The sequence below is a fragment of the Nomascus leucogenys genome, chromosome 16 (genome assembly GCF_006542625.1).
Source record: "Nomascus leucogenys isolate Asia chromosome 16, Asia_NLE_v1, whole genome shotgun sequence".
In the NCBI taxonomy this organism is placed as follows: Eukaryota; Metazoa; Chordata; class Mammalia; order Primates; family Hylobatidae; genus Nomascus; species Nomascus leucogenys.
The window spans coordinates 79,720,124-79,792,212 of record NC_044396.1 but is presented as its reverse complement, the minus strand read 5'-3'; positions in this window follow the sequence as shown (position 1 = coordinate 79,792,212).

Here is a 72,089-nt window from a genome sequence, read left to right as displayed (position 1 = left end):
AGAATGAAGTGACCTGAACAGGCTCGAGAAAATTGCTGATAATGGGATTTGCAGATAAGGCAGAAGGACACATGGCTGGACTATCAGTCCGTAGCTCATTTTTTATGCCTTATCAGAATAGAGGGCTGCTCCCCTGTAAATGATGGCTACACCTGGCAGTGTAATAAAAAGTGCTGTGGGTGGATGGGAAGAGCTGCAGAGATGGCTCCCGGTGCAGAAGACACAGAACTGAAGATGCTGACAGTTGCAATGAAAGAAGCCTTGGAGAACACTGAGAGGTTAGGAGTTTTCAGACATTTTATTGGATTTATTTTATTTTATTTTTTCTTGAGACAAGGCCTCTCACCTCTGTCACCTGGCTGAAGTGCAGTGGCATGATCGCGGCTCAACGCAGCCTCAACCTCCTGGGCCCAGGTGATCCTCCCACTTCAGCCTCCTGAGTAGCTGGAACTACAGGTGCACACCACCACACCTGGCTAATTTTTGCAGTTTTTTGTAGAGATGAGGTTTCACCATGTTGGCAAGGCTGGTCTCGAACTCCTGGACTCGAGTGATCCACCCATCTCGACCTCCCAAAGTGTTGGGATTACAGGCATGAGCCAACACGCCCAGCCTTTATTTGGTTTGTTTTACAAGTGGACTATGTTTTTTTTCTCTGTAAAATCTCAACATGAAACCTGGGGTGGGGCTGGACAGGGGAAAACAGAAGGGTGATTTGGTCCACTCTCTCACTCATCAAGGGCCTTGAGATATTGGCCATTGTCTCTGGGTGAGATTATTGTTATTATTATTTTAAGATGAAGTTTCACTCTGTTGCCCAGGGTGGAGTGCAGTGGCACGATCTTGGCTCACTGCAACCTCTGCGTCTCCAGGCAAGATCATTAATGCAGTCCCAGAGACATACTGAAAGGATGGAGAGATTTTCAGCCTTTGACTCTCCAATAAGCACTTACATGTATTCATCATTTAGTCCCCACAGCAACCCAATCAGATCAGTGCCCATTTTATTTACATTTTACAAAAGAGGTAACTGCAGTGTGGGAAAGTTAGCTTGCCTGGGATTCAAGAATAAATAGTACCAAGGTGGGCAGATCACTTGAGGCCAGGAGTTCAAGATCACCCTGGGTAATGTGTCAAAAGCCAGTCTCTACTAAAAACACAAAAATTAGCCAGGTGTGGTGGTGCATGCCTTTAGTTCCAGGTACTCGGGAGGCTGAGGAATGAGAACTGCTTGAGCCCAGGAGGCGGAGGTTGCAATGAGCCAAGATCATGCCACTGCACTCCAGCTTGGGCGTCAGAGTGAGACTATCTCAAAAAGAAAAAAAAAAAAGTAAATGGTGGAACAGGGATTCAAATTCAGGCAGTGTGAAGAGGACAGGATGGAGATTTTGAAGCTGGAGAGCATGAGCTAAGCTTAGTGGATTATCACTGGGAAAATGTGGTTCATTTTGGTTCATCTCTAAAGCTGAAGTTTCATTGAAGTTTATATTAGCCAACCTTGGCTTCCTGAAAGATATCAAATCAAGCAGTTGAAGTAAGCAGAAGAGATGGATGGCAGGGAAGGTCAGGAGACCCTCATTTAGCCATTTGAGAGAAAGAGCCTGAAGAAATCAATAGGACATTCCTATTAACTGTCCATTCACTTGTTCTTCCTCAGATTTGTAATTTCTGAACTAGGCAGTGTCGTGGTTAGAGAAGAGAGGACATCAGATTCCAATGCTTTTGTCCCTACTCCATAAATCTGTACTACTCAAACTCTCTCAGCCTTCATCTTCTTATCTTTAAAATGGGGATAATAAATACCTCATGGAATTCTTGGAGGAATAACTAAGATAATGCATATAATGTGCTTATAGTACTTGGCACATATTATGTGTTCAATCAATGTAAACTTAATATTTAGTAATTTTTTTTCAACAAATGTTCACTTAGCTTTACTTGTGCACTATTGGGTTGGTGGAAATGTCTTGGATGACCCACTAATGGATAAGATAAAATTCTGAGGGTAAAGGTTTTAGCTGCAAAACCCTCTTATCAAGAAATGTGTGTAAAGGTAAGAATTTTGGAGGGCTAGGACTGCATAACTTACCTATGATACAGATAGCTCAGGAGAAAGAGAATGGCCACAAAGTCCACTCAGAAAACAGAGTGAGGAAGGTCTTCTTGACATGGATTGTGAATTATGTGTCTTTCATTTTTATTTCTTTTGAGACAGGATCTCTCACTCTCACCCAGGTTGGAGTGCAGTGGTGTGATCACGACTCACTGTAGTCTTGAACTTGCCAGGCTCAAGCAATCCTCCTACCGCAGCCTTCTGAGTAGCTGAGACCACAAGGATGTGAAGAGACAGGGTCTCACTATATTGCCATGGCTAGTCTCAAACTCCTGTACTCAAGCAATCTGCCCACCTCAGCCTGCCAAAATGCTGGGATTACAGGTATGAGCCAAGGTGGCCTATGTGCCATTTAGCTGTCTATGATGAACAAAAGGAAACAACCCAAACACTAGCACTTCTTTGCTACTTAATGTCAAAATGAGGACCTCTGTCAGAAAGCTACGTTTACCCCCGTCTCTGAGAAAGCGGAATTGAATGAACTGGAAAGAATTTGGGCCATAAAGCAAGGTCCCTGAATTAGCAGATCACCTTCTGTGAATAAATCATCTAAATATTACATCAGAGCTCAAACAAAATTTTGTGTCTCTGAAGTGATACTTTGAATCACTTTTCCTGTGATTAAAAAAAAAAAAAAATGGCCAGGCGCGGTAGCTCACGCTTGTAATCCCAGCACTTTGGGAGGCCGAGGCAGGCATATTGCGAGTCCAGGAGTTCGAGACCAGCTTGGCCAACATGGCAAAACCCTGCCTCTACAGAAAAATACAAAAATTAGCCAGGCATGATGGCACACGCCTGTAGTCCTAGCTAATCAGGAGGCTGAGGTTTGGAGGATTGCCTGAGTCTGGGGAGGTCGAGGATGCAGTGAGCTGAGATTGTGCCACTGCACTCCAGCCCGGGTGGACAGAGTGAGACTCCGTCTCACTATATTGGAAGGCAGTGGTTGATCACAGCTCACTCCCACTATCTCGACCTCCCTCGACCTCCCAGACTCAAGTGATCCTCCCATCTATCTCAGCCTCCCTAGTATCTGGGATTACAGACTTGTGCTACCACACCTGGCTATCTTTTTCTGTTAAGAGATGGGGTCTCACCATATGGCCCAGGCTGGCCTCAAACTCCTGGGCCCAACGGATCCTCCTGCTTTGGCTTCCCAAAGTGCTGGAATTACAGGCGTGAGCCACCAGCCTTATCCTATTAAGTAGTATTTTTAAAAAATATTGGATTTAGCTGGGTGTGGTGGCACACACCTGTAATCCCAGCACCTTGGGAGGCTGAGGTGGGTTAATTGCTTGAGGCCAGGAGTTCAAGACCAGCCTGGCCAACATAGAAAAGCCCCGTCTCTACTAAAAATGCAAAGATTAGCCAGGTGTGGTGGTGCATGCCTGTCGTCCCAGCTACTTGGGAGGCTGATGCATGAGAATTGCTTGAATCTGGGAGAAGGAGGTTGCAGTGAGCCAAGATCATTCCACTGCACTCCATCCTGGGTGACAGAAAGAGATCCTGTGTCAAAAAAAAAAAAAAAATCAGATTTGGTACAAAAATTATCATATAAACAGCTATCATTTTTGCAGCATGTGTCACATGGTAATTCTACACCTAGAGCTTGATGCATCATTATTTCATTTTAATCACTTAGCACTCAGAATCATCCTGATTCTAATTTTATAGATGAGAAAACTGAGGTTAGAGAAGTCATGATTTACCTGAAGACACACAGTTAAGAACCAGAATCAGGCCCGGTGCAGTGGCTCATGCCTGTAATCTCAGCACATTGGGAAGCTAAATTGGGCGGATTGCCTGAGATCAGGAGTTTGAAACCAGTCTGGCCAACAGGGTGAAATCTCATCTCTACTAAAAAAATACAAAAATTAGCTGGGTGTGGTGGAGGGCACCTGTAGTCTCAGCTACTTGTGAGGCTGAGGCAGGAGAATTGCTTGAACCTGGGAGGTGGAGGATGCAGTAAGCCGAGATTGCGCCACTGTACTCCAGCCTGGGTGACAGAGCAGACTTCATTAAAAAAAAAAAAAAAAAAAGAAGAATCGGAATCAGCCTAGACAAGTCTTGTGTGATGCTCTAGGAGTAGGAAGGTGGCTCTAGTCTCAGTGTTGCTCCAGACACTCTGGATGCCCTGCAGTGGCTAACTCAGCCTGTCTTCTCTAACGTAAATGTATGTGTTCTGCTGCTCCACACTGTTCTCGTCAGGATCAAATGCAATGCTGGACAGAAAAACCCTTTGGATTTCTCACATTTCTGGTTAGCTCTGTGGACAAATCCCTTGCTCTCCAGGCTTCATTTTTGCATCTGTGCATTGGGACTAGTTGCGTTAAACTCCCTTCCAGCTCTGAAAGTGTAGAATTTTGCATCTTCACACTTCTCCCAGTTCCTCAGTGGTAAACTGGAGACATTGGTTGTCACCAGGAGAGGAAGGGAAGCTGTGAATGCTTCCATTTGAGCTTTGGGCTTAAGTAATGTTGGTAATTTCAAAGCCTCATTATCTCGCTCTTTAATGTTTTGCTTCTAAATAACTAGTTTTAGGAGAGGGGAGCTTGAATAACAATGCTGGAAATAATTCCACTGGGGAAGGTGATGGGTATTTGGAGTTTTTAGTTTAGCACATAGTGGCCAAATTCTGCTCAGAGTTTGTCCCTGGAGCACCAAAGTCCCCATCAAGAACTATGCAGTGTTTTGGAATTGAGCCTATTATTAAGTGGGCACTGAGTGGCAGAGGATAATATAGCAAGGAGTGGGGGAATACACAGTAGTTACCAGCTTGGGCTTGGGGGTCCAACAGCTTGATTCTAATCCCTGTTCTCTTACTCCATAGCTTTGTGATCTTAAGTTCTCCAGGGCTAGTTCTCCATGGCTTGTGAATGAGATTCTACCCTGGGCATATTTCACTTAACAATATAAGCTTATGTGATGGTTCCTCCTGTGGGAATCAAAAGGCCTATGTATTAAACGCTCAGTTTGTTTGAAAGCTGCTGAAATTAGAATATTTCTTTTGTTCTGAAGATAACCCATCATAAACCAGTTGAAAAGGTGGGTGTTCTCAGTTTTTCTTAAATACGGAGGTGGGAGGATCTCCTGCAGTTTTTTTTTTGAAACCATCATATGAAGGCTGCAGCAGTAACCAACAGATTTTTCAGGAATACCTAGAGCTTCTAAAGGTCCCCATCATGACTCAAATTTCAGATGCTACTATTTTGTTGAAGAAAGCATTCTGCAATTGCTTCAACCTGTTGCTACTCCTAAAAGGCCTATACTAAGGTTCAATAGTGTTCATTTTTTACAGAGATATTAAAAACTCAAGAATGAGGCCAAGGAGGCCAGGTATGGTGGCTCATGCCTGTAATCCCAGCACTTTGGGAGGCTAAGGTGGGCAGATCACTTGAGGCCAGGAGTTCAAGACCAGCCTGGCCAATGTGGTGAAACCCCATCTCTACTAAAAATACAAAAATTAGCCAGGCATGATGATGTACACCTGTAGTCCCAGCTATTTAGGAGGCTGAGGCAAGAGAACAGCTTGAACCTGGGAGGCAGAGGTTGCAGTGAGATGAGATCGTGCCACTGCACTCCAGCCTGGGTGACAGAGTGAGAATCTGCCTCAAAAAAAAAAAAATGAGGCCAAGGAAAGTTGGGGAGTGTTGCACAGTTGTACTTAGCACTCACCAAATACCCAAGGGGCTGCCTATGTCTCCTGGCTTCCCTTGCAGGAAGGCTGATGCCGGTGATTAGTTCTGGCCATGGACCTGTGAGTGGCAATGATGCATGTTATTTCACAGCCAAGGTTAGTAAGAGCTTTGTGTCTCCTCTTTTTTTCTTTTCTTCTTTGGGGTGACCATAGAATTGTTCTACTGGGATGATGGAACCACAGGATGAAAGAAGTCTGAATACTAGAAGTACCAAAGAAAGCTGCACTGCAGAGTTGCTTGACCAGCAGTGGACTTGTGTGAATAAGAATCAAATGTTTTTTTCTTTCTTCTTCTTTCTTTTTTATAAGCCACTGAAATTTCAGGCTTTATTTATTATTGCAGCATAGCTTAGCCTATCCTGAGCAATAAAAGCCTGCACTTCTCCTGCAGTAGATTCTTTGGGTGGCTGCTGGCTGAGATTTATTTAAACTAGGAAAAGATCATCTCACAGTATATATTCATTCACCTTCCAGTTCCTGCTTTTCAGGTTTTGCCTTGAAATTACTTTGGAGCAACACACCTGGATTGAATCACAGCTCTTCTACTGATTTACTGGTTAACCTTGAGCAAATTGCTTTACATCTCTGAACCTTAGTTACTTCATCAGTAAAAAGTTGAAAATAGTTTGGCTTATTGAGATATTCTACCATTCACTGTCTTTCAGCAAGCTTCTTATCTTTCTCCACTTCAATTTCTTCATCTGTTAAGAAGAGAAAAAACTGTTTCTTACCTCTCTAAGTTGTCCTAAGGATGAAATGAGAAAATACAGAGAACCCAGCCATTGTGCACACTTAGTGTCCTTTATTGCTACCTTTTCAATCCATCGAGACCTCCTAATTTTTCCTATCACTCTCTGTTTTATTCCTTTCTTTCCCCCTTTCTCAATTCAGACTTAATATATAAATTCTTCTCCTTTTTAAGGAATCCTTAACTCTTTTGAAGTTGGTTTGGTGTCACTGGTAAAGAATACACTTTCCAAAATAACTCTGAGCAAGTGTGTGTGTGTGTGTGTGTGTCTGTGTGTGTGTTTGTGTTTAAACTACACCCAAGTTATGAAAGGAAACGGTTGCCAGGAGTGGAGGGCAAAGTTAAGTCCACACCTGAAGAACATACTTAATATACTGATAAAGACCGAAGGACCTAATCATTTGTCTTGAAGAAAACTGAAACAGTTACCCTGATAAAAAGACCAATTGAGAACAATTAAAATCTCTGCCACTTATCTGAAGCCAAACAAGAATAACCTCAGTGAGTTTGAAGGTGAGAAGTCACTTAAGCAGAAACTCAGGGAGCAGGATTCCTTGAGAAGGAGGAAATTTACAGCAATGATTTTCCTCCATCGTCCTACATAGGTACCAGCAAGGCATGTACAAGACAGCGAGTAATGGGTAGGAGTGATCTGTGTGCCAGGTAGGAGTCAGAAGACAAGAATGGCAAAAAACAACCCCAGATAATGACAACCTGGGTTTGCATACAGATTTTCTTTCTTTCTTTCCTTTTTCATTATTTTTGCTTGCACTTTGTGGTTATCCTTGGAAAGATTGGCGCCCCAGAAGAAAGAGTAGAAAGAACCAATTGACTGTTCTCAAAACAAAACAAAACTCAACAAAGGCCCTTTCTTCCTCAAAGACTATTCCCATGGAAAGTAACCAGCGAGCCCACTTGGAATTACCTGGCTGCAAAACAATGCCACTTTTCTTAAAGGGAGTTAGTTTTCCACTCACCCAATTTAAACATGGCTCCACAGAAATTGCCGAAGCCTTCCAAAGGATGCTGTCCTCAGACTAGAGACCCAGGTAGAGAAATTGAAGGCTGACAGGAGCACTTTTTTTGAGTGAGCCAAAAATACAGGTTAAGAGGGAGCCTCTCTTCTCAAATTATGTTGATAGTCAGATACATCGTTCAGCTCTCCACTGTTGAGCCGTGAGAGTTTGTTCAACAGCCTTTTCTCCAGCCCTCTGAAAGGGGTGTGTTGCTTTGGTTCTGAGAACATTTGAAACCAGCCTAGCCTTTTTAAAAAGCATATTTAAATTTTTGGGGGGGTTCTGCATTGTATATATATTTAATAAAATGTATGTGCAATCATTAAAAAGTCAGGAAACAACAGGTGCTGGAGAGGATGTGGAGAAATAGGAACACTTTTACACTGTTGGTGGGACTGTAAACTAGTTCAACCATTGTGGAAGTCAATGTGTCGATTCCTCAGGGATCTAGAAAAAAAAAAGCACATTTAAGTTTTTGGGGGGTTCTGCATAGTATATATACTTAATAAGATGTATGTGTGTTGAGATGGGCATGTTTGCCATCTTTCCCTTTGAAAAATGCACATTGCCTTTGCACTCAAGGCAAGGAAAGAAAAACCATAGAGGCATCGTGGAGAAGAATCCCATCCCAGCTGAGGGAGGAGAGCAAGGGATTTGTTTTTTTCTCTAATTAAAATCAAATGTGAGCGATCATTATAGCTTTTTGCTAGTTCTTTCATTCCATATCTCAGGAATCCTTCAAATATAATAACCCAAGAGGGGTATGGAAGGCTTATCCCATAGAGCTACAGGGAAATACAGACTTTTTTTTCTCCCAAAAGCTAAATCTGAAAATGTGACTAGGGAGCTGTGTTAGGAGCTGCTTGATTATTGTGAATTGAATTCTTGACCAAACGGTGCACTTTGTTTTTGTGTTTGTTTGTTTGAGACGGAGTCTTGCTCTGTCACCCAGGCTGGAGTGCAGTGGCACAGTCTTGGTTCACTTCAACCTTCCCCTCCCGGGTTCAAGTGATTTTCCTGCCACAGCCTCCTGAGTAGCTGGGACTACAGGCATGCGCCACCTTACCCGGCTAAGTTTTGTATTTTTAGTAGGGATGGAGTTTTGCCATGTTGGCTAGGCTGGGCTCGAACTCCTGAACTCAGCTGATCTGCCCACCTTGGCCTCCCAATGTGCTGGGATTACAGGTGTGAACCTGAATCTTTAAAAAAAAAAAAAAATTAACAAAGCCATCAACCGAGGGTTCTCCTAACTCTAGCCTTTGCAGAAAAGTGATTCATTGTCATTGAATCTTTTTAAAGATGAGTGAGATTTCTTCAAATCTTAGTGTATTTTATTTTGTAAAAAAAAAAAAAAAAAGAAAAGGCTGAGAGTGGTGGCTCATACCTGTAATTGCAGTACTTTGGGTGGCCTGGAGTTTGAGACCAGCCAGGGCAACAGAGTAAGATTCCGTGTCTACAAAATTTAAAAATTGGCCAGGCACGGTTGCTCACGCCTGTAATCCTAGCACTTTGGGAGTCCGAGGCGGGCAGATCACAAGGTCAGGAGTTTGAGACCCGCCTGGCCAATATGGTGAAACCCCGTCTCAACTAAAAATACAAAAATCAGCTGGGTGTGGTGGTGGGCGCCTGTAGTCCCAGCTACTAGGGAGGCTGAGGCAAGAGAATTGCTTGAACCTGGGAGGTGGAGGTTGCAGTGAGCCAAGATCATGCCACTGCACTCCAGCCTGGGCGACAGAGGACGACTCAGTCTCAAAAAAAAAAAAAAAAAAAAAAGGAATTGCCTGTAGAGAAGATGTTAGCCAGGCGAGATGGCTCACGCCTGTAATCCTAGCACTTCAGGAGGCTGAGGCGGGTGGATCACTTGAGGCTAGGAGTCTGTCTCTACTAAAAATACCAGAATTAGTCGGGTGTGGTGGCACATGGTAATCCCAGCTACTTGAGAGGCTTAGGCACGAGAATCGCTTGACTTCTGGAGGTGGAGTAAGACTCCGTCTCAAAAAAAAAAAAAAAAAATTAACCAGGCACAGTAGCACATGCTAATTTTTTACTCAGGAGGCTGAGGTGGCAGGATTGCTTGAGCCTAGGAGGTCAAGGCTGCAGGAAGCTGTGATCACACCACTGCACTCCAGCCTAGGCAATGGAGTGAGACCTTGTCTCAAAGACAAAACAAAACTAAAAAAGAACACTATCTATTTCACTTCTAAGTCAAAATTTACATCAAGGCATATCACGCTGCTCCTCTAACCAAAGAGGCCCATCTAAGTGAAAATCAGAGATGGCTGAAATTGTAAGATGAACTCTTAGAAGAAAAGGGGCCGGGCACTGTGGCTCATGCCCGTAATCCCAGCACTTTGGGAGGCCGAGATCAGGAGTTCGAGACCAGCCTGGCCAACATGGTGCACATGCTGTGCAGATATGGCTACGAGGAATAAAGAACCAACATGGGCATTGATGACAAGTTTTGAGACATTTTGTAATCTGTGATCTCTGTACTATACATTTTGATTCTTTCACTCAGAGGCTGACTGGAAGATTCCGTCCCACCTTGCTTCTTGCAGCTTAGAGGCTGGCTGATCTCATTTGTGCATGATTTAGTTTCTCAAGAGCTCCAGACGAAATGGCATCTGATCATTTATCTCCTGCTTTCTATGTTGCCTCGCATTAATTAAAAGCATTAATCTGTAATTCTCTCATTTATGCAGAAAATATGTTGCGGTATACATACCAAACCAAATGTTTGGCAATGGTGGCACAGACATAAACAAGACATGGCTTTTAGCCCTCAAGACACTGCGTCTATAAAAAATAATTTAAAAAAATTAGTGGGGCATTGTGACACACACCTATGTTCCCAGGTATTGAGGAGGCTGAGGTGGGAGGATCATTTAAGCCTGGGAAGTTGAGGTTGCAGTGAGCCGTGATTGCAACCCTGCACTCCAGACTTGGCAACAGAGTGAGACCCTGTCTCAAAAATTAAATAAATAATAAAAAATAAAAGGAGAAAGATGCATGTAGAAATGATTGCAACGAGAAATGGTGAGTGCAATGAAGAGGATTAAAGCCATAGTGCATGGTGGCCCGAAGGTGTCTGCAGTCAGCCTGGGTCTTGGTGATTCTCTCCTGTTTGTCATGTCTGTGTCACAGATTCAGGGACATTATAAGAAGTGCCTGGGCCGGGTGCAGTGGCTCACTCCTGTAATCCCAGCACTTTGGGAGACTGAGGCGGGCAGATCACAAGGTCAGGAGTTTGAGACCAGCCTGGCCAATATGGTGAAACCCCATCTCGACTAAAAATACAAAAATTAGCTGGGTGTGGTGGTGGGCGCCTGTAGTCCCAGCTACTTGGGAGGCTGAGACAGGAGAATTGCTTGAACCCCGGAGGTGGAGGTTGCAGTGAGCCGAGATTGCGCAACTGCACTCCAGCCTGGGTGACAGTGAGACTCTGTCTCAAAAAAAAAAAAAAAAAAAAAAAAAATTGCCTGTAGAAAAGATGTTAGGCAGGCGAGGTGGCTCATGCCTGTAATCCCAGCACTTTGGGATGCTGAGGCGCGTGGATCACTTGAGGCCAGGAGTCTGTCTCTACTAAAAATACCAAAATTAGCCGGGCATGGTAGTGCCTGGTAATCCCAGCTACCTGAGAGGCTTAGGCACAAGAATCGCTTGAACTCTGGAGGCGGAGGTTGCAGTGAGCCACGATTGTGCCACTGCACTCCAGTCTGGGCGACAGAGCGAGACTCTGTCTAAATAAATAAATAAAACAAATAAATAGAAAAGATATTGTGGAGGATGTTGTTCAATTTTTGTACACTGTGTGTCTCTTTAGGAGATCCCTAGAGGCAATTGTCCACCTGACTTCAGAATCAGAAGTAGCTCTGCTTTTCCTGAGAAGTGGTGTGGGTTTTGCCTTATGGATGCTAACTGAGACTGGATCAGGTTCCCTTTTTTGTATCAGCTGCTGGTACAAAATTGAGAGTTGAGAGCCGAAACTGTACCTTTATCAGCTGTCAGTAATTTAAGGTATGTGTAGAGCAACAGACAGAGTCTCGCTCTGTACTCTGTTGTAATTTCCTGCACTTGGTTTTTATTTTTTATCTTTCATTTTCCATGCCTTTTAATTTGTGTCATTTTTGCTGTATTTTAAAAAAGCCTCCATAAATATTTCTAGTATAAGGCAGACTATATATATGATAATACTATATAATGATAATAACAAAAGCCTCCCTGTCTCAGGAGGGGACAAATGATAGGGGAGGTGAATTGGATAGTGGAACAGGATATTTCAGGCAGAATGAACACCATCTCAAAAAGCAAAGAAATGTGAAATGGGCATGAGTTCTGGCTTCCATTTTTGTGTCATGAAAGGAATTCAACTAACAACACATTCCCCCTCACCCCCTTAACATTGTCTTCTTGTTCTATCAAGTGCGTTCTGGGTATTTCTAATGTCTTCGATTAGGATGAACAAGCTTGGAGGAGGTAATCACAAAGCAGCTTTCTCCAGCTTACACCATCCAACCCCTTTTAAGTCCACTCTGGGGGCTTGTTAATCCCCATGGCCCTAGAATAAAACTCAGGCAGGCCCCAGGACTTTCCTAGGCTCTTTTCACTTTATCATAAAGCAATGTCTCAAATGGAGGAATTAAACTACCCGTTCTGATGTAATTCCAAATTGATTACAGTTGAGGCTTTTGCCTTCTCCTTGCTCAAGAGGGAAGCCTCAACTGGGTAAGGGCTAGAGATGGTTTCTTCTATCTTTGCTAGTTTTTCCCTCCCCCATTTCCCCAGGGATGGAGCTCAGGGAAGGAGTGAGTAGAGGAGCAAGGAAGTTATTGCTTGGCTGACTTTGGCATGGAGACTGTAGTGCCACGGGAGCCCCTCGCATCCACTTTTTCACTCGATCTCTTGCTTCAGCGACCAGCTGTAATGGGATTTGCTTGGAAACAGTGTATTCTTTGCTTTCTGCTCTAGGGCCTCTTTGCTACCACCCTGCAGCATCCCAAAGGGACCCACTCAGCCTTTCTGATGCATGCTTGAGAGCATTATAAACCCATAGAGCAATGTTTGGCCATCAGGGTGGCAACTGGAGGACAAATGCTTCCTCTTTCTTTGTCTCAGAAGGTCAATCTTGTACAGCATCCTACAAAGCTCCTTAGCAAGCCCTCTGGTGAGACTGAGCCCCAGTTGCTCACAGAGCAATGAGTTCAATGATGCAACCTTGGACCAGCTCTTTTTCCTCCCCTTTTACTCTTTCTAACTCCCATTTTTTATTTTAGTGGTCATTTCCCAAAACAAACTACCTGCATGCAAACCCTTGTCTTAAGCTCTGCGTTTTGGAGGAACTCAGGCTATTGGAGATATCAAGCAATTAGATGTCTGTTTAGTTTTTGCAGCAGTTTAGAACCTACTTTCTTATAGATGCTTTTATGAGTTCATTAGAAAACCCTGTCCCTGGGGACTTCTCATCCATGGTTTCCTGACAGAGCAATCAATCACCTCTTTATTTCCATGGGTCATTATTTTCACCCATGGCTACTAAGGTAGGAATGGCTACATAATCTGTGGGGCCCGGTGCAAAATGAAAATGTCACGGTCCTTGTTCAGAAAGTATTCAGAATTTCGAGAAGGCAATGGCAGTGCATTACACCTAAGTGTGGGGTCCCTCTTAGTGGAGGACCCTGTGTGGCTGTACAGGCTTCATATTCATGAATCTAGCCCTGCCTCTGGCCTTTATATCCATGTTTGCAATTAGGTAACTCCACATCAGGTCTCTCCCAGAGAGCTCTACATCTGGCCCATGAAATGCCACATCCTTTGCCCAGCACTCTGTTGACACTATTGCATTTGCCAGCCTTTTCTAGATTTCTCAGTGTAAGTCATATGCAATGCATGAGTTATTATTATTATTATTTTAGAAGTGGAGGCCTCACTCTGCTGCCCAGGCTGGTCCCGACCGAGCTCCTGGACTCAAGTGATCCTCCTGCCTCAGCCTTCCAAAGTGCTGGCATTACAGATGTAAGCTACTGTGACCAGCCTGCATCAGTATTTGTGCTAGTCAGACCTCCAAAAGGTCCCCAGTTATCCTTGCCTCTTGATTTTTATGACCTCCCATAAGAATTTAGCCCTGACCTCTGTGACCAATAGAATATGGCAGAAATAACAAGGCATTACTTCTGAGGGTAGGTCATAAAAGGTATTGTAGCATTTTGGCTTTGTTTTCCTGATTTGCTTACTCAGGAGGAAGCCAGCTACCACGCCTCCAGGACACTCAGGTAACCCCATGGAGATGACATTGCAGAGAAGAACTGGTCAAAAGCCATACCCACTTTGCTATCTGTGTGAATAATCTACCTTTGAGTGGGTCCTCCAGCCCACATCAAGCCTTCATATAACAGCAGTCCTGGAGGACATTTGATTGCAACCTCGTGAAAACTGAAGTAGGAACTCACCAGGCAAGTTGCTCCTGAATTCTGCAGGCATAGAACCGTGAGAAATTACAAATCATTATGGTTGTTTTGAGTCACTGAGCTTTGGGGTGATATGTTATGCAGCAAAGGATAACTAATACAGTATTAGAAAGCAAGCCTTCCTTTAGGTAGGAAACAGCTCTTTTCAAACAAATCTTCAAGCATCCTATCTCTCAATTTCCATGCTTCCCATGGACTAGATGTGGCTGGTCATCTCTGAGAGACAATTTGAAGGGTCATGTTAGATCCTGATGAAGCAGGCTGCCTGGAGGGGCCATCTAACCCTAGGAGAGAAAAGCTGCAGTTGTCTGGATAGCATTGATCCTGTTTATACACTCAACTCAGTGTGAGAGATTTTAAAAATTTAGTATGAGAGATTTATATAGATATCTTTGCCACTTATTTTTGTTTTTTATTTCTCTATCTTGTTCTAAGATTTCATTTTAGAATATGCCTCAACTTTCATTTTCACCACCAGTTATATTTTCTTACCCAACTTGAAAATCAATGGGACCAATATCTTGGGATATTTTCCTCCACCATATCCTCAGTGATATCATCTCTGTGAATTGGTTTTGGGAAAATTTCTGCATTGCAGAGCTTAACAGATTTAGAGTAACAACATTCTTATAACAGCCAAATTGGGTAGCCATGGCCTTGGAAAACTGAGAAGTCAAAAATAGTAGGAATATTCATTATAAAACGGAAGTCTGGAAAGCTGCCCATGTTCTGAGAAAAACCTTTTAGCCAAAGAACTGAAATTCCCATTCAGATTTTCATGGGTAAAATTCCAAAAAAAAAGTCTTTTTTTAGCAGACAGAGAGACAGAGAGAGAGAGAGAGAGAGAAACACTTTTGTAGCTGTGACCTAATTCTGCTAATAAGGAATTTATTACTGAGGACTAGATAATTTATTTAGTATCTAATCACAGGCTTATTTTCATGCAACAAGGACCTGGGATTTGTTAGTGCCTTCAGGGAACTACAGTACTAGTTACTGCTCTTCTCTAACAACCTGTGTGACCTCTCTGCATCTCGTTCTTTCTCTGCAGGAGTCTGAGAATATCTGTTGACCAGAGATAAACTATCAGGAGGCTTTGAAGTGCTGTAAATGCTTTACCTATTTGAGGTTTCATTATTATTTTGTCTTTTACATTTAGTCATTTTCTGCAAGAGGGGAGAAAAACGGCTTATGTGACATTATAAAAACATTAAAAGTCAAATAAAAAACAAGCCAATGCATGATGACTGTTGAGCAAGTTTCTGTTAATTGAATCATATTTCTCCATTGATTTGCATAAATAATGATGATTGGTTTCCATGGGGGCAGGTGGCTTGCAACGAAGCAAAATCACACTCAAAATTGCAGGAAATCTGTAAGCAGTCATTTAAAATACTAAAATAGGTTATGGATATATGAGTGTAATGTGACAGTGAACCTGTATGATTCTTTGAAGGAAGGTCTTTAAAAAAAGGGGGATTTCTTTGATTCCAGGACTTTCCCTCGAGTCTGGAGAAAGTAGGTTTTTCTGCTTATTATAGAAATAAGATATTCCTGGGTAAATGTGGAAATTAGATGTGTATCTCAGGGTTTGGTTGGACAGCAGAAGGTGCACCATAGATTCCAGGGAGTAAGGGCTTTATTCAAAGGACTTAGGACTATAAAAGACATCTGGATCTCCACTGTGGCTGATCTTATCCTGAAGTGCCATAACAGAAGTTCTCATGAGCTCTAATGCTCAAGTATGTGTGGAAATGCCAATCTAATGTTCTTAGACTATGGTGGGAAAGCTGGTGGTTCTCAGGAACCATGTGGGAAGCTGCTGTGAACCACACAGGCCTGGCTGCAACTACTTCCAAGGCTAATGACCCCACCTCCTCTGTGCCTTCTGGGTCTAGCCGAGTCCTCTCACTGGCAAACTCCTGCTGGGAACCACACGGGAAGTGGATTCTTGGAAATGAGCCCTTAGAATGGGAACTTAGAAGGGAGAGGGGATGATGCCGAATCCATGGAGGTCTGTGTTGGCTCCGCTGGCATCACTTGGGTCATCTCAGTGACCTCATCAGCAATGTCAGGAAGGTGGTATCATTCATCTCTTAATTTTCTTTTGAAAAAGATGAGAAAAGTGAGGCTCAGAGAAGTGAAATAACCAGCCTAGTCATACAACTGGTGTTTAGCCACTAGAATTCAAACTTGGGTCTATCTGAGGGAAAATCCCTAGCTCCTTTGGTATTTTATACATATACACTAGTGGTTCAAACTTTAGCTGTATTAGCATCACCTGGAAGAATCATCCACCCCCAGCGTTTCTGAGTCAGCAGGTCTGGGGGTGGAGTGGGAGGGGAGTGACCTGAGATTTGCATTTCTAACAACTTCCCAGGTGATGCTATTGCTGCTGGTTCAGGGACCACACTTTGAGAACTCTAGAGTAGGAAGATGATCCTCTTCCTTATCTCGATCTACAGGGGTGCTCAGGGCCAGGCAGATTGTTCAAAATGCCAAACTTGCTCTGAATATTTCTATTGCATTTGAATATGGTTCCTATCAAGTAGCATAGATGCTGTGGTGTTTGGCTTTGTGTGTGTGAGTGAGGGGTGTGTGTGTGTGTGTGTGTGTGTGTGTGTGTGCTTGTATTTTAGCTACATAGCCTTAGCAGGTAATTGTACAGCTGTATGAAAATGAATGGGCTCATATTTCTGACTGCTACCTTATTTGGAAACCAAGGAGGGTACCTGGTGCTATGCATATTTTCCTGATTGAGCCGGAACACCAAATTAAACTTTTGAGTTAATGATTTATTTATTATTTCATTGTGAGTTTTTTTTTAAATCAGCATTTGATAAGTAAATGGTCCAAGTCTTACTTTGGCATTCATGGGAGTAACATTAGTCTTGATGAATTATTTGCTTATTCATTGAAGTGTAATTTAATTCTATAGAAATTCCATGGCAATTTAGCACACATTAATGAGCAGATACTGTCTCATAGCTTAACGAACCTGTCATCCTTTTAAGGTGGGGGAAAAAACATTTAAGGAATCAACAGTTAACTAGAAGGCCGGACATGGTGGCTCACACCTGTGATCTCAACACTTTGGGAGGCTGAGGTGGGAGGATTACTTGAGCCTAGGAATTTAAGAGCAGCCTGAGCAACATAGCGAGACCCCATCTCACTAAAAAAAATTAAACAAACAACTCCCACAAAAAAATCCCAATCAACTATAGGAGGAAGTCTATTCAGAAATTTATTGGACTCAACCAACTTTATCTTGGGCACAGATATGCAGATTTTAAATGCCTGGTCAATGTGAAGGGGTAACTGCTTTCCCTCTCTGGAGAGAGTCAGAAAGACTGAGGCCTTGCTTCCTAGTAGCTAGAGAATGATGGGCTGTCATGTAACCTTTGGGCCCCCTTACCTGTCAGATGGGGGGATGAGTTCTAATATGGATTTTATAGGATTGTAGTGGAGGTTAAATGATATAATGAATGACTATAAAGGTTCTGAAATATTGTTGATTCTCAACAAATTATTGATTGTTATAGTATTACAATGCTACTATTTACCTTAGTGACGATTTTCCCCTTTTCTTTATTTCCTTTCATTCTTCCTTTCCCTCTTCCTCCTTCCTTATTTCCTTTCCTTTCTTCTACTTCTTTTCTCTCTGTGTGTTTTGAGACAAGGTGTCGCTCTGTCACCCAGGCTGGAGGGCAATGGTGCGATCATGGCTCACTGCAGCCTCAACCTCCTGGACTCAAGTGATCCTCCCACCTCAACCTCCTGAGTAGCTGGGACTACAGGCGCATGCCACCATATCCTGCTAATTTGTATTTTTTTTGATAGAGACAGGGCTTCACTATGTTGCCCAGGCTGGTCTCAAATTCCTGAGCTCAAGCAATCTGCCCGCTTTAGCCTCCCAAAGTGCTGAGATTACAGCTGTGAGCCACTGTGCCCGGCTCCTCCACTTTCGTTTTTTGTCGTTTACCTGTTTATTATACCCTTATTATAAAGGGTACAACTCATAAACAGCCAAATGGAAGAAACATGGGTTGCATGGAGCTTCTGTGTCCTCTCCAGGTGTGCTGTGCTCTCAGTATGCCCATGTGTTCGCCAACCTGGAAGCTCCTCAATGAATATTTCTTTCAAGAATCTGAGATAAGCCATTTTCTGGCCCAGAAAGTCTGGCCATTCCAAATCCCTCTCCCCTTCCCCAGCCATGTAGCCTGTCCCTTTTCCCACCCATATGCACATTGCACTTCTCTCTATTGTCCTTTTGTGCCAAATTCCTCCTCAACCTTCAAGACAAAGCTGGAGTGTCACCTTCTCTGTGAAGCCTGCCATGATCACCTCCACCTATAGCAGAGATCAGAGGTGTTGCCAGCATACCCTTCCTTCTCAGTGCCTTCCATCTGATGCTGAGATAGTCTGCATTCATGTCTGTATCCTCCAAATGCTGGCAGCTCCTTGAGGAAATGACCAAATGTGGTTTCCATATTCGTGACCATCATACCTGGCCCAGAATAAGCAGTTGGTGAATAAATTAATGCTGCCTCGGGTGCACATAATGACTATCAATCTGATGATTTGGGGCATCAAGGTTGATACTAGGTTGAAATGAGTGAGGTACCTAAGGCACACCTTTTTTTTTTTTTTTTTTTTTTATTTCCCTGAGACGGAGTCTCACTCTGTCGCCCATGTTGGAGTGCAGCGGTGCCATCTCGGCTCACTGCAACCTCCACCTCCTGAGTTCAAGCAATTCTCCTGCCTCAGCCTCTCAAATAGCTGGGATTACAGTCATGCACCACCACGCCTGGCTAATTTTTGTATTTTTAGTAGAGATGGGGTTTCACCACATTGGTCAGGCTGCTCTCAAACTCCTGACCTCAAGTGAGATCCACCTGCCTCGGCCTCTCAAAGTGCTGGGATTATAGGCGTGAGCCATCATGCCCTGCCTAAAACACAACATTTAAGGAGGTGCATCAGGACACTTGTGGTGGACACTCTGAGTTACTGAAAACATCAGACTCTTCATCTACAGTCATTGCACAAGACAATTTTTACTGGCATCTGGGCTTTAAAACTTGAATATTAATGTTTTTGTCCATGTATTTCCAAGAACTGACATTATATTACCCTGTGTCTTGGCATGTGTGAGATAAGGGCATCCTTCAGTCTCTGGTCAGGTTGGCTGAGAGCCTGTCACATGCCAAGCCCTGTGCTACTTACTGGGGGTACAGTGCAGGCATGATGGACAGCCCCATCTTCAGCACCATCTCAGCTCTCAAGGGCTCAGAGGGATGAGCATGGAGCAAGAAGAATACTCATCAAGAATTGTATGTGAATGGCTATAATAGAGTATTAAACAAAGTTCAGTTTAGTAGGCATGGTAGAGAGAAAACGTTATGGGCATGTGAAGATGACTTCTAGCTGAGAGGATGGACAGACCTTGTGAAAGAGGTGGCATTTGATGACTCACACTAACCTTGTCAATGTTGTTCATGCCTCACTTGGTTCCCCTTCACTGGGTCCGGCTGCCAGGGTGGTTGGTTTCTAAGGCCAACGGTGGCACCTTTCTCTGAAGAATTTCCCTCTGCTAATAAAAGCCCCCACTCCCCATGCCCATGAGTGGCTGTGTTCTCGCCACATGGATGGCTCCCAGATAATGACTTATTCATGCCTCAACTCAAAGTACGGCAGTTCTGTGGTGCCATTCACATTCTAGAGCTCGGGCTGAGCCTAGATTTCAGCTGAAGTCACCACGTGGCTTAGCTCCTTGGCCTTTCTCCCCTCCCTTTTCCCTTATGTTTCTCTCCAGACAGTGCCCCAATATACCACTTACACAAGAGTCCCCATCTTGGGCTATGCTTCTAGGGATTCAGGCTTAAGACAAAAACCAACAAGGACAACAACAATAGTACTACTACTCGTAACTTGATATTTGCAGCGTTGTACATGTTCACTGATTTAATTTTTATAACACCTTGTGAATTGTTATTCCTGGTTTGCAGACGAGGAAGCTGAAACTCGGAGAGGTTAGAGTTCCTTTGCCCAAGTTCCCACAGCTGCTAAACTGGGAGTCAAACCTAGGAAGTCTGGCTTTTGGTTCCCTGATAGCAAGTACTCCATGGCAACTTCATCTCTATACATCCCAGGGCTTGAGAGCTGGGGCATGAGGAGCTCTGCATAAGGGTGCAGGACTCTGGGGTGCTCTGTGAGAAGAGTGCGGGATGTGGAGTCAGGCAGCCTGAATTTTAGATCTGGGCTGTGTCTCAGGGCAGTGCCACAGCTCCTCCTTGGGCCTCAGACTTTCTACCTGTGGAATGGGTTGCACAGCCACTTTGCAGAGCTGTTGTAGACCTCCTGTGAGGATGTGCAGTCCTCATCCTCGTGCCTGGCAGGTGGCAGGCAGTCAGTTCATGTTGCAGTCAGCCTGTCTGGGTCCATCTGGCGGCAGAGGCAGAGCAGCTGGCCCTCAGCATCCAAGGTGTCTGGAGCACCAGTGAGCGGGGACACCAGCTCTGGTCCTGAGACAGAGGCTGCTTCGAGATGGGTGGAACTTCTTTAGATCTCCCTGCTGTGAGAAGGAAATGAAGGTGACTCAGCTCTCATCAAAATACAGCTACCCACAGTGTGGTGTGGTGTGGTGGCTCTATCCTGATACTTTACAATCCTCAACATGTGGTTTTCTGGTTCGGTCCAAGATGGTTGCTTAGGGGCCAGCAGGAGGGTGGAGAGATGGGCTGTCTCATCCATAGGATGGTGCCTGGAAGTTACCTCACTTCTATTTATATCCCTTTGGACAAACCTGAGTTTGTATTTACACCTTGCTGCCAGGAAGGCTGGAAAATTGAGATTTTATTATTGGAAGAAGGGGGACAAGTAGCAGCTTCTGCCTCAGTGGACAGTCTGGTGCAAAGATAGTGGTCATAACCTGGAAGTCTTCATGGGCACTCACTGTGTGCCAACCACATGTATTACAGAGCTGCTTTTATTATAATATTTTCACAGTCACCCTATGAGATGGGCACTATTAGCGGCATGCCCATTGTACTGATGAGGAGGCCCGAGGGCAGAGCCTGGATTTGACCCCTGGCAAGCCAGCTTTAGAGGCTACACAGCTAACCACCACCACCCTGTATGGAGGGTTCCAGAATGGATAAACACAGTTTTCACTAATGGATTTGCTATTTACTAACCCTGTGGCTTTGGGTAAGCTATTTTTCCTCACAAGTTCTTAGTGTTCCCGTGACAGAGTGGTGTACGGATCAAATGAAATAAAAACATGGAATAGCTGTTTGTCAACTGGAAAAAGCTAGACGGAAGACTGACTATGATTTCTTTTAGTGACCTGGGGCTCTGATTTCCAATGGCAGTGGAGAGAGAGAAGCCATGACTACCTGACTGCCAGCCTCCACAAGACAACGTTGTGTGCATGAAATGCTCTTTTTTACAGTGACCCTCGGGACTCAGCCCACAGCCCACAGACCCCATTCTTTCACTGCCTCCTATTTTTGTGAGGTTATAACCACGCCTGTAGAATCACTTTGCCTTTCTGTATTACTCAGCTGGAATAATACGGCAGATGAGGGCAACAGAAGGAAAAAATGATATGGAAGTTTGCTAAATAGAGAAGATCTGCTACTTCACTAGGAAAAGCTGGATCCTGAAGAAGATTAAGGTAGAATTTATCACTAAATCTTGCCACATGACGGTGAGCCACTTCTCTCCCTCTCTCTCTTTCTCTTTTTTTTTTTTTTTTTTTGAGATGGAATTTCGCTCTGTCACCTAGGCTGGAGTGCAGTGGCGTGGTCTCGGCTCACTGCAGCCTCTGCCTCCCAGATTCAAGCAATTCTCGTGCCTCAGCCTCCAGAGTAGTTGGGATTACAGGCATGCACCACGAAGCTTGTCTAATTTTTGTATTTTTGGTAGAGACAGGGTTTCATTGTGTTGGCCAGGCTGGTCTTGAACTCCTGGCCTCCCGCCTTGGCCTCCCAAAGTGCTGGCGTGAGCCATTGCGCCAGGCCATCCACTTCTCTTAGGAATGACTAAAAAGCCTTTGTTATTCTTTGTCCATAACAGATGCAAGACTCAAGTCCACCAGTGCTAGACTGAAGTGGGTGTCTCAAAGCATGGTGCAGGAATGTCTCTGAGTCCAGTGCCTGGTGCACTGGGGGCTCAAGGATTAATTGCAGTGAATGAGTGAGCAGCTTTTGGCTTGTGTGGCCAAAAGGTTTTTCTATAGCAGCTGCTAAAGTGGTTGTGCATGGAGCTGTCTCTGCAAACTGGGTCAACAGGTCAATTGGGCCTTTTATATGCCAACCAGGCTGCCTATATTTACGTTTAGGGTCAGATCTAGGGCAGAAAACGATGCCGGCAAAGGAAATCCATTTAGAACTTTTCTCTGCTGATGCTGACTACATGGAGGAGCTGTTCATTATTTATAGACCACACAATTGTGTTTTGTACAGTAACCTTATTTGGGCATATAAATAAGCCAAGGATAAGAGAGGAGAACAAAAATGCATTGATTTTTTTTTCTTCTCATATGAAAGGTAGATGAAGCGATTTTATATTTGAGGTTTCCTAGCTGGCATATTATCCAGACAGCAGGAATTAGAACAGATTTAATCTTCCAATCCATACTAATGGGGGCATTAAAAACACTGTTTATTAAATTTATCTTTTTGACACTTTTAATATATTCCATTGCAGCCTTGCAGCATAAGTGCTGAATAATGATAATGTTTAGCGTTTATTGAATGCTTATTATGATTCTGCCAGACATTGTGGTAAGCAACACACATTGTCTCATTCTATCCTTACCACACAAGTGTGAAAAGACACCTATTTCAACTCCCATTTTACCGATGAGAAACTTGAGGCAAAAAGAAGTGCAACAATTTGCTGGAATCCATTTAGCTCATAAGTAAGGAAGCTTCTTGGGGATTGAAGTCAAGTTTCTTCTGTGAGTTTATGCACTTGATGGTCACACGCTATTGAATGATGGGGATACCTGCAGCTGTGGGGCAGGGAAAGTCTTTCATGTGCTGAAAGTGGCAGGTGACAGAAGCAAAGGGAGCTAATCCTCAAAGTTTGCTTGCTGCAATGCTGAGCAAAGGGCTAAATCTTTTGCCTACAGAGTCTCATTTTAAATTCGGAGCAAGGTTCACCTACTTCTGGGCATCTCTAGAACCTTCTGTCTAAACCAAAAGAGAATCTTGAATTTTCTTAATTTACACTTTTAAATAATTTGGCAGTTTCCTGACATCTAATCTCAAGGGATGCGGCACCAATGAATTAGTTGGTTCATTTATTCATTTACATCAATGCTTTATTATTATTATTATTTTTAGACAGTCTTGCTCTGTCGCCAGGCTGGAGCTGGAGTGCAGTGGTGCGATGATGTCAGTTCACCGAAATCTCTGCCTCCCCGGTTCGAGGGATTCTCCTGTTTTAGCCTCCTGAGTAGCTGGGATTATAGGCACCCATCACCACGCCCAGTTAATTTTTTATATTTTTTTAGTGCAGACAGGATTTCACCATGTTGGCCAGGCTGGTCTTGAACTCCCTACCTCGGATGATCCACTTGCCTTGGCCTCCCAAAGTGCTGGGATTACAGGCCTGAGCTTCTGTGCCTGGCCAACATCAACCTTTTTTTTTTTTTTTTGGAGACCAAGTCTCACCTTGTCGCCCAGGCTGGAGTGCAATGGTGTGATCTTGGCTCACTGCAACCTCTGCCTCCCGGGTTCAAGCGATTCTCCTGCTTCAGCTGGGATTACAGGCGCACACTACTACTGCCGGCTAACTTTTTTGTATCTTTAGTAAAGATGGAGTTTCCCCATGTTGGCCAGGCTGGTCTCGAACTCCTGACCTCCTGATCCACCTGCCTCGGCCTCCCAAAGTGCTGGGATTACAGGCGTGAGCCACCGCGCCTGGCCCATCAACACATTTTTTTGAGCACCTACCATGATCTAGGTGCTACGACTTTATCAACAAACAAGATAGACAAAGACTTCTCAGAGAGGTTATGTCTTGGAGTGAGGAGACAGAAAATGAGCAATAAACATGACAAATAAATCAATGAGGTAGTGACAAGTGCTATATGAAAAATTTGAAGAGGGTTAAGGGAGTCAGAAGTGCTGTTAGTGAGGATGCCTCAGTACAGGTCTCTCTGAATGTGATGTTTGGGCAATATTTGAAGAAAGCGATGGGATAAATCCTAGGGATAACCGTCAAGAAGAGGGAGCAGTCTGTCAAAAGATCTTAGAGAGGAGATTGCCTGGAGTGATTGAGGAACCACAGGCTTCAGCTCCAGGTGACGGGGCAGAGTGAGCACTGAGAAAAACACAAGAGCAAGGCAGAGAGGTGATGCGGCCAGGCAGTGTGGGGCCTTCTAGACCGTTCAAAGGACCTTGGCTTTCACTCAGTGAAATAGAAAGATACTGGAGGGTTTGGAGAAAAGGAGTGACATGGTATGCTTTTTTTTTTTTTTTTTTTTTTGAGACAGAGTCTTGCTCTGTCCCCCAAGCTGGAGTGCAGTGGTGTGATCTTGGCTCACTGCAACCTCTGCCTCCCGGGTTCAAGTGATCCTCCTTCCTCAGCCTCTTGGGTAGCTGAGATCACAGGCATGTGACACCACACCTGGCTAATTTTTTGTATTTTTAGGAGAGACACGGTTTCACCATGTTGGCCAGGCTGGCCTCGAACTCCGGACCTCAAATGACCTGCCTGCCTCAGCCTCCCAAAGTGCTGGGATTACAGGCATGAACCACTGCGCCCAGTCTGTACACTTTTATTGAGCAGCTACTATTTGTCAGTGTTGGGAATATCAGGATTAAAGAAACAATCTCTTAGTAAGTCATGGTTTTGCTAAGAGAGAAATATAGGGCAACATCTACAGTCCAAATGAAAAGTGCTGTGACGGAGGTGAGAGGCCACCGACACTCAGGACTGTGCCCCACGTTCCTTGCCACCTTGTGTGTCTCCTTATGCAGTCAGTTCCCTCCCACCTTGTAAACTGTGTAGCGAATAGGGTATTGCAGAAATGAAGGCATGTGAGTTACAAGGTGGGTCATATAGGACTTTGCAGTTTCTGACTCTTTTTCTTGGATCTCTCCCTCTAGGAGAAGTCAGTCCATGTTATGAGGACACTCAAGCAACCCTGTAGAAAGTTCCATGTAGTGAGGAATTGATACCTCCAATCCATGGCCAGTACCAATTTACTTATCATGTGAGTGCATCCTGGAAGTAGATCCTCTTGTCTCAGCCATGCCTGAAGATGACTGCCGTCTCATGGGAGGCCCCACGCCGGAACTGTCCAGGCAAGCTGCTCCCACATTCTTGATCCACAGAAACTGTGAAATAATTAATGTTTATGGTTGTTTCAAATCACTTACGTTTTAAGTTCATTTGTTATGCAGCAGTAGATAATGGAAACTCCGTAAACAGGAGCCCAGTCTGGGAAGGATGGAGATGGTAATCAGGAGAGGCTTCCTGGACGGGGTGTTAGCTGAGCTATGTCTTGTAGAATGAGGAGTTCTGAGTAGGAGTTAGTGAGGCAAAAAGTGTTGGGTGCTAAGGCTTTCTGGGCAGGAGGAACAATATGTATAATGGACCACTTCAGGCCCCATCTGCTCTGCAAAATCTTCCCTAACCATTCACTGCCTGAGTCATTCATTTACTTACTCATCCATTCGACAAGGCTTTGATGAGAGCCTTCTATATCCCAGGCTCCATGCAGAGCACTGGGGTTGCGGTAAGTTGCATATTCTGAGACTGCTTGGTTAGGCATAGAAAACTCAAATGCCCACCGGGGCTAGGCAAGTAATGCAAGCCAGTTACCTGCATGGTGCACTGGGAGTCAGGGGTGAGGCCAGTGAGAAGTGGAGAGCCCAGTTCCCAAGAGAGGCCCACCATTTCTCAGCTCCAGTTGTTTGCTGGCATGCCAGAATGTAAGCCCAAATCTGGCCAGATCTTCCAATTTATCAAGATAATCTAGAAATTGTATTTTAGTATAAAGTCTCCTAATTTTCAAAAGGCAGCCAGCCCAAACTTGTGGTCAAATTTCTCTCTTTCCAGCCTTCTGTTCAGGGGCTCCATGAGTTGGCTGGTGGAGACTTCAGATTCTCTCCTGTGCTGACTGCCAAACTTTGTCCTCTGCCTTCTGGTTAGCTTGAGTCCTGTGTGACTACTGCAATGATTAATTGTCTCAATAGTTTTCTAAGTGGTGGCATATAACACGTGAGCTCCACTGATCTCCCATGAGGGGAAAGAAAGTTGGTGTTTATTCACATGTAGACTTCCATAGCTCCTCAGCAAAGCCCTCTATAGCCCAATACTGTTATGGTAAAGGTGTCAAAGCAAAATTACAGAATGTAAGGCAGTTAATCTGGTGGACAGTGAGCACTTTGTGCATTTCTGAAGCCATGATACCTACTGATAGCATCCAGGGTTGGCCACCTAGTGACTTTTCAAGACACTGGTATGTGGCTGTGGGAGTGTCCATATCTTAGAGAGAGGACAGTGAGTTTATGGAAGCCTTCCTGTGTGCAAGCATGGGGCTTCCTGTGTGCAAGCGTGGGGCTTACTGCGTGCAAGCATGGGGCTAACTGTGTGCAAGCATGGGGCTGTGCATAGAGAAGCTTATTTAATCCTCCCAACAGCCCTGGAAGATTGGTGTTATCATTGTTCTCATTTACAGATGAGAAAACAGAGTCCCAGGGAAGCTTACTGATTTGTCCAGGGTCTTGCAGCCAGTAAGAGGCAGGGCAGCATTTCTTCTGGGACTGTTAAAAGTCTATATTCTTATCTACTCTGCCGTAATTTTTCTCCCTGGCATTGAAAAAAAGAAAGCACTGGGGTTTCTGAGTTCTTATTGGAGAGGAACTGAGCGATGACAATCTGATAGGAGGAGGGTCAGGCTGTGGGACATGTAAAGCAGTGCCTATAGAGCAGGCACAGCTTATTGTTTTTGTTTTTTTTTTTTCTCTTAGAATGAGGCGCTTTCCCTTCTTCTCCTCCTACCCCCAAGTAAGCCCTTGGTGATGCCACTGAGAGGGACCTAGTTATGAAAGGAATTTCAAGGACAACCCATACATCAGATTTAGTGACATAGTTTGTATTGAGCTTGTGAGTTATTAGTCAGGTGAATCTTTTACTCTGTTGTATCGTGTACCTTGATCTGTGGTGGGAAGCGGCACAAAGGAGAGGAAATGCCACAGGCTTTGGAGCCTGGGAAATGTAAGTTTCAATCCAGATTTACTCACTAACTAGCTGTGTGACCTTGGACGCGTTGTAACCTGTCTGAGCTCCAGTCTCCCCTTCCGGCACACGAGGTCAAGAATACGCAATTTACAGCAACCTCTGGGCTCTTCGTGGAGCCTGGGACAGAGGAGGCTCTCACCAAAGCCTTGTCGAATGAATAAGTAAATGAATGAATCAGTCAATGAATGGTTAGGGAAGACTTTGCAAAGCAGATGGGGCTTGAAGTGGTCCTGGAGGATTTAATACTTGGAAAAGAGGAGGGAGAGAATTGAAGAGAGGGAATTGTAGGCAGGGAAATGACATAACCAGCGGCTTGGTGGAGAGAATTCCAGGCTTGGAGGATAGTGAAAGGCCAATATGGCTTCTGGTGGAGGAGAGGATGGCCTAGGAGGGGCCTGCACCGACTTCCCCATCCTGATTAAATTTCCTCAGTGGCCAAAGAGCGCTAGGTGCTGACACTAATAGTTCCTTTAACAGGGCCTTTCATCTCCTATTCAAAGTGCTTTGCAAGTGTTAATTAAATCTCCAAACACCTCATGAGGTAAATATTATTTATCCACCTTTTGTAGATGAAGACATCTAGGCACAAAGAGCAGTGATTTTCCCAGGGCAATGTCTAGATGGGTGTCCATTCCCACCTTCATTCCAGAATTGCCAAAACATGTCTTTAGAAGAAAGCAGAAAAAACAAATCAGATCTTTTTTGCCATCCCCCCTCCTATACCCTCATACATATAAAAAACAGAAATTAGGACAAAAAAAAGATGTTATTTCAGATATTTCTTAGTTACTTTAAAGTCCCCTCAATGCATTCTCAAACGTATACCTCCCTTCCCAATTTTTTAGAACTTACAGGTTACAAGGTTGAGAAATTGTTCAGTTGAATGATTCACAATTATATTCAGGCCTAAAAATCGGTGCTTCATATTTCTCATCTGTAACACGGGACCCCTCTTTCAGAGTGGTTGTGAGGATTAAAGGAGTAAATTTATACAAAAGCACTTATTTCAGGGCCAGACCCATATAAAGTACTTGATAGAGAGGGTGATGAAGATGATTTTAGTGGAGCCAGAAGAATGTCCACCTTCATCTTCCAAAGGACTCCTGACATTTCCTCTCGAGTGCCCTTGTATCACTTTGATTCATTTGACCAGTATGTATTATCCTCCAGCACTGTGCTAGGTTGTGGGAATACAACAATGCACAAGCAGGCCAGATTTCTATTCTCTGGTTCCACCTTGGCTTACAGTCCAGTTAAGGAGTCAGACATTAAAAAAAATACAGTTATGTACTATTCCTGCCAAGGTGAGCCCTGGAAAACAGAGGTTCACGATGCTCTGAGTGAGCTAAGAGAAGGGGCTCTTCTAAGTCAGGGAGAGCAGCAAGGGCTCCTAGCGGGGAGGAGTGCTCTAGCTGGGATCTGAAGGATGATACAAGGTAAGTGGGTGAAGAAGAGAGGGAAAAGGACACCAAACAGAGGGGACAGCATGTGCAGAAAACCCCAAACTAAAGAGATAAAAAGTGTCATTCAGCAACCATTTCCAAATTCCTTGTTTGAAAAGAATGTCGGGCACTAGAAGAGAGAGACAAAACATGAGAAATTAGCCCCAGAGGAGTGCGAGTCAGATGATATAAATTGGTACTGACCCTGGAGTCCAGTTTGATAAGAAACATAGAGAAGGAGCTGGAATTGTTCAGAGGCCTTGGCTAATGGCTCTGCCCAGGGAAGTTGAGGCAGGCTTTCTGGAGGTGGCACCAGAGTTGAGCTTTCTTTTATTCATTTGTTAGCAAGAATGATTGAATATCTATCTACTTGGTGTCAAGCAGTAGGCTCTGCCCTATGGTAAAGGAGGGACCAGGAGAAGGTTCCTGCCCTGAAGGAAGCCACAGGGGAACAGGGGAGGCAAAGGTTCTGATGCTGACTGAGGAGGAAGGAAGGAGTGTGGTCTCGTTCTCATGTCTGTCTTGGGAGTGCAGTGGAGGAGGGGCATGGTGAGGAGTCAGATGGACCTGTGAACGCGGGTGTAGTTGAATACGTAAGATTTAATAATGATATCGAACTAGCTTATAATAGCACCTTGTATTGGTTTAGCACTTAACAGTTTAGGAGGTACACACACGAGCCCATTGGCTATGACAGCAGCTTGGCAAGGAAGTAGAACAGGTATGATTTCCTGCATTTCCAAGACAATGAGATTGAAGCTCAGGAAAAATAAATTAAGTGAATGATTTGATTTTTACGAATTACAGTGCCCTTTGTCAGTAAGACATTGGAGGACCTCGGTTTTGGATCCATGCATTTTGATTTTGGTTTGTGTAGCTTTTTCCCTGAATCTCCATCTGCATTAGTGTTTCTGAGTGTTCACAGCTGAAGATTAGATAGATTTGGGGCACACAATGGACCCGCCACATGAGCTGTTAGCCCACCTGGAGCAAATGGCATTGGCTGCTAGCCCCACTTACGATCTGAAGAACAACAAAACTGCATTTCTTTACAAAATGTGCTCTAAGTAGGGTGAGCATCATGGACCATATAATCTGGGACACTTCCAAGAGTAAAATGGGGTGGGAATCATAATTACTATAGGATGACAGGCTTACATGGAGACTAACCCTGACCAATTGGGTCATATGGTCACCCTACCTATGAGTCATCCTTCTCACTAATTGAATTCTTCCTCTGGTCCTCACTTTTTTCTGAATTGTTTACTCATCCAATTATTGGACAATCATTTACCGGGCCCCTCTATTTGAGGTTCTGGGCTACCAGGGATGCACAATCCAGGATTTCTCCTCCAAAGAAAGAAGGATTCTTCCTCCAGAGATGAAATCAGTGAACTCTGAGTAACTGTCCCGGATAAGTGAGCAGGCACAGAGCCGCTTGTAGGTTTCACTCGCCATCTTCTCATGTTAATGAGCCATCAAAGGAGATGTTCCTGGAGGGTGGAGATCATGTCTGCTCTGTCCTCTGCAACACATGGGGCTACGGGAGGTATTCACAGACACCAGGCAGGGCCTTTCAAAGAGCGAGGCAAACCAATTTCTTCTGTAAAATAGCAGTGCTCAGCTAATGAGTCCCTGTGGGGCCCCCTACTCCTCACATGCCTTTCTTTCTGTCCTCTCCCTTTGTTTCTTGGGTTGTGTAACACTCATCACATTAGTAATTATTTGTGAGCACCAGTTTAATGCTTGTCGGACAAGAAGTTGGGTTGTCCCTAGTACCTAGCAGGGGCCCTGGTTTGTGGAAGTCTTCAATAAATATTTGCTTGCTGACTAATTGACTTAAGGCCCAAGGCCAGGGACTGCCTCTGATGAGAACCTAGGAGAAATAAATTTCCTGAGAGAAAAATGGAGTGCAGGCAGGGATAGAGGGGAGCTTACAGGTCTGGGTCTGGTAGATAGAAGGTGCTTACTTGAGCAGGATATTCAAAAGAACAGGTTGGGCGTGGTGACTCACACCTGTAATCTCAGCACTTTGGGAGGCCAAGGCAGGTGGATCACTTGAGGCCAGGAGTTCAAGACCAGCCTGGCCGACATGGCAAAACTCCATCTCTACCAAAAAAAATACAAAAAATTAGCCAGGCGTGGTGGCGGGTGCCTGTAGTCCCAGCTACTCAGGAGGCTGAGGCAAGAGAATGGTGTGATCCTGGGAGGTGGAGCTTGCAGTGAGTGGAGATCATGCCACTGCACTCCAGCCTGGGCGACAGAGTGAGACTCTGTCTCAAAAAAAAAAAAAAAAAAAAAAAAACTAAACTAAACTAAATAAATAAATAAACATTAACTGGGCGTGGTGGTGCATGCCTGTAATTCCAGCTACTTGGGAGGCTGAAGCATGAGAATTGCTTGAACCTGGGAGGTGGAGGTTGCAGTGAGTGGAGACCACACTGCTGCACTCCAGCCTGGGTGACAGAGCGAGACTCTGTCTCAAACAAACAAACAAAATGAGCAGCCTGGATAAGGAGAAGGAATAATACTGCCTGTGTCTCGATATCATTCTTGAGTCCCTCAGGTAGGAGTGGTGGCTTTGTGCCTGCCCAGCCTTTCTGCCATCTGCCTTATCCAGCAGTAGGTCTTGGCCTGACACCCAGATGAGCGGAGCAATGGAACAAGGAGTAGAATTTCCTGCCTGGACTAAAATGTGGCCCCATTTCCAGGATTCCAGATGTCCCAGTGAAAGTGCCAGGAGCAGCTCATAGCCAGGTGTGTAGAGCTCAGCCAAGCTGGCACAAAGTGGTGTTCCCATCATACTCTCTCATCAGGCATCCCCAAATATGGTATTGCCCAATTTTTTTCACTCCGGGATAGGTACTGGCTATTATATTTGCTGCAGGACTGTACCTGTGGAGTGACCTGGATGGAGCTTCTATCAGGGAGGACTTTGAAGAGGACTTTTGTCTTTGGCCATGGTGGGGTGGGGGGAAATGAGAAGGGCTGGGCCCACCCGTGAGCCAGAGGAGAGAAGCTGGGGCTGCAGTGATGGTCTGGCAGTTGGTGAGTGTCAAGCAAACCATTTATGGGCTATATCTGCTATGTCATTCAACCTGAATGGCCCCTGCAGCCTAATTGCTGGTGTTCAAGTCCCATCTCCACCTCCTGTTGGCCATGTGGCTGACAGCAAATTATTTATCTTTCCTTTTTCAGTTACACCTTCTTGAAAATGAGGATGACAATAGTAACCACCCCAGTGGGTTCTTATGACAAGTAAATGATTTAATATATGTTAACTCTCGGTCTGGCACAGTGGCTCACATCCGTAATCCTGCCATTTTGAGAAACCAAGGCAGGTGGATTGCTTGAGGCCAAGAGTTCAAGACAGCCTGGGCAACATGGCAAAACCCCGTTTCTACTAAAAACACAAAAATTAGCCAGGCATGGGGGTGCACGCCTGTAGTCCCAGCTACTTGGAAGGCTGCGGCATGAGAATCACTTGAACCTGGAAGGCAGAGTTTGCAATGAGCCAAGATAGCACCACTGCACTCCAGCCTGGGTGACAGAGCAAGACTATCTCAAATAAAGAAAAAAGTCTTCAGAGCAGTTTCTGGCATAAAGTGTTAGCTGAAAGCAAAATAAACAAATAAAAACCTGCACTCATATCATTTCCCAACATGTTCTATGCCCTTGCACGCTTTCACTCTTGCCTCTTCCCAGTATCCACCTGCTTTAACCTTACCTCTCCTTCTAGTCATACCCTTATCATCTCATTCATTCATTTATTCAACAAACCTTATTGGATATCTAAGACTTGCCAAATGTTGGTCGGACCATACTATAACAAACAGGCAAAATCTCTAACCTCAAGAAACCTACAGTCCAATGGGATAGATAAAATAGGGAGATACATAATTTAAATAAAATAAAATTAATATATTTTCTGAGAGAGATGAAGATAAACAGAAGGGGTAAGTACTTTTAGCAGGAGAGAACTTGGAAGAATCTCTGCAAGAGACACCATTTAACTGGGTCAGAAAAGTTGGGTAATATAACACTATAATAATTATTATTTTATAACAATAATAATAGCTTCCATTTTTGGAGCATTTGCTATGTCCTCTGAACTATGTGCTTGTCAGGGATTAGCTCTTGCCACAAATCCTAGGAAGTAGGTACTATCATTATCCACCTTCCCTCTGACAGACGAAGACACTGAAGCTTTGAGTGGATAATTAGCTCATCTAAGGTTTTATAGCTATCAAGTAAAGAATTGGGATTTGACCCTAGGCTACCTGGATCTGGGGCCTGTGCACCACTAAGCCCCACTGAGAAAGCACTGACCTCTTTATGCTGGAAGCCTCCCCATGCTGAGATGCTGGGATTCCTCATTCCAAAGCTACTGAACCCCTGGAATGCATCGGGCACAGTGCTTTGTATGGACCCTATCTATGTCAATCATCCTAGTTCTAGCTGGTTTTCAATACATATTTGTTAGTTAAATTGCAATTGGCAATGTTTATGAAGGGCTTATCAGACACGAGGCACTATTCTAAGAGCTTTCCATGTATTAATCCATTTATTCCTTACAATAGTACTAAAACGGAGTATACATTATCCTTATTTTACAGATGAGAAAACAGAAGCGCAGAGAGGTTAAACTACTTGCCCAAGATCATTCAGCTAGGGAGGGGAAGTCCTGCCTAGGAGACATCCCAGGTCTTTCCAATTCTGAATATCTAATTCTTATATCTTTCTGGTTCTGTTTTTGCCATGTCCCTTTCTGTTAGGGTGGGGTGATTCAGGCTGGGATGGGGGTACCCACAGATGGCCAAACAATTTTGAAGCAAGCCAATTGTTGTATTTCAGGGGTTGAGATAGAGACCTGCGATGCCCTTTCCTGGATTTGAAACACACTGGGCTACCTGGTCCTTCAAAGGATTTAGGATGTATCTATATTTTGCTGCCGCTGACTCAGGGAATTAGGCTGATTGACACTGGGAAGCTTGCTTGAGTCTATATGTGCCTATGGGAACAACCCCACTGAAACTTCCTAGGAGACAGGCTTACAGAGGCCCCCTGTAAGAAGACCCCAGATTTAAAGAAGACTGTGGCATAAACTCTCCTGTTCGTGTATCTGTCTTTCTCACTAGACTCTAGGCTGCTCTGAAGGCAAGCACCAGATTGCTGTCATCTTTGCAAGCTTCTGTCCCCCCTGAGCGCCTGGTTAGGTGCTCTGCACATAGTAGGTGATGTAAACACATTGATGGAATAAAGAATGCGGAATCTTCAGAACAGAATGTGGTTCCTGCAGGCATCTCTGTGTGATTTGTGGCAGAAATGCTCCATTGCCTGCTTGTGTGAACTTGGCTATTTACTTTGCCTTTCTGGACCTCAGTTTTCTCATCTGTCAAGTGGGTTAAAACATTCTCGGCTGCTGTGAGGATTAAATGAGATAATACAGAACCTAGAACAGTGCTTGGCACATGGAAAGTGCTCCATGAATATGAATTATTCCTAATATTGTTAACATTGTCAGTATCACCAAACATCTGTCAGGTATAGTGTGAGTTCTGAAGCCAAAGAGACCTGGATTTGAATCCTGGTTCCTTTACTTCTTCTCAGGTGAGGTATTACAGCTCTGTATGCCTCGATTTCCATGTCTGTGAAGTGGGGATAAAGCTCATTCTATAGGGTGCTGGAGATATGCAACTAAAGCCTTAGTTTAGGGGGGACATTTAGTGACTGCTCAGGGAATGAGGTGGCCTTGATGATGTCCATGGCACAGTCTTGATTTTGTACATGAGAAATACGGGCAGCAAGGAGACTTGGTGGTTAATTTCAGGGCTTTGCCCTCCGGGACAGCCAGATCTCCTTACTGTCTTGAGCTGCCTAAAAACACTTTGTGAAAAGAACTTGCAGTGGGCCAGCCTTCCCCTTTCTCCCTTCCCCACCCTGAGTCCTCTTGGACCCTTAAAGGTGGCTTTTGTCCTTATCCAGGCTCCTGTGGCATTTAGACATGTTGGTACTGCAAAGGCTACCCCGTCTGAATTGCAAAGCATCACCCTGCTGCATTTTCAGAGGAGCTTTGAGGCTGCACCGGGCCACCAGCAGTGAGCCTTTCATTTCAGGACTGGTCTGTATTGTCCTATTGAGTTTTCTGTCCAACCTTCCCCTTCAGGAAAAAAACCTGAGAGGAACGGCCGACCCGGGATGCTTCATTTTTATTCTTTTGGTGGTAACGTCTAGTGCAATAAAACCCAGGCCAAAGGGATGAAAAATGGCTTTCTCTCTCTCTCTCTCTCTCTCTCTCTCTCTCTCTTTCTCATTCTCTTTCCTGCCTTCCCCAAACCATCCAAGCTGCGGAGTCCAGCCCTGGACCATTTGCAGGTCCAGCCTCAGCGCAAGCCCTCCCTGGGTTTGAATAAAAAACCACAAGCCATAATACACATAAAATCCTAATGTGCCTTCAAAATTACCTCATCTTTTATTTAGAGGTTATTCCGCCCTTGTCTTTCTTTATCGCTCTTTATATGACTGAAGTGGGTGAGCAGCACCAAATGAGGCCATCGCAGTCGCCGAGCGGAGGGAGTGTTTATGGCCTAACTTTGGCAAGGCAACAAGGCCCCAGGAGTGCCTTCATTTCAGCACCCCCGGCCCTCCCCAAAGCCAGCTCATTCTATTTGGAGACTGTTGCTGCCTTCCAGTCCTGTTTTTTTTTTTTTAAATCTTTTTCTTCCATATGTGAATTTTATTGTATTTCTAAGTGAAAGGGAGGTGGCTTTCCGAGAAGCTATGATTTTTGAGTAGGCTGCAAATGCCTGGCGGAGGCTGGGGCCCCAACGCTCCCAGGGCCAAAGCCTCAGCCCGGCATTCCCAGCTGAGGTCCTTGTTCTCTGAGCTCAGGATCCTTGACATTTAAAGGGCAAGAGGAGCTGTGATTTATACTGAAGCTCAATTTGGAGAAAGTGGTGGGGAGATTGGACAAATTGCTTTTTGCAGGCTAGAGCGGTGGTTCTGACTTCAGTACCCTGTGTATAAAAATCTCCTGGAGGGATCATTGAAATAAAGTGCTGAGCCCCATCCCCAGAGGTTCTGATTCCATCGGTCTGGTTGGGGACAGTGGGGTGGAGGGGTGGGGGCTGATAGTCTGCATTTCTTTCCATTTTTTTTTGGAGTCTGAATATCACTCTGTCGCCCAGACTGGAGGGTAGGGGTGCGATCTCGGCTCACTGCAACCTCTGTCTCCCGGGCTCAAGCGATTCTCCTGCTTCAGCCTCCAGAGTAGCTGGAATTCACCAGCATGCACCAGCACACCCAGGGCTAATTTTTGTATTTTTTAGTAGAGACGGGGTTACACCATATTGGACAGGCTGGTCTCAAACTCCTGACCTCATGATCCGCCCGTCTCGGCCTCCCAAAGTGCTGGGATTACAAGCGTGAGCCATCGCACTTGGCAAATAGTCTGCATTTCTAAAGAATTTCCAGGTGTTCCGCTGAAGGTCAGGATCTAGATCACACTGAGAAGCGCTGGGCTAGAGGTGTCAGTAAATGAAGGTGAGCTGGTGTGTGTCTGTGAGAGAGAGACCGAGGTACATGCACACCCGGGCAAGCAATGACTTTGCTTTCCGAAGGGAAGCTTGCTACCCGGGGTGAAGGTGGGCTTCAATGATAGTGAATTGGATTCTAGATTTTAGCACTGTGAGACCCTACAACCTACGATGAATGCAGCCCAGTTTCCTTCAACAGAGATTTCAAAGAGCTAGTAATTATCAGACTTTGGAAATGCCTTTACCCTGGTCCTGCTGAGAAGCAGACTGTGTCCTTTATATTTCACGAGTCTTTGAAATTGAAGAAATCTCTAAGGACCTAAGAGCCACGTCTCTAAGCAGTATAGCACAGTGATGATGAACTCAGAGTCCAGGGTCAGAGCAATGGCCTTTGTCTTAGTGATCTTGGGCAAGTTAGAAAACCTCTCTGAGCTTCGGTTTCTTTAACTGTAGAAAGGGATAAAATGAGAATCAACCTCAGAGGGTGTTGTAAGGATTGAATGAAATAAGGCATGTAAAATGTCTTAGCATAGTGCTTGGGACTTGGTTAGTCCCAGTAAAGTATTACTGTTATTATTGTAAGCACGTGCCTGCTCTTCTGAATGTTTTTAAGTTAGTACTTCTTTAGATTCAATGAGCACCTAAGAAATACCTACTATGTGCCAAGCTCTTTTATACTCATTATATTGTGTAATCATCTGAATTTGTTGAAATGGGTGTATCATCCAATTCTACTGATGAGAAAACTGGTTCTCAGAAAGGTTAAGAAATTTGCCCGGGTTATTTACAAGTTACAAAGCTTATAAGTGGTACACCTGAGATTAAACTGAGACAGACTGGTCCTCGTCCCTCCACAACCCAGATGGAGCTAGAATTTGCCCCTAGCTCTGCCACTGGGGAGCTCTGTAATATCAGGCAACATGCTTACCTTCTCTGGTCCTCACGATGTGGAAAGTGAAAAGATTGGATTATTCATGGTGAAGTAGAAGGTTGCTTGCAGGGGCTCCAATAATAACAGCTAGGGGCCTGGCAGGTATTTCACAAGTATTTTTACTGGACCTAATCAGGTTTCATTCAAGTCATCCTTAATTCAATAATTTAACAAGTATCTGTTGAACATCTACTATGTATCTAGCAGCATTTTAATTACTAGAAATGATGCAGTGAATAAAACAGAACAGGCCAGGTGCAGTGGCTCACACCTGTAATCCCGGCACTTCGGGCGGCCAAGGCAGGTGGATCACCTGAGCTCAGGGGTTTGAGACCAGCCTGGCCAAAATAGTGAAACCCCGTCTCTACTAAAAACACAAAAATTAGCTGGGTGTGGTGGCATGTGCCTGTAGTCCCAGCTACTTGGGAGGATGAGGCAGGAGAATTGCTTGAGCCTTGGAGGCGGAGGTTGCAGTGAGCTGAGATCACCCCATTGCACTCCAGCCAGAGTGACAGAGTGAGACCTTATCTCAAAAAAAAAAAAAAAAATAAAAAAAAAAAAAAAACCCAGAGCAAAGTCACTTTCCTTTCTGTGTTTATATTCTACTTGGAGGGGCTGGTGGTAGAGTGTTGGCTATAAACATATAACATATAAACATAAGCAAGTATCTCAGGAACAGGAAATCGGTGAGGAAAGCTGCTCAGTTGAAGGCATGCTTAGAATGTTCCAGGAACATCCAGGAAACCAAGATGGCTAGAGTGGAGTGAACGTGAGGAAGAACGATAGGAGGGCAGAGTGTGCAGGGCCTCATGGGTCACCGCACAGACTCTGGCCTTTGCCCTGGAAGGGGAAGCCATTTTTTTGGGTGGAGGTTTACCCAGAGGAATATCCTAAGACAAGAATTTGAGTGCAAATAGTTTATGTGGAAAGTGATTCCAGGAAGCACCAGAATAGGAGTGGAGAGGTAAGACAGGAAAGAAAAAGAACCCAATAAAAGGGGTAATATCAAGCTGGTTGCAACTGTAAGCAACTGCAGCTCGGTCTTGCAAGGGACCACTGGGAGACAGTGTAGAGAATGCTTGCATGTCATCACAACCCAAGGCCGAAGGACCTGGGAAATTGATCCACCAGCTCTCTGACCATTGGTGGTTGAAGACCATGTCCAAAGGTGTTAACTCTCTGGCACATTCTGCTTGCTCTGGACTTGATTATGTGTGCTTCTCCAGCCAGGAAAAGGGCCCTGAGGCAGAGGGTTGCAGAGCCTAATTGGCTTGCACAGCCGAATGCAGAATGGATATGGCCAGGGCATTAATGACTCTGTGACTCCACTGGGAGTTTTTGAGCAGGGCAATGATGTGATCAGATACATTTAAATGGGTCACTTTGGATGATGTGTTGAGAATAGGTAGGGTGAAGGGCAAAGGAAGAAGGAAGGGGAAATAGCTGAAAAATTATCACAATAATTCATTTAATGGAAACGTGGATCAGATGACTGCAGCCCCAGATAGTGGAGGTAATATGTTTTAGTCACTTTTTTAGAAAACACATTTTTGTTTCAATAGCTTTTGGAGTACGAGTGTTTTTTGGTCAGATGGGTGAATTGTATAGTGCTGAAGTGTGAAATTTTAGTTGAGCTTATATTCTGAATGGATTCTGTAAGCTCAATCAAAACTCATTATTTTTAAGCATCAACGACCGTGTCCACCACAGGGCTAGATGAATTCTTACTTAATTTCTTTTCTTCTTCTTACTTGCTTAGAATTGCAGCCTTGACTTCAATATGATGTATATCCAAACACCATGCAAATTAGCTTATTTGTGCATTGACTATAGAAAACTCTGTTAGTCTTACTTTGTAGGAGTAAACATCAAATGCTTCTGACAGCGACACTCAAATGACATGCTAAGATTACATCTTCAGAAGTTTAAGAATATAAAGAAACATCTTGACTTAGAAAACACTACCTTTTTGTTTATATAGGTAATGAGTTTAGGGATCTACAACAACTCAGTAGTTAGTTGTGAATTGCCTTTGGCTTCAAGGACATAATACCAAGCAGTAGGTATATAATACATATTTGTGGAACTGAATTGAATTGGCTTATAAGAAAGACACAATATTTAAATCCTTAGCTGTGAAGAACTTACCAGGGCTGCCTATTATTTTTAGAAGATTTCCTTGTCTGATCCTGCTCTGAAGTAGCTAACATTGGCTACATGTCTGCTGTGTTCCAGGGACTTTACAAGCAGTATTTACATTAAGTCCTGTGGTAGCCAGTCTTGAAGATGGCCCCGGTGATCCTGCCTCCTTCCTGGTGTTCACACTTTTGTGTAGTCCCCTCCCACAATGTACCAGGGTGGGTCTCTGTGGCAGAATTGGTGGTTTCTCACCTTTTTTTTAAAGGGCAGGGTCTCGCTCTTTCACCCAGGCTGGAGTGCAGTGACATAATTACGGCTCACTGCACCTTCGACCTCTGGGCTCAAGCAATCCTCCCACCTCAGCTTCCTGAGTGGCTGGAGCTACAGGTGCACGCCACCATACTTGGTTAGTTCTCTTTTTCACAGAGACGAGGTCTTACTATGTTGCCAGGGCTAGACTCAAGCAAACCTCCCGTCTTGACTTGCCAAAGTGCTGGGATTACAGGCATGAGCCACGGCACCAGGCTGCGTTCTCACTTTTGAGATTAGAAATATTTGCAGCTTCCATGGTGTTCCCTCTTTTTCTCTCTTGGATCATTCACATGTCATGAGAAGCCCCAAGGTGAAGCCTACGTGGTGAGAAACTGAGGCCTCCAGCCAGCAGCCAGGTTAATGGGTTTGAAAGCAAATCCTCCAGCCCAATCCAGCCTTCAAATGACTGCAGCCCTAGGTGACAATGTGACAGAAGGCTCATGAAGAACCCTAAGCCAGAACCACCCTGCTCATCCATGCTTAGACTCCTGATCTTTGGAACATATGTGAGTGAAAAATGTGCTTGTTGTTTTAAGTCATTAAATTTGTGGGTAGTTTGTGTTACACAGCAAAGATAATTAATACAATTCCCATAATAGTTCTTTAGAAATGGATATTGTTTTCTATATTTTTACAGTAGAGAAAAGCAAAGCTCACAGGGTGAAGGATAGAAGGACCATATAACTTATTGTTTAAACTGGGACATTTTGAGCATTAAAGGTGTGTCCTTATTAATTACACTGAAACAGCAGGTGTAAACTCGGACAGTCCCTGAGTCCTGGCAGAGTATGAGAGAACATCGCTTTACTTACACAATTCAACTGGGATCTTCAGCCACCAAGTATCAGAGTTGGGACTGGTCTGAAGTATGTCAGTTTCCAAAGTGTACACCTTCCACTGTCTCAAGCTGCTTCCCTGGCTATGTCCTAAGCACATATCCAGGAATAGTAGAACTCCAGACATGAGAAGTGATATACATGCACAGTGTAACTGTATTTTGATAACTACACTTTTTTTTTTTTGAGACGGAGTCTTACTCTGTCACCCAGGTTGGAGTGCAGTGGCATTATCTCAGCTCACTGCAAGCTCCGCCCCCCGGGTTCACGCCATTCTCCTGCCTCAGCCTCCCGAGTAGCTGGGACTACAGGCGCCCACCACCATGCCTGGCTAAATTCTTTTTTTCTTTGTATTTTTAGTACAGACGGAGTTTCACCATGTTAGCCAGGATGGTCTCCATCTCCTGACCTCATGATCCGCCCGCCTTGGCCTCCCAAAGTGCAGGGATTACAGGTGTGAGCCATTGCGCCAGGCTCGATAACTACATATACATGTATATAAGTACAGGAAACAAACACAGATTAACACTTGGTGATTTTTTTCTTTGTGTCTTTGTGTGTATTCTACAATTATAAAGAAATGCATTCTTTTTAAGGCTGGGCACGGTGGCTCAGGCCTGTAATCCTAGCACTTTGGGAGGCTGAGGCTGGAGGATCACGAGGTCAAGAGATCAAGACCATCCTTGCCAACATGGTGAAACCCTGTCTCTACTAAAAATACAAAAATTAGCTGGGCATGGTGTTGCGTGCCTGTAGTCCCAGCTACTTGGGAGGCTGAGGCAGGAAAATCACTTGAACCCAGGAGGCGGAGGTTGCAGTGAGCTGAGATTGCGCCACCGCACTCCAGCCTGGAGACAGAGTGAGATCCATTTCAAAAAAAAAGAAATGCATTCTTTTTAAAAACAATAATCTCTTTAAAATATTAAGTGAAGAGCTCTTGGCCAAAGGTTTGGAGGAGCTGCATGCATGCAGGTATCCCAGGTAGACAAGCTGAAGTTTAGAATTTGCCAGTATGAGTCACAAACTAATGACCAAGCACCCTTGTAAAACATTCATGTTTTCATCTCTGGGTGGGTCTGTGTTGGCAAAAAAAAAGAAGCTGAGGGCAGAGAAATTTCCCAGGAAATCTAAGACAGGTAGTTCTAGGATGAAAAAGTCTATTAGGTTGGTGCAAAAGTAATTGCGGTTTTGCCTTTACTTTTTTTTTTTTTTTTTTGAGACGGAGTCTCCCTCTGTCTCCCAGGCTGGAGTGCAGTGGTGCGATCTCGGCTCACTGCAAGCTCTGCCTCCTGGGTTCATGCCATTCTCTTGCCTCAGCCTCCTGAGTAGCTGGGACTACAGGTGCCTGCCACCACGCCTGGCTAATTTTTTGTATTTTTGGTAGAGATGGGGTTTCACCATGTTAGCCAGGATGGTCTTGATCTCCTGACCTCGTGATCCTCCCGCCTTGGCCTCCCAAAGTGCTGGGATTACAGGCCTGAGCCACCACGCCCGGCCTGCCTTTACTTTTAACAGTAAATACAGCAATTACTTTTGCCCCGACCTAATACTGTCTAAGCCTGCAACACACACAATTGTCTGAGGACTTTAGGCAAATAAGGGCTGGTTTTTCTTTGTATTTCTGTCTCCCTACTGTATCTGTTTCTTTCTCGCTTCCTTCTTCCCTTTCTTTTTTTCTCTCTCCCCTTTTGCCTCTCTTCTTTTCTCCTTCGCTTCTGTCTTTTCTTCCTTTCTTCTCTCCTTCTCCACCTGACTTCTTTCATTCATTATTCCACAATTACTTACTGGATGTCTACTATGTACCAGGAAATATGCTAGATGCTGGAGATACTATTCATTCCTTCAAAAAATATTCAGTCCTTCTTATGTTCCAGGCACTACTCAAAGCATTGAGTCTCTAATAACGAGCTAAACAGACAAAAATTCCTGCCCCTCTGAAGCTCTAGTGAGGCAATATGGACAATAACCAAAATAGATAAATAAAACACATAGCATGGTGGATGGTGATAAAGTCTACAGAGAAAAGCAAGGTGGAGAAGGGACATAGGAAATGACAACGTGCTCAGAGTGTGGTGGGCTTTGGTTTTAAGTGGGCTGGTTAGGGAAGATCTCACTGCAGGGATAGGAGGAGGTGAGGGAGATGGTCACATAAATAAAGGAGGGACAGGGTGTTCCAGAAGCAAGGACAGCAGTGCACAAGGCCTGAGGTGGGCATGTGCCTCATATGTTCATATAACAGGGAGGAGGCTGGTGTAGTTGGAGAAGAGCCAGTGAGCAGGCATGTCCCAGGAGGTAGAGCCAGAGAGCTAATGGGTGGACAGGAGGGTCAGGATGAAGATTGTGTAGGTTCTTGTAGGTAAGAAGGACTTTGACTTTGAGTCTGAGTGAGGTGGGAGCCAGTGGGGCTTTTTGAGCAAGGGAGTGACATCAACTGATTTGCATTTTATAGTTTTTCTCTGGCTTTTTAGTGCTGGTGAATAAAGGTTCAGCTTTCCCTCTGTTTTTGTTGTTGTTGTTGTTGTTGTTGTTTGGTTCTTTTTGAGATGGAGTCTCCCTCTGTTGCCCAGGCTGGAGTGTAGTGGCGCGATCTTGGCTCACTGCAACCTCTGCCTCCCGGGTTCAAGTGATCCACCTACCTCGGCCTCCCAAAGTGCTGGGATTACAGGTGTGAGCCACCATGCCCGGCCAAAGTTTCAGCTCTCTAAGAGCTCATAGCCCTAGTTGGGGAGAAAGCCCTGGAAACATTTATGAAAGTGAAATAAAATGCTACAGATATATGATAGAATTTGTCCCAGGGATGGGAGCATGAAGGAGAGCACTTGGCCTGGACTGGAACCCACTTGAAGGAGGTGTCAAGAAATACTTCATAGAGGTGGTGTCATTTGAGCTGAGGCTTGAAAGATGAATGTAACTTATTTATCAGCAGAGAGGGAAAAGGGCAGTCCAGGAGGAAGGATCTGCATAAGCAGAGGTGTGGAGGCTTTAGAGGGTATGGCATGCTGGGAGAATGACCACAAGCAGTTTATTACAGAACTGGAGCAAGGAGAGTCCGGATGGAGAGAGAGTCAGGAAAGGACTGGAAAGATCCTGTAGCCCCTGGAAACTCCAGGAAACAGGAATTGGAGGTTCTTGAGTAAGGTCTAGTAGAGAAGAATTGTGACCAGACTATTGTCATGGCTGGAGTGCAGACAAGGGTTAACCTATATAGTTGTCACCTTTCAAGTTGCCCCATATATTGCCAGGAAATGGTTTGAGGAGTGTGATTTAGCCAAAGCAGGATGCTTCCTGGCTTTGCAGCTCCTCCTCCGTGAGCAGTCCTGGGCGCTGATACAGCGCTCAGGAATGAGCCTCTCATCAGGCACTAGGCATGCCATGTGCAGGCTCCTGCAGCCCAGCTGTTGCCCTGGCAGCTCCATGACCACACCTCTGTGCCCAGACACGGATCAGAACTGGGAGAAAAAGAGAAGGTGGTACCTTGTATCCCCCTCACCCTGGGGTCTTTCAGGATCTGCCCCAAGGAGCAGAAAACGTGTGCGCCCAGAGCAGCTTACTCAGGAGACGCTTGCTGTATGTAAGGCCTGGGACAACTGTAAGAGCCCTGAGGGCACGGAGTGTGGGCAACAGGTGATAGCAAATCAAGGAGCGTATTTAGCAATGCCTGTGCTACCTAGCAATGACAAATCTATGAAAATAGCAACGCCGCAGGGATAGGGACTGCAGAGTGGGAAGAAATGAGGGGTGACCATGTTGAAGAAACTGTGTTTCGGCAGAGGAGAGAGCAGGGCAATGGCGTGAGGTGGGAATGCTTTTGGGTGGGCTTCAGAAGCAGTGAGGTCAGTGTGGCTGTGAGGTGTGGAGAGTTGGGGAAGAGGAAAGGAGGTACCTGAGTTAGCTGGGGCCACGTTGCATAGGGCCTGGTGGGCTGTGGTAGGGACTTGGAATGTTTCTCTAAGTGCAGAAGATTTTGAGCTGGGGAGATGTGATTGGATTTATGTTGTAGGGGCAATAGAGACTAGGGAATTGAACAGGAAGCAGGGAGGCCAGGAGGTGGCGGCTGTAGAGGTCTGGAGGCTTGGATGTAACCAGGAGGGGTGGACAGAGCTGCAGGTCAGACTGGGTCCACATTTTGAAGGGGATCTTAAAGGCTGTGAGAGGGGCTATTACATGCCACCAATATTGATTGTGCTCCTACCATCAGGATACAGAGATGAGACAGTGATTCCTGTCCTCAGGGAGGTTACATTCGCATGGGGAGAGACACATAGCAAAAAAGACCACCAAGGCAAGTCTGCCAAGAGATGATGACAGCCCAGAGGGCATATCACTAAGAGAAGGCCAGGAATGATCTCACGGAGCAAATGGCAATTGGGCTGAGTTTTGAGGAAGTAGAAGTTTGCTCAACAGGTAGGAAGCTAAGCAGGAAGGGAATTTCTGGCAAAGGCACAGTTGCTGGTTCAGTGGCATGTTTCCCTCTGGGGAATCTGGGAAGACTGGGCCTGACCGTGATTCCTGATGGGATTGCCGGTAACTGGCTCCAGAAAGATTATTTGGTGGATTAAAAAAATGCACGATATATTTGGAAAACTACAAGTTAGCCTCTAAGCTGGCAATGTGATGAGAGCATGGCAGGGTGCCTCCAGGTTCTCTATGGTAACGGGGCTCTTAAGAGTAATTGAGGGGACTGTGAAGCTGGTGTTCGCACAGTTCTCTGCATAAGATTTGGAAACAGCTGACAATGCACATTAAAGAATGAGGGTGTTGCTAATGGAGGTCATGAGAGTCACCACTCCCTAAACTTACTCCTTGGCCCCCTCTTTGAGCTTGGAGATAAATCTGTGGAGGCTAAGGTTGGGTGGGGCAGTGTATGTCCTGCTAATGAGTTTGGACCACAACAAACAGGGAGCTCTTGATGGGGTTCCTGAAGGTGAGTGAGAAGCTCAGGTGAGTCCTCTAGGGAGTTCACTCTGGAGTGTTGAGGGAGACAGAGTAGATGGGACAAGACAGCAGCTGAGGAAGAGGATGGCTAGAAGGCTGTTGCAAAATTCCATTGTGATCTTCCCTTTGTAAAACCTTCTTTGGAACACACCCCAGAGTACACTGGAAAATTCAGAAAAGTGGACAATGGAGAAAGGACAGGAAACAATTCCCAGAATCCACAGCAGCTCCCCAGCACCCCGGGCAAGCACTGCCTCCCTGCCAAGGTTCAAGTGGGGCTCTCTTGGCAGCCTCCATAGGAAATGGCCCGGGGCGAGTTCCCGGGGTAAAAGGTGCAACCTGGGTGTGGGCCGGTTTCCTTGTGAAGGCTGTGGCTTCCCCTCAGGCTCACCCTTGCTGATGCTGAGTAATCTGCAGGCTGCAATCTGCCCATGAAAGAACGCTTGCAACACATTGTGTGAGGATCCCAGGTAAACAGCCAATGTGTGTGCCCGGAGCTGCGCTTACGTCTGTCTTCTGGGGAAGCCTCCCTCCCTGCTGGCCTTCAGGCTGTGCCTCCACCCTGCCTCTATCTTGTTCTCTTAGGTTGCCCTGTCCTTCCCTGGGAATCAGGTCAAGAGCCCTTCTGGCAGGTGTCCTAGAGCATGAATCAGTCCCCTGCAAGGAGAAGGCGGGAGATCTTGGCTGAGATCAGGCAGGAAGGTTTATTGGATGATGCATCTGGTCAATAGCCAATCTATTAAACTCCCCTGAGAGAATTAGGAATCTTCATATGATAGGTCATCTCTTTGTGGGAGAAGTTTAGGTAACTGGAAACCACATTTTGGTCAAGAATGACTCAGTTAATTTTTCCATGCCTTTAGAGAGGATTTAATTTTGCACAGGTGGGTGACTTCAGAGTGGTTGGTGAAAGCTGGCTGGCTGTCATTTTGTCTGGCAGTGCAGAGTGGCAATTTATCCCTTTAGGTGGCCCAAGATTTGGGTGGCTGGACTTTCCAAGGCAAATTAATTTAATTTATTTATTTATGCTGAGCCTTGGGTTAATGCTTTCAAATGGCTTATTTCAGAGACCTGATAACCTGCGGACTGACTTTCTCCTTCTAGACTTGTGTTGATTTGATTCAACAGACCCTCGTGACTCATGAAGCACCTATATGTACCAGTCATTGTGATAAATCTGGGGATTAGACAGGGGCAAAACTCAGTCCTTGTTGAGTTAGCTCATGGTGCAATCTGGACTCAGACATAAACAAACATACAGAAATGATAGGTTTGTGTGGCATGCTGAAGGCCAAGGTAAGAAGGAATTCATTCTGTTGGATAAAGTGGGGAATCAAGGAGGCTTCCTGGAGGAAGCAAAATCCTAGATGAGTCTGAAAGGGTAAATAGGAATGAATGCTCTCCAACTCTGATGGAGTTGATGATCTCAGGGTTGGCCTCTTGTCATACTGACAAGTTTTGAGTATGAATGATTAATTTGTTCGTAGTATTTAATAAAAAGAAGAATGCATTCACAAGCATCACAAGTGAATCCATCCCCGACTTCTTAGTAATTTCCCCTTTTACACCCTGCTAATATGATCCCTGTTTTTTGCCCTTTATGAAGTGGTCCACAGTGTGAAAAATTTGAAAGGCCCCAAAGAATGAATAGCTCTTCAGTAAACGAATTGGAACAGTGTATTGGGCATGGAGTCAAAGGTTGACCTATGTAATTCTTTTGACTTTTTTGTTTTAAAATTACTATGATTCCTCCAGGGCAAGCACTGCTTTAATAATTCATCTTTCTATCTTCAAAAGTCAGCCCAGTGACTGTCCCTTATTCCACAGATGTGGAACCAATTCAGGATTGTCCTTGTGATTCTTTTTCCTAAGTGGAATACTGAGCCCACAGCTTGCGTGTCATATGTGTGGACTTTTCAGCATATTCTTCTCTGGCCCAGAAGTCTGGATTCTTCTTGTCTGTTGCAATAATATAAAGGTTGGAATTTTCAAAGTCTTTCCAAACCAATCTTTCTACTTATTTGGCTAGGCCCCTTGGAAGGGTTCTCTAACTTGCTTTACTTTCCTTGTTTTTGATTGAAGTTATTCAGAGCTGTACATGAAGAGAAGTCCCGCAGGGACCCTGGGATCAGAAGAACTCTGGGAAATGCCTGGCCCAGCCAGTGCTATTCTAAAGATCCTCATCCTCATGGAGATAACCACTTTTAAGGAAGAAAAGAGGATCTGGACCCTACCCATCTCAGTCTCCATCAGATCTTATGGATGCTCCAGGAACTGGCCATGATTCTCCTCTTTTCTACCATCTTGTATGTTGGGCTTTGTAGAGGATAGATGTTTTCTAGAAGAATGGCAGACAAGGCAAGGTCTGCAGCTTGCCATTGATAGTGTCTTTGTCAACAGATCTGTGTGGAATTGTGCAGCTGAGAGGGGAGAAGAGAAATCAGAGAGTGGATGGACTGCCACAGTTCAACATATAATGGTGCTTTCAATATAGAATCCACAAGGCAACCTGCATGCTGGGCTCTGTGCTAGGTACCAGGGGTATATCTATGAGATGCCACCCCACCTCCCACAGTCTTACAATCTAATGGGGAAGAGGGATATGTCAATAGACAAATGCAGCAGATGGCAAGTGCTGGGATATGAAACAATAAGCAGAAGCCACGGTGTTCTCTGGGACTTCTGAGCTGAGTCCCAAAGTAATTAGATTAATTCATCGTGGGAGGTGGAGTGGGTAGGGGGAGCTCCTGGAAGCATGATCAAAAGTGGAGAGCTAAGGCGAGAGAGAAGAAAGAAATGAGATTCAGCAAAGAGGAGGAGAGCAATGAAGAGCCATGTATGACCAGGAGAAGGCAAATTGTTCAGACTAAACATGACAGTAGGGTGGGTTTTTGAGGGTATCCACTGCACTTACAGAGGCAAGATTCTCTATGGTGATCTTTCAGTGAGGGTGGGCAAATACACTCTTTTTGAGTCAGCCATTTTTCACTACTGAGCATCTCTGGCCTAGCAAGTTCTGAGTGTGAATACTTTCTTCTATTTCTAAGCCATTCAACAAATATCAAAGTGCTTTCCCATGTATTGGTCATCTTAGGCAACCTGGGTGGACATTTAGAGCAAGACATAATGAGGTAAGCACTCACTAGAGCTAGGGCATCTTAGAAAAGTCACTTAGCTTCACTGAGCCTCAGTCTTCCTATCTGTGAAATGGGGATAATGACCCTTATGTCACCTGGTGGGCAAGATCTAAATAAAATCATTGTAGTTAGGTCCATAGTAGGTTCTTTCTGATGTACCACTGTGTACCTCATGCTGCTGCTATTCCAGTGGGATATATCCAGTGGGGTTATGGGCATGACGTTTCGTAACCCCACCATCACTTGTATCAGCAAGTCTGTCCTAGGTTCCCCCACTAAGCTTCCTGGATGAGGCACCTAGTGGCATTCCCTAGTTTGAGTGTGGGGCATTTGGTAAACTAGTCCTTATGTATGCCTGTCAGATGGAGGGTACTGTCTTTAAGATGGGCTCATAGCTGAATCTGGAAGGTAAGTGCTCCAGCCAGTAATATGTTTTCTGTAGGATTCAAAGTTCCCTTGCTATTTCCGCTGACTTTGCTTCCCCTCACGTGTCCTCTATCCCAACCTATTATGTTCACCAGCATTAACTTGCCTCCTCAACTCTGTTTTTGCATTTTGAAATGGACTTTCCCTTAACCTATATTCCTCTGGTTCCCAAACTCCACCTGCTTCAGTTGTTTTTTTTCAATATCATCTATATTTCCTTCACTAGATTATAGCCTTAGTCACTTGTACCCTTAGAATGAATATTTTTTTCTGTCATATCTTTGTTTGAACCTTTTCACATTTGACTTCAGACATTACCCATCTCCTTCATCTGACCACTTTCTTCACTTTTTTCATCTTTCCATATTGGTTGTATGTCTACTGTGCAAGCGACTCTGTGCAGAGCATTCAAAGATGACTGAGATACAGTCTTGTGGGTAGAGAGAGATAATTAGAATGCACCCTGGAGAGTGTTAGGTTGAGGGAAGCAGAGATTACAGGAGTCCAAATGTCTTATCCGAGGATCTGGGATAGGCTTGAGAGAGGACGCTGAGCTCACGTAGGTGAGGAATTGTCCTACGTGAAGGAAAAGAGGCAGGAGACGGCAGCTTGGAGGCTATATTACTTCCTCTGGGGCTGCCATACCAAAGTACCACAAACTAGGTGGCTTAAAACATCAGAAATGTATTTTCTCACAGTTCTAGAAGGTAGAAGTCCAAAGTCAAGATGTTGGCCCTAGAGCCATGCTCCTTCTGAAGGCTTTGGGGTGTATGTGTTTAATGCCCCTTTCTTAGCTTCTGCCCTTTTCTTTTCTGGCCTTCACAGAAGGCCAAAGAGCAATCCTTGGCCTTCCTTGGCTTGTGGATGCATCGTTTCAGTCTCCGCCTCTGTTTTCACATGGCCCTCTTCCCTGTGTGTCTGTCTCTGTGCTGCTTCTCATCTTATAAGGACACAAGTCAGATTGGAATAAAACCTATTCTAATTCAGTATAATCACATCTTAACTTGATTATACATGCAAAGACCCTATTTCCAAATAAGGTCACATTTTCAGGTCCTTGGGGTTAGAGCTTTAACATGTCTTTTTGGGGGACATAGTTCAACTCATAACAGAAACCTTGCAGATAAATCATTTTGGCCGGTGCACAGTTAAGTGGTGGATTATCAAGAATATGGAATTTTAGAATTTTAGCTTCTTGGTTGATTTTTGGGAATTAACATACAGGAGAGCAGGTTTAGAAGTGACAATAACACTTTGAGAGGCCAAGGCGGGCGGATCATGAGGTCAGGAGATCGAGACCATCCTGGCTACCATGGTGAAACCCAGTCTCCTCTAAAAATACAAAAATTAGCCAGGCAGGTGGCAGGTGCCTGTAGTCCCAGCTACTCAGAAGGCTGAGGCAGAAGAATGGCATGAACCCAGGAGGCGGAGGTTGCAGTGAGCCGAGATCGTGCCACTGCACTCCAGCTTGGGCGACAGAGTAGAGGGAGACTCTGTTTCAAAAAAAAAAAAAAAAAAAGAAGTGACAATAACAATAACAGAGGCTGGTCTTCTGGGAATGATGCGATACTCTTCAGCCAGCCTTTCTGTTTTGAGCGAAGCCCCAGCCTGGATTCAAAGAGAGTCAGGGCGCTTCCTGTCTTCTGGTCTTTCTCCTCTCTCCTGCTACTTGTAATGAAATTCAGAGCAATTAGAGATTTTCTGTCTCATCCCTGGAATGGTGCTTCTCCTGCTGGCCCTATCAGGCTGGTGTGTTGATGTTATCTGGGAGAGGCTGTAGTTACTAGGATGAAGAAGGCGAGAGAGAAATGGAATTCACACAGATCAAACGTGTAATCAGAAGACATTACTGAGGCTTGATGATGCTGTTCAGGGTGTATTTCCCTTGAAACGCTTCTTGAAAGACAGCAGCTTAAACAAAGGGGCAAGATGAGATTCACAGAGATAACATTTCAGAGAGAATGTAGGTACAGCTAAGCAGAGCTAAGCAGTGACAGAAGGAGAAAGTGTGTCTGAAGAAAAATCTTCATTACTGATTTGAAAGAAAAAAAAATCATCAAATCCCTCTGCCTTGTGGGTCTTACAGGAGGCAAACTTTCTTTACAAACTGTGTGTTTGTGTTTTGAGTGATTAAGAGTTCAGGGACAAGTTCAAACACACCTAACTTCAATTTAAAAGTAAATGAGATGACATTGGAGGAAATTTATAATAAAATGTCACTTTTTACCTAACACCATTTTCTGTGGAATTTAAAATATCCATTGTTTAAAAGTGACACGGTAACTACCATCTAGTTTGCTGAACGACCTTCTTTATGGCATCATAGTATTAGAAATGGCTTCAGAAGGAATCACTCAACTGCATTTATCTGGCAGGAGAAAAATGCAGGTAGTATTTATTTTAGGGTGTGGTAGGGGATGTCCCCTAGCAAGGATCCTAGAAGTCAGTGTCAGGTATGAGAACAAGAAACATTCATTTATTCCATGCATACTCATTGAGTCCCTACTATGTACTGGTATTATGCGGCAGTATGAATATTCTCATTTGTTAAATAAAGATACTTGAGTCTGCTTTCATTGTTGTGGGTTTTGTTATTAAGGGGGTAATACAGTCATGTGTTGCTTGATCACGGGGACTTGTTCTGAGAAATGTGTTGTCAGGCAATTTTGTCTTTGTGGGAACCTCGTAGAGAGTAGGGTACTTACAAAAACCTAGATGGGATAGCTTACTACACACCTAGGCTATAGGGTAAAGCCCATTGCTCCCAGGCAACAAACCTGTAGAGCATGTTACTGACTGAATACTGTAGGCAATTGTAACAAATCACTAGGCAACAGAAACTTTTCAGCTCTGTTATTATCTTGTGGCACCACTGTTGTGTATGCCGTCTGTTGACCAAAACATCACGTGGTTGATGATTGTACTTATAGTACTAAGCGCCAGGCATTGAACTCTGCCAAGTGTCAGGGTTGAATGAGCTCATTCAATTTTTCTAATAAGTCTATGAGGTAGTTACTGATATCTCCCCTGCTTTACAGATGAGGAAACTGAGGCACAGAGAAGGAATTTGCATAAATTTTTATAACAGGTAGGAGATAAGTGATGAAGAGACACTGAATGATTGAAAACTCACGGGTTTGGTTTGCTTATGTGAAAAATGGATTTAAGGAAGGCAGCAGACGCAAGCACGGAGGCAGGGAAACTGGTTGATGTGTGGATTGAGTGAGTTAATGTGTGTCAAATGCCTAGAATGGTCACTACACGAGTATTTGCTATTGTTCTTATTTTTGTTGTAATCAGTCAGAATGGTCTAAGTCAGTGGTCAGCAAACCTTTTTTATGCAGAGCCAGATAGAAAATAATTTAGGCTTTTTATGCTCTTAGGTCTCTCTTGCAATTACTCAATTCTGCCCTTGTAGCATGTAGGCAGCCATAGTCAATGTGTAAATAGGAATGAGCATGGCTGCATTCCATTACATGTAGTTTATAAAACTATAGCCCACAGACTATACTTTGCCAATCCTTGGTCTAGACTATGCTGTAGTTATAATTCCCAAACCCTATTGGTTTATAAGGGTTTACTATTATTTCTATAACTATCAGTCAGAGTAAGCTAGACTATGCCATATTAACGAACAACCCCCAAACCTTAGTGGTTTACAAAAACAAGGATTTTATTATTGGCTCACATTACATGTCCACTGTGGGTTGGCTGGGGAACCCCAGTTCCTGCTTCATGACTCTGAGACCCAGGCTGATAAAGCAGCCACCACCTCAAAGGTTTCTGATTCGTAAGAGAGAGGGAGAGAGACAGAGAAAACTTTTGATGTGATCCTGTCCAGAAGTGCACACGTCACATCTGCTCACAACCCTAGTGATTGGTAGGCACTAGGCACATAGACTGAACTATTCACAAGGGGCCCAGGCAGGACAATCCTACCAGGTTCCTAGAAGGCAGGGAGCTGGGCACATTTGGCAAGCATTACCAATGGTTATTGTTACCTACTAATAAGCGTCCAAGTCATGTGTTACAGCTATGGCCACATGGAGAAAGAAACACTCAGTGTAATTTCAAATTGCAGAGGAAAAAAATCTGATTGGTTCATTCTGAGTCAAAGATCCATTGTTGGTTTAATTAACTGAAGAGGGTTGGGGTATCATATTGTACGAATGTAGTCGCTGGGAGCCAGCCCATCCTTTGGATGGGGGGAGGAGGAATCGTGAAGAAAGTTAAGGGACTTATTTTAAGTTGGTGAAGTTACTTCAATATTCATATACCTTAATAAAGAGCCAGATAACAGCAGTTCAACTTTCTGAAAAGTCAGTGGATAGAAAGACAGCCCTATATATAAATGAAAGCGAAGGAGAGTTGGCATGGGCAAGTTGAGGCATGAGTCCTGGTTGCATGACTAACCGGGTATGTGGCTTGGGATAAGTCATTTCAGAATGTATTGGCATCTTGGGTTTCTTGTCTGTGAAATGAATACTTAGTAAAATGGCAGACAAAAGAAGTACAACTTGCTGAGAAAAGAGAGATGTGTCAGGATGTTTTGGAATCAAATGGGATAATGGATGTGAAGATGCTTTGCAAATCATATTCTGGTTTTCTTAATTGTGCAGCCTTGGCCACCTTGCTTATCATTTCTCAGCCTGGCCTCCTTCTTTAACTTGGAGATAAAAAGATCTGCACTTCAGAGTAGTGAAGATTAGAGGCAAAGAAAACTGAGCACTACAGCATTAGGTCTGGCAAGACACCCAATTAACGATGGTTCTTATTACTACTGGTTTTTACTTGTGACATTTGAATTCATGTCTCGCTGGATTCCATGATTGACTCAGCAGATCCGACTGGTTGAGTGTGTTTATTTTCTCTTCTTTCTTGCTGCCATTGACATCCATGGCTCATGAATATGCACTCTTTCATGAGCACATAGGGCATGAGTAAGGCTGATCCTTCAAGCAGGTGAGCTTCTATGAGATGTAATTAGCGGGATAGTATCCTAAATTACACCCTTCACCCACTGGTCTGTCTGGGATTCTCATTTTTTGGGTCATGTATTGTGTATTAATCAGGGCATTGTTTCTATAGGAAACTCATGAAAACAAACATGTAATCCATCACTAGATAGAAGCAGATGAGATATCTGACCTTCTGCTAAGGGATTAGTCTTTGAAGGAAAAGGGCACAGGACTAATGTGACTGCATATTGGAAAGTTGGAATTACCCAAGGAATTAATACTAAATGCATGGGACTTACCTGCAGAAATTCTGATTTAATTTCTCTGTAGTGTGGCCTGGTTTTGAAGATGTTTAAAAGCTCCCCAGGGCCGGATGCTGTGGCTTACTCCTGTAATCCCAGCACTTTGGGAGGCCGAGGCAGGCAGATCACGAGCTCAGGAGATCCAGACTAGCCTGGCCAACATAGTGAAACCCTGTCTCCACTAAAGATGCAAAGAATTAGCCAGATGTGGTGGCACATGCCTGTAATCCCACTACTCAGGAGGCTGAGGCAGGAGAATCGCTTGAACTCAGAGGCAGAGGTTGCAGTGAGCTGAGACCGTGCCATTGCTCTCCAGCCTGGGTGACAGGGTGAGACTCCATCTCAAAAACAAAAAACAAAAACAAAAACTTAAAAGAGCTAACTTTTTGTTAAGTACCAATTATGCCTAGAGTTGCCCTGGACCTTTTGAGTAGACCACATTCTACTTCATGTTAGGCACAATAGATTGTGTGATGCTTCTTTATTTTATGTATCAATAAGATAATTTTTTAAATGCTACCAATTATAGTTGTAGGAAACTATGAATTGTAAGTGGCATCCTAGTGTCAGAGATGTTAAAATGTGAGGAATAAGCATTTTAGAATAATTGCACCACTGCACTCCAGCCTGGCAACAGAGCGAGACTCCGTCTCAAAAATGAAAAATAAAAAGCTCTCCCCAGATGATTCTCATGTTCAGCCAAAGTTGGAAGCCACTAGTTTAGAGCACAGGATACTGTTCGAGAGAACAGATCTATTTGGGAAACTGTGATAAGCAAACAAGGGGAGGGGGCAGATGAGGTGCCAGGGTTTCTTCAAAGAGGAAATATGAGAGGGTAGGAGAGAGAGAAGATGGAGAAGGCAATTTCACTCACACTTAATCTAAGCCTGAGAACTGTTGTGAAATTTGTTAGGAAGAAGTGGTGAGAAGGGAGAAGATGAGGGCTAGTCTCAGAGCACCCCTGTGACTGTTAATTTTATGTGTTCAATTCGACTAGGCCATGACACCTGGATATTTGGTCAAACATTATTCTACACCTCTCTCATTTAGATGAGGTAGACGTTTAAATCAGTGGAGTTTGTGTAAAGTGGATAACCCTCAATAACATGGGTGGGGCTCATTCAATCAGTTGAAGGCCTTTATAGAAAAAGACTGATTTCCCTGAAGGAAGAAGGAATTCTGCCATCAGACAGCTTTTGGACTGGAACTGTGATTCTTCTCTGGGTCTTCAGCCAGCCCACCTACACTGCAGATTTTGGACTTCTCAGCCTCCCAATTGTGTGGGACAATTTCTTAAAACTTTCTCTTGGCATGCGTTCGTGCACACGTGCGTGCGCGCGCACACACACACACACACACACACATCCTATGGGTTCTATTTCTCCAGAGAACCCTGACTTAACAACCCTAATGAGGTGGTATTATTAGTTGCCTCATTTTACAGTTAAAGAAAGTGAGATGCTTAATAACGTGCCCAAAGTTGCACTTTCAGGAGTAGGGGAGACACAAGACACAGGATGTAAGCCCAGGGAGTCTGGCTCTAGCATTGCCTGGGCTGACTCTCAGAGTCTTTTCAAAGATGGTGTTGTTGTGGTACACAGTCATGAAAAGCTAGATTTTTTTTTGAAGACCACCTCAACCCTCAAACCTTAAGTTTCTTTGTTTTCAAAACAAGGGGGACTTTTTAGATGCCATATGAATTTTAGGATTTTTTTTCTATTTCTGTGAAGAATGATGATGTTATTTTGATGGGAATTGCATCGAATTTGTAGATTGCTTTGGGCAGTATGATCATTTTCACAATATTGATTCTACTTATCCATGAACATGGGATGTGTTTCCATTTATGTTGTCTATGACTTCTTTCAGCAGTGTTTTGCAGTTTTCCTTGTAGCGGTCTTTCACCTCCTTGGTTAACAATATTCCTAAGTATTTTATTTTATTTGTTGCACCTATTGTAAAGGGAATTGAGTTCTTTATTTGATTCTCAGCTTGATCATTGTTCATGTAGAGAAGTGCTACTTATTTGTGTACATTGATTTTATATCCTGAGACTTTAGTGAACTCGTTTGTCAGATCTAGACAACAGATATTGGCATGGATGTGGTAAGAAGGGAACACTTTTATGCTGCGGGTGGAGATGTAAACCAGTACAACCACTATGGTAAACAGCATGGAGACTCCTTAAAGAGCTAAAAGTAGAACTACCATTTGATCCAGCAATCCCACTACTGGGTATCTATCCAAAGGAAAAGAAGTCATTATATTAAAAAGACACATGTACATGCATGTTTATAGCAGCATAGTTTGCATTTGCAAAAATATGGTACCAATATAAATGCCCATTAACCAATGAGTGGATAAAGAAAATGTGGCATATCTACACTATGTAATACTACTCAGCCATAAAAAGGAATGAAATAATGTCTTTTGCAGCAACTTGGATGAAGCTGGAGGCCCTTATTCTAAGTGAAGTAACTCAGGAATGGAAAACGAAGTATCATATGTTCTCACTTATAAGTGAGAGCTAAGCTATGAGAATGCAAAGGCATTACAATGATATAATGGACTTTGGGGACTCAGTGGAAGGGAAGGTTGGAAGGGGGATGAAGGATAAAAGACTACACATTGGGTATAGTGTACACTGCTCGGGTGATGGGTATACCAAAATCTCAGAAATCAACACTAAAGAACTTATTCATGTAGTCCCAAACCACTTATACCCCAAAAACTATTGAAATAAAAATTGAAAAAATGAGGGGAACACCAGATGAACCCTTTCAGACCTGTTGACCTGTAACAACTAAGAGCAGACATTAGAAGCTGATGCCTGCCCATTGGCAATCGTAGCTGTCAAGAGTTTCAGCAGTGCCGCTAGGTAGTGAAATTAACACCTGCTTTGCCTTCTTCCCTGCCTTCCCTCTGCTGGGTCTCATCTCGCCTCATTCTCAAGGGCTGACCCCTTAACTCACTGGGACCTGTTTGGTTTCTCAACTTGCATTCGAATCTTCCTCAGTGGAACTCTTCCTGCTGCCTCTGTCTGATGCATTAGCAATGTCAGAAGATCAGAATGACTGCTTCCAGCCAAACATTTGGTTGGTTTTAAATGTATTCATCTCTTGTCATACCAGTTACTGGCACTGTTTTTAAGCTTGTGTGTGTGTGTGTGTGTGTATTGTGTGTTATTTTCTAAGTAAGTAATTAAATTTTTAAAATCATACAGCTCTCTGTGTAGATCAGCTTTGTGCAAATACTTTGAATTTTATTCCAGGTTATAGCACATCAATTTGTTTTCAGCATTTTCTCAGTCTACTTTTCATCTGCCTGAACTCTGGTAGACTGAAGTCCAGTTTTGGGTGATAAAGTGATTAGTAGCATTTCTCTGCTTTTAGAGCACTTGGGATTCAAGTCTCCCCTATATCTCTTCTTTTGTATCTCATTGCTTTTGTTTTTTTTTTCCCCATCTTGACACCTTTTCAGTATATCAGGCATCTTTCTTCATATATATATATATATATATATATATATATATATATATATATGCTTTTTAAGACAGAGTTTCACTCTTGTTGCCCAGGCTGGAGTGCAATGGCGTGATCTCGGCTCACCGCAACCTCCGCCTCCCAGGTTCAAGCAATTCTCCTGCCTCAGCCTCCCAAGTAGCTGGGATTACAGGCACCCACCACCACTCTTGGCTAATTTTGTATTTTTAGTAGAGACGGGGTTTCTCCATGTTGGTCAGGCTGGTCTTGAACTCCCGACCTCAGGTGATCTGCCCACCTAGGCCTCCTAAAGTGCTGGGATTACAGTGTTGAGCCACCACGCCCAGCCGTATCTTTCTTTTTAAATCAACTTTACTGAGGTATAATTGACACACAGTAAGCTGATGTATTTAAAGTATACAATTTGGTGTTTTTACATATGTATACATCCACAAATCCATCCCCACAATCAAGATAATGAACACATCTATCACCCCCAAATGCATCCTATGTCCCTTTGTAATGACTTCTGTTGTTGCACCCTTTCCCCACATGTTAGTTTACATTTTGTAAAATCTTACATAAATGGAAGCATACAGAGTGAACTCTTTTTGTCTGGCTCTTTTACTTATTTCTGAGTTGGTATTTCATTGTACGGCTATACCACAATACGTTCATTCATTCGCCCAGGGATAGACATGTGGTTGCTTTTAGTTTTTGAATATGACAAATAAAGTGTCTATAAACATTCAGGTAGAAGTCTTTGCATGGACATATGTTTTCTTTTTTAAAAAATTATTTATTTATTTTTTAAGATGGAGTCTTGCTTTTGTCACCCAGGCTGAAGTGCAGTGGCGCAATCTCAGCTTACTGCAACCTCCGCCTCCAGGGGTTTGAGTGACTTTCCTGTCTCAGCCTCTTGAGTAGCTGGGATTACTGACGTGCACCACCATGCCCAACTAATTTTTGTATTTTTAGTAGAGGTGGGGTTTCATCATGTTAGCAACAGTGGTCTCAAACTCCTGACAGGTGATCCACCTGCCCAGGCCTCTCAAAGTGCTGGGATTACAGGCATGAGCCACCATGTCTGGCACTGTTGTCATTTTTTTTTTGTTTGTAGATATCTAGAAGAAGAATGGTATGTATTTAACTTTTAAAGAAGCTGCCAAACTGTTTTCCAAAGTGATGGTGCCGTTTTAACATTCCCAGCAGCAGCATATGAAAGGTCTAGTTGCTTCACATCTTTGCCAACACTTTGTATGGTCAGACTTTTTAATTTTAGCTTTCCTAATACACGTGTAGTGGCATCTCATTGTGTTAGTGTGCATTTCTTAATGATTAAAGATGTTGATTTTTTTTTTTTTTTTTTCGGAGACAGAGTCTTACTCTGTCACGAGGCTGGAGTGCAGTGGTGCAATCTTGACTCACTCTGGCCTTGACCTCCCAAGCTCAGGAGATCCTGCTACCTTAACCTCTTGTGTAGCTGAGACTACAGGCACGTGCCATCATGCCTGGCTAATTTTTTGTATTTTTTGTAGAGACGAGGTTTTGTCATGTTGCCCAAGCTAGTCTCAAATTCCTGAGCTTAAGCAATTTGCCCACCTTGGCCTCCCAAAGTGCTGAGATTACAGGTGTGAGTCACTGCACCTGGCCTAGCATATTTTATGTGCTTCTGTGCCATCCATATATCTTCTTTGTTGGAGTATGTGTTTAAATCTTGTTTAAATCTTTTGCTAATTTCTTATTGAGTTTTTAATTTTCTTATTGTTGAATTTTGAGGATTCTTCATATATTCTGGATATAAATTCTTTTTCAGATATGTGACTTGTAAGGACTTTCTTTCAGTCTGTGCCTGTATCTTTTGATAAGTGGATTTTTTTTTTCTTCAGACAGAATCTCGCTGTGTTGCCCAGGCTGGAGTGCAGTGGTTTGATCTCAGCTCACTGCAACCTCTGCCTCCTGGGTTCAAGTGATTCTTGTGCCTCAGCCTCCTGACTAGCTGAGATTACAGGCATGCATAGGCATACCCAGCTAATTTTTACATTTTTAGTAGAGACAGAGTTTCACCATGTTGGCCAGGCTGGTCTTAAACTCCTGGTCTGAAGTGATCCACCTGACTGGCCTGCTAAAGTGCTGGGATTATAGGCCTGAGACACCGTGCCCAGCAGAAGTGCTAATTTTGATGAAGTCCCATTTATCATCCTATTTTTTTTATGCTTTTGCATCATATGTAAGAAATCTTTGCAAAACCCAAGGTCATGAAGATTTTCTCCTATGTTTTCTTCTATAGATTTTAGAGTTTAAGGTTTCACATTTAGGTTTATAATCTATCTTAAGGTAATTTTTGTTTGTGGCATGAAGTATGGATCCAAGTTTCCTTTTTTTTTTTTTTGCATATCAAGATCCAATTGTTCTAGCATCATTTGTTTCAAAGTCAATCCTTTTTTCTGCTGCACCTTTGTAAAAGTTCATTGTCAATTTTCATGAGTTTATTGCTAGACCCTGTATTCTCTTCCATTGATCTATTTGTCTATCTTTATACAAATACCACAGTGTTTTGATTCTGAAGCTTTATAATAATTCTCAGGATCAGGTAATATTAGTCCTTCAACTTTGTTCTGTTTTTACAGAGTGTTTTGTTTGTTTGTTTTTTGTTTTTTTGACTATCCTAGGGTATTCGCATTTTAATATGGGGTGATGAAAGATGGTCTCTGTTAATGTGGCTTTATTTTCTCCACTTATCAGGAGGTCCCTGAGGGGGTCACTTACATGCTTCACATCTACTGCACTGCCTTTTGAGAAGAAAAATGTCAGGCTTGACTAATTTCTCCAAATTTGGAGAAGGGCTAAATTCTGAAACTCATGACTTTTCAGAGCTTCCTGTCTGATAGCATTTTCTCCTCACCTTACAACCTGCCTCCTTAAGTGACCACCTTCAAGACTGGTTTGAGACGCAGTGGGACTTTTAAGTGAGACTAAATTCCCTGAGAGTGAGAAGTTGGTCTGTGTTCCTTACTTGCCTCCCCAGAAACAAGCACATTGTCTAGTGCTTAGTAATTGCCCAATGACTATTCTTACAGCTAAATCTGTTGCCAAGTGAAGCTTGCTCTGGGAGTTAAAGTCTTGCCTCGTATTGCTCTGCTTTCTGGTTTCAGGGAGGATTAAGGTGAAAGGAGGGCCTCTGGTGGCTGTGGAGCTCCCACTGTGGGCAAGGCATCATGGCAGGAATCCATACGTAGGCTATCCCACTTACTCTTCACCATTACTCTACAACAAGGAAATATTATTCCCATCTATTACTAATGAGGAAATGGAAGTTCAGAGGATGTATTAGTCAGGGTTCTCTAGAGGGACAGAACTAATGGAATAGTTATATGTAAGGGGAGTTTATTAAGTATTAACTCACACGATCACAAGGTCCCATAATAGGCTGTCTGCAGGCTGCGGAGCAAGGAGAGCCAGTCCGAGTCCCAAGGCAAAAGGACCTGGAGTCTGATGTTCGAGGGCAGGAAGCATCCAGCACGGGAGAAAGATGTAGGCTGGGAGGCTAGGCCAGTCTCTCTTTTCACATTTTTCTGCCTGGTTATATTCTAGCTGTGCTGGCAGCTGATTAGATTGTGCCCAGATTAAGGGTGGGTCCGCCTTTCCCAACCCACTGACTCAGATGTTAATCTCCTTTGGCAACACCCTCACAGACATACCCAGGATCAATACTTTGTATCTCAATCCAATTAAGCTGACATTCAGTATTAACCATTCCAGAGGGGTTAGGGAACTTGTTACCACACTGCAGAATTGAAATTTGGACTCCTACTTTTCCCAATACTTTAACCTCCCTCCATAAGTATCTAAGATATGCCAAAATCACTTACTTAGAAAACATATAGCTAAAATGCATTAAGCACTTACTGTGTGGCAGGCACTAGGGACTTGGTGAACAATGAGTGGTTTGTGGTAGAGGCTACAAGGAGGCAGGGATGGGGGACATTGATTAGGAAGAGAAAAAGGCACTGGCTTTGAAGGGTATTAACTACTAGACTAAAGAATATGGGCTCTATCCCGTAGGAATAGTGGAAGGGATTTATTCAAATGCAGAACAGGATTGGACTTATATTTAGGAAGAGCATCCAGCAGCAGTGTGGAGGGCAGACGGCTGTGGGCGAGGAAGGAGTCAGGAACAGTAGTTATGACACCACCGAAAGAGAGAATAAAGATGATGGTGATGAGGCGGCTGAAGGAACTGAACACTTATGTATAGCGACACTGTGCTTAGTGTATTCCATGTGCTTGCTCATTTAATATTCAGAACAACTGCATGAAGCCAATACTACTATGATCACCATTTTCCAGATGAGGAAATTAAGCCACAGAGGAGTTAAATAATAATCATTCCAATCATAATAGAATAAGCCCTGAAACCATGTTCCCTGTTCACGTCTGTAAGGTTCTCCTACAGTTTTCAGCCAGTAAATCGCAGAACCAGGATTTGAGCCTATATATCCTAGATGCAAAGCTGTATTTGTTTTGTTGCTTACCAAATCACCTCGCATCACAGACACCCAAGGAGGGGAGAGAGAAATCTTTGTGATCACAAAGGCCACCTTGCTCCCCCTCCCAGCCCCATCCAGACGTGTGAATCTCTCCTGTGCCATCTGCTTAATCATCTCCAGTGATGAGGGCCTTCCTCTCTGTCCAGGCATCCTGGGCCAGATTTTGACACCAGCATTATGAAAACTTGATCCTTTTTGTTGAGCCCTGGTGAACTTGGCTTGCTGCTTCCAGGGCTTTCTCTGAGCCTCTGCTGGCATTTTTTTCTACTTAATAAGCACCTGAGGGTGTGAACTGTGGCTACTGGTACAATCTGGGACAAAGTCCACCAGGGATTTTAAGGAGTATTCTTTGCATGCAAAATATCACAAGGTGGCTGAGGCCATGTTAATTGGCTGCATTTGAACTACAACAACGTTCAAACCCAGCAAGACAATTAAAGCTGAAAATGATCAGCTGGGATTAAAAGGATCCAAAGGGTAATTGCTTCATAACAAGCTACATTGCTCCAAGTAGCAGGAAGGATTGACGAAACTGGAATTAATTATATTGGAATACTTGTTTATTTTTATAGCGTGTTTTAAAATCATTTGGATTTGGCCAACTTGTGCCTTTTCCCTAATACTCCTGGGTTTGGTTAACTGCCTTGGATTTATCTGCCAACTGCAATTACTCCTGTTCTTGGAAACTACAGAGGCACAGAAACATACTCACCATTTATCAGTGTGATAAATACTTTTATTGCCTTGGTAATAATGATGCCTACATTTGTATAGTGCTTGTAACGTTTTCAAAATGACTTACATCTATTATCTCAGTTTGAGAACAACCCGATGGTATGGTTAAGGGCTGGGGTTCCGATTTGGAGATGATAAAGGCAAGGAGAAGTGAGCCGCACAGCAGATTAACATTAGTGCTCACACGAGAATCCCGTGTGCCTGCTCTCACCTGGGGTATTCTAAGAAGGAAGCGTCTTGTTCAGCAGGGCTGAACACCGCCAACACAAAGTGAAAAAGTAATTGTTGGTGATTAAGAGGAAGGTGAAACTCATTGATAAATTAGCTGTTTGAACTTTACAACGTGAAAGAGATCAGTCGTTGGTCAGATAGGAAAGGTGCTTTTAGAAATAAAGTTTCTGCAATAAAACCTAAGGTATGAACTGTGGTTTGGAGTTGGTAGTCTTGGGCTTACATTCTGCCTCTTCTTCTTTGTGGTTCTGTATCTGTTAATTGACTAGTCTTCTGGATATCTTAGTTTCCTCTTTTGTACAATGGGTCTAACAAGGACATTTCACTGGTGTTATGGTTAAGGTCAAATGAAACCATGCATGTGCTGGAGCTAGACAAATATGGGATACTTTGGTCACCGGCATTTTTCTGTCTGATGTTCCTACTTTAACTGTGATAAGATATTCAGAAGACCAGCCACCTTTGCAGCTTGTTTCTTGAGAGACTTCATTCTCTATATTTTAAGGTGTGTTTAAAGGGATATTTTCCTTATGATAATAGAACGAGTTACTAGGGTTTCGCAATTTAGGAACAGGCAGAAGTCTTTTCTAGATACACACAAAGTGAATCAACCACCATAGACCAAGCAGCATCTAAGAGATGTGCCTTCTAGTTTTGAAACGGATACAATTTCCAGCTTTTGTGACAACCCTGCCAGTTTAGCCTGCTCTAATATTTGTTCTGGGTCTGAGATTTTCTTTCTTCTCTCTTTTCTTTTCTTTCTTTCTTTCTTCTTTCCTTCTTTCTCTCTCTCTTTCTCTCTCTTTCTCTCCCTCCCTCCCTTCCTTCCTTCCTTCCTTCCTTCTTTCTCTCTTTCTTTCTTCTGAGACGGAGTCTGGTTCTGTCAACCAGGGTGGAGTGCAGTGGCATGATCTTGGCTCACTGAAACTTCTGTCTCCTGGGCTCAAGCCATCCTCCCACCTCAGTCTCCCAAGTAACTGGAACTATAGGCATGTGCCACAATGCCCAACTAATTTTTGTATTTTTTTTTTTATAGAGACGGGGATCTTGCCAGTATGCCCAGGCTGGTCTCAAACCTTTGAGCTCAAGTGATCTGCACGCCGTGGCCTCCCAAAGTGCTGGGATTACAGGTAAGAGCCACAGTGCCTAGCAGGGGTTGAGGTTTTAAAACAACACCAGTTTCTCAATGTAAAGCCTCAGGGTATAGAAAGGATTCTTTCAGATTTTGCAGTCTAGTAAAGACTGTTTTTGTGCAGTGCACTCTGGACTAACCCTTACAGATAGAAAGTATTGTTCTAGGCATTGTAGGGCATGCAAAATAAATAGAAGTGTGTCTCCAAATATGAACTTAGAATCTAGTTGGAGGAAAAAAACAAATACACATAAAGTACTTACATTTAGCTCTCACCAAGCTTTTGCTTGGTGCCAGGAACAAGGTGGAGCCCGCTGTCTATATCATCTTATTCCCACCAGGTAAGTACTATTTCTTTTATCCTTAGTTCATAGCATAGAAATTGAGGTTCAGGTAGTTTAAGGGCCTTTCCAAAGACAACTCTGTCCACCTGTCTCTAAAGGCCACACTTTAACCACCTGCTAATCAGTACTTCCAAACTCAATGAGTGGGTCCTCCCAGCCAGCTCCGAATCTGGGTTCATGGTTCAAAATATCAGGAATTAAAGTGCAAATGAATAGATTGCTTACAAAAGCAGTCACTTTAAGTAAAGGCAGTGAAGCCACAGGGGAGAAAAGTAACTTCTGGGATCCAACTGGCCTGGGTTTGAAACCTGGATCCATCAGTTATAGCCTGCAAATTGTTCAGCCTCCCTGGAACTCGATCTCCACATCTCCATTAAGGAGGGAGAAGAATGCTCTCACTTAAACTGAGATAACCTTTAGAAAGCAGCTAGCACAGAGCATAGCACAAAGACTGGCCAATACGTGGCTCCTTCACCCTGCTTCCCATTCAATGGCTGCTCAACAGCTTCCTCTGACCAAGAGACCCCTACTTCCCATCTTTCCATCATGCCCCCTACAAGCTGCCTTATCCATTCTCTCTTCATAGATGCCAGCAAAAGGTGGCCTGCTCATCTGCTTTGAATCTTGCTGGTCTCTGGCTTATCTCTTCCAATCCCTGGTGCATTCTTGGCTTCGCAGGGATTCAGCATGCCCACAGTCTTGTGGGGTCACTGATTGAGCCCAGTTCCCTGTCTTGACAGTGGCCTTTAGAACATGAAAGTGTGTTTACACTTCACAAATGTGTTTGAATTTCCTAGAGCTGGCATCAGAGGAACTAGAGCCTCAGCTTAACCTCCTGCAGCCTGGTTCCAGCTGAGTGCTTTGTGGGATGCCATTTCTGTTAGAAAGTTTGTTCTTAAACTAAGCTGCAACCTGGCAGAATGGTTCTGAGCTGAAGAACTCAGACCTGGCATCCAATTGCCTTGATTTAGAACCACCTGAGAATGGATAGTTAGCTTGTTTCCAAATGTTTTACTGTTATACATAAAACTCCATGCACATCCTCATGCACACTTGTGAGAGTGTCTCTGGGAGTACACATCTCAGAGAGAAATTGCTGGCTTAAAGGTATGCGCACCTTTAGGTTGACTAGGTACTGCCAAATGGCTCCCCAACTTGCTGCAATAATTCACACTACCATTAGAATCTGCGAAAATTCCAGTTCTTTCCTATCCATTCACTTTTGGTATTGTCTGACTTTAAAATTTTTGCAAATCTGATGATGTGAAATGACATTATTATTTTTAATTTGTATTTCTCAGATGGTTAGTAAGGATGAACATCTTTATATGTGATTTTTGACTAATTGCGTTTCCTTTTTTGTGAATTGTCTTTCTCTATTTTTTGCTTACTTTTTTATTGGGTTGTATATTGTTTTCTTATTGATTGCTGAAGAATTCTTTATATTATTCTGGATATATATATGAATATGCATATATATGTGCATGTATATATATGTGATTATATATTCTGTATTATACATATTCTGTTGATTATATGCTTTGAAATATTGTTTTCTAGTTTATGTGTTACCTTTTCGTGTAGTTTATGATGTCTTTGTAAGAAATTATATTTAGTAGTCAAATTTGCCATCTTTTTTTTTCATAGTTTGAACTTTTTGTGTAATTCTTACCACCAAAGACCATGCACCTCTAATAACCAGGAAATAGAGTCAATAATGGGGGCATGAATAAGTAGAAGCTGACACCATTGAGAATTCTGTCAGAAGTTCTCTTGGAAGGGTTAGCTGTGAGGTTGTTGGGGATTTTTTTCAACTTTTAATTTTTTTTTTTTGAGACGGAGTCTCACTCTGTTGTCCAGGCTGGAGTGCAGTGGCGCAATCTTGGCTTATTGCAACCTCCACCTCCTGGGTTTAAGAGATTCTCCTGCCTCAGCCTACAGAGTAGCTGGGATTACAGGTGTGTGCCACCATGCCTGGCTAATTTTTGTATTTTTAGTAGGGACGGGGTTTCATCATGTTGCCCAGGCTCGTCTCGAACTCCTGATCTCAGGTGATCTGCCCACCTCGGTCTCACAAAGTGCTGGGATTACAGGTGTAAGCCACTGAGCCCGGCCTCAACTTTTAATTTTGAAATAATTATATCCTCATAGCAAGTTGCAAACTAACGTACAAGGTGGTCCCAAGGATACAACACCAACTCCCCCCAATAGCAACATCTTGCATAGCTATAGAACAATATCATCACAGTCAGGAAATTGACATTGGTGCAAGCCACAGGGTTTGTGTGTGTGTGTGTGTGTGTGCACGCGCCTGCGTTCTATGCAGTTTTTTCGTAAATGTAGATTTGATCAGCCAGCACCACTGTCAAGCTACAGAGCTGCTTTGTCACCATAAGCTTTCTCATCCTATCTGTTTGTAGCCTGTGATTTTGTTTTGAAGCATCTTAAAGACATTACAGCCAAACTCATTTTCTGTTTCTCTGGATGACTTCCAAAGAATAAACTTAAATGCACAGTTTATTTTTTATTTTTTTAATTTTTTTCTTTTTAATCCCTGTCAGCTTCATTAGCACAGTTTTTAAATATACATATACAATATGCAAAGCAGAATGATCACAGGCTCTGGAATCTGGTGCACCTGGATTTGCAACACAGCACAGTTATTCACCAGCTGGACAACCCTGAGTCACCTTTCTGAGCCTCATTGATAAGAGGGTGGGGGGAGACAGTACTTGCAATAATATGCAACATTGCTGTACAGTGGCCAATAAGTGCCTCGTGAGTGGTAGTTACTGTAATTGAGGTTTCTCCTCTGACAACAACCTCATTACCCTGATTTTCTTCCACATGAGTAGAAATCATGGCTGTTCTGGCCTCTGCTTGTCATCTCAGCTGATGAAGCATCTTTTTTAAAAAAAATTATAAATTGACAATTTATAATTGTGTAAATTTATGGAGCACAAAGTGATGTTATAATTTACGAATACAGTGTGGAATAATTAAATCAAGCTAGTTAACATATCCATCACCTCAAGAACTTAACATTATTTTGTAATGAGAACATTTGAAATTTACTCTCTAAGTACTTTAGAAATGCACAATACTACACACAAACTACAAACTACAGACAGTTCTTGACTACTTAGGTGAGACAAACAATTTTTTTGACTTTCTCATGATGCAAAAGCTATACGCACTCAGTAGAAACCAAATTTTGAGTACCCATTCTATTTTTACTGCCAGTACAGTATATAATAAATTTGTGAGATATTTAATACAATATTTTATTATAAAATAGGCCTTGTATTAGATGACTGTGCTCAATTATAGGCTAATGGAAGTGTTCTGAGTGCATTTAAAGCAGGTGAGGTGAAGTTATAATGTTCTGTAGGTTAAGCGTATTAAATGCATTTCGACTTAAGATATTTCCAACTTTCCATGTTTATTGGGACGTAACCCCATCGTACATTTAGGAATATTTGTATATTTACTTTGCTGTGCTTTAGGACTTAAAACAAAACAAAACAGTGGTTTTCCTTCTGTCTAATTGGATTTTTGTACCTTTTAACCATCACACCTATCTCCCCATCCCTCGAAAAGCTCTTACTGCTTTTATTTCATTTTTGTCTTCCTCTTCCACTGTGCTCGCCAGCAGGACTGATAACTGTGGCAGAGGCCTCCTGAGCTCGTTAGCTGGGCTGTCACATCTCTCTGGTCTTTTTGTCTCACACATTTTCTGTTTCATCTGCGGCTTGCCTTTGCTGTCTGGCTGGGCAAATCCTCCCCATGCCAGTGCTGACGTCACAGTGCCCTTTTAAGAGGAGCACCCCGCTGGGTGCCAATGGCTCCTGATCTAAGCAGAGAGGGCTGAGCTGGGGGGAGCCAAGAGCTCCTTCCTGGGGCTGGGGGAAGCAGCTATTCTGGGAAACAAACGCTCCAGGCATCTCATTAGCATAATCTCAGGAATTAATGGCTTGATTGATGTTTCACGTTTCCCTGCAGTTTTCTATAAATGATAATGCATTAAAAGGAGATGGAGGAAAGAAAACATGACACGACATATATTATTTAGGTGTTTGCAGAGCGGCTGACACACAAACACACACAATTTATCAACAGTCACTTTTTGCATGGTGTTCTGAGACCCAAGCCTCCAAGATGTGGAATTAATTTCATAGCAGGTGATTTTGGACTATTTCACATGGGCCATCTGTCGCTTCTTCATTTAACTCTCTGCTGTTACAATAATTAATCATTTCAGGGACTGGCTTGGCCCAAGCAAGTCCACTCTGGCTGAGAGTTCTACAAAAGGGGGTAACATTGGGTTACTTGCTTTAAAGTGGTGTGCTCCTTTGAAGCAGGTATGTTCAATTTTTTTTCTTGTTCTCTTTTATCTGCTAACACCAGTGGCTCAAGAGCTGGTGACTGCTCCAGAGTATTAGATTTTTGTTACTTAATCTGTTCATCTTCTACATTTGCAATTGAAAAAAACAAGTTCAGAGAAGTTGCTTGAATTGTCTAGGCTCACACAGCCAACCTGAGGGAGCTGAGACCAGAACCCCTGGTCAATTTTTCATACCTTGGTCTTGCTGTCTTTCGTCTGAAGGGGTTCTTCAGAGAAAGAAGAAAACTCATCAGAAATAAGAAGAAGGGAACCCTAGAAACCCTAGGGGTATCTCAGTGTGGGATATTTGGGACTTACTCAAATTAAATGCTACATGTCAACGATGTAATCATTTCAGAAATCAAAATGTAACCAGCTCTAAGATGGAATTAGTGCCAGAGGAAACGAAGAGACATGAGGCATTGGTCTACCGTGCTTGATGAAACTGTGGCAGAGAAAAAACACCACGCTGCTTTTTAAATTGAGTCGCATTCACCTGCCATCATTTATTGATGGACTTACTAATGACACAAATATTCTTTCATTGATTAATCAGTTCATGCCAACACTGGGCTGGATGCTAGAGATACAGTGAAGTCCATGCACTCATGGGACTGATAATTTAGTCGAGGGACATAAAATGAAGAGTTAAACAAACAAATACAAATTGGCGTAAATGCTACCAAAGAAACAAACAAGGAGTGAAGATGAGGAAGTACTGGTGGCTGTTCCTCCGTGTGTGTGTGGGTGAGTATAGACCGGATGGTCACAGAAAGCCTCTTGAAGGGAACTGCGCTTGAAATTGGACCCTGAAGGATAGGAGCTGACATGTGATCACAGGAGGAGGGCAGTCGCAGGAGCTGGTGCTGCATCCATAATGGCCCTGGGGTGGGAAGGAAGATCAGCACCACAGAAATGGAGTCAGGGGCTCAAGAACCTGAGGAAGGGGTAAAAGAGTAAGTGGGGCCACTGTAATCCTACAGGGGACTACACCTGTAATCTCAGCACTTTGGGAGGCTGAGGTGGGCTGATCACCTGAGGTCAGGAGTTCGAGACCAGCCTGGCCAACGTGGTGAAACCCCATATCTACTAAGAATACAAAAATCAGCCCAACGCGGTGGTGTGTATCTGTAATCCCAGCTACTCGGCAGGCTGAGGCAGGAGAATCGCTTGAACCTGGGAGGTGGAAGTTGCAGTGAGCCGAGATCGCGCCACTACACTCCAGCCTGGACGACAGAGCGAGACTCAGTCTCAAAAAAAAAAAGGTAAGTGGGAGGAAGATCATTTAAGGCCTCTCCAGGTCATGGTAAAAAGTCTGGATATGACTCATGGGAACCACAGGATGGATTTTACTGGGAAAACAGAGCCTGGTGTATACTTCCTTTTCCCCATTTTACAGATGAAGACACTGAGGTGCAGAGAAACTTGCTGAAGGCGACGTGGTGATAGGTGGAGTAGCTGGATTTCTAACCTAGCCCTCTTCAGCTTCAGAGTTCAATGCTCTAAACCAGGGGTCAGCAAACTGTGGCCTATAGACCAAGTCCAGACTACTGCCTGTTTTTGTATAAACAAACTATCATTGGAGCACAGCCATTTCCATCCATTTGTGTCATGTCAGTGGCTGCTTTCCCACTACAAAGGCAGAATTGAGGAGCTGCAACAGACACTGTGGTAGGCAGAGCCCAAAATATTTACTATCTGGCCCTTTAGAGAGAAAGTTTATTGACCCCTGCACTAGCCTGTGGGCCTCAGGCAGGGAGGAATCACGTCTGCTTTGCTCCTGGTGTTTCCCCTGAGTCACTCAGTGATTGGTATTTAGCTAGTATCCCCTCAGCATCTGCTGAATAAATGAAGAATGGGAGGTGAGTGCACAGAATTGAGAAATTAAAGAGTCAGAGATTGGGTGGCCAGGATTGGCAGGAGATAAGAAACACAGGCCGATGGGCATAGGCTCTGCTTGGAGTGCAGCAGGTAGACCCCTGCTTGGCTAGAAAACAGCATGCAGAGGGGAGGGGCAGGGTGTCAGGTTAGAGAGACCACCTGGGGGTTGATTGAGAAGAGCCTTGAATGCCATCATCATGAAGTGCCCAAGACCTTTAAGTGGCTGAGTTAGCACTCACAGAGGGGATGGAGGAGACCTGCTTTCCTAAGATGAAGATTGTAGTTGGTTATTGATGTCCTATTTGTATGCTAATGCTGCTTAATAAAATAGCTAAACCATAATTAACGCTCCAGCTTTCTCTCTCCCTCAAAAAAAGAGCCCACGGAAAGGTCAATGGATTTCGTATAATAAATTAATAAATAATGGGAAACACAAGAAATCAGTTTCTGAGCTATAATCTTTTCAGGTTTTATTAACTATCATTTGTTAGAAGCACTGACAATGTTTACATTTTGCTTCTGCCATCTTCTTGCCAGTTCCAGGAATTTTTGGAATCGGAATCAGTGTTGAGTGCAAAAATATATTGTTTGCCAGAGTTTATCTGTTTGAAAATCAAGACAGGTTACCTCTGTGATCTGACTTCTCTCTTTGTGTCAATGTTTAGGCCAATGGTATGGCAGCACATTGGCAGACGTTATGGTAGATGGAAACCGTGATGAACAACACTATGATGCCAGTTACATTTAGTTGGTAATAACAAAAATATGCCAGGACCCTCTGTAGTTAAAATTCTTACCCCTTTCATGCAAATTCTGCCAGAGAGAAGACTAGCAAAAATTCAGCATGACATAGGGGTACCCATGAGCTTGGGCTCCGGGGTCAGACACTCTGCATTTGAATCGCAGTCTCTCTTTTCAGTAGCTGTGAATTTTGTCCTTGCTTCTTCCATGCCTCATTTTATTAAACTAGGAAACAGGGATTTCAGCAATGCTTATTGCATAGAGTTGTGAGGACAAAATAAGAAGATGCACGTAAAGTGCATGTCAGAATGTTGGGCACACAGTAAATGTTCAATGAGTGTTGAAAGTGCTCGAGGACAAC